At 37.0% G+C, this 71,424-nt stretch overlaps 7 protein-coding genes and 1 non-coding gene across 10 annotated transcripts; 3 read left to right on the forward strand and 5 right to left on the reverse strand.

The window, feature by feature from the left end:
• Positions 1 to 10,381: 10,381 nt before the first annotated feature.
• Positions 10,382 to 14,198, forward strand: LOC113312466. The gene is made up of 4 exons (XM_026561218.1): positions 10,382 to 11,568; positions 11,719 to 12,821; positions 13,037 to 13,632; positions 13,704 to 14,198. Exons 1-4 carry the CDS (start codon positions 10,382 to 10,384, stop codon positions 14,196 to 14,198), a joined length of 3,381 nt encoding a protein of 1,126 aa, XP_026417003.1.
• Positions 14,199 to 22,122: 7,924 nt separating this feature from the next.
• Positions 22,123 to 22,231, forward strand: LOC113314557. Its single transcript, XR_003342467.1, has one exon. It is a non-coding gene; the product is annotated as a small nucleolar RNA R71 (small nucleolar RNA).
• Positions 22,232 to 34,483: 12,252 nt separating this feature from the next.
• Positions 34,484 to 36,477, reverse strand: LOC113307629 (aluminum-activated malate transporter 2-like). The gene is made up of 2 exons (XM_026556077.1): positions 34,709 to 36,477; positions 34,484 to 34,529 (listed from the first exon to the last, which is right to left on the reverse strand). The coding sequence occupies exon 1, from the start codon at positions 36,184 to 36,186 to the stop codon at positions 34,777 to 34,779; it is 1,410 nt and encodes a 469-aa protein (XP_026411862.1). The 5' UTR covers positions 36,187 to 36,477; the 3' UTR covers positions 34,484 to 34,529; positions 34,709 to 34,776.
• A 330-nt stretch (positions 36,478 to 36,807) lies between these two features.
• LOC113308916 (probable leucine-rich repeat receptor-like protein kinase IMK3) lies at positions 36,808 to 39,710 on the reverse strand. Its single transcript, XM_026557365.1, has 2 exons — positions 37,830 to 39,710; positions 36,808 to 37,634 (listed from the first exon to the last, which is right to left on the reverse strand). The coding sequence occupies exons 1-2, from the start codon at positions 39,520 to 39,522 to the stop codon at positions 36,991 to 36,993; spliced, it is 2,337 nt and encodes a 778-aa protein (XP_026413150.1). The 5' UTR covers positions 39,523 to 39,710; the 3' UTR covers positions 36,808 to 36,990.
• A 6,151-nt stretch (positions 39,711 to 45,861) lies between these two features.
• Positions 45,862 to 49,259, reverse strand: LOC113309841 (sterol 14-demethylase-like). The gene is made up of 3 exons (XM_026558359.1): positions 49,030 to 49,259; positions 48,340 to 48,889; positions 45,862 to 47,041 (listed from the first exon to the last, which is right to left on the reverse strand). The coding sequence occupies exons 2-3, from the start codon at positions 48,823 to 48,825 to the stop codon at positions 46,034 to 46,036; spliced, it is 1,494 nt and encodes a 497-aa protein (XP_026414144.1). The 5' UTR covers positions 48,826 to 48,889; positions 49,030 to 49,259; the 3' UTR covers positions 45,862 to 46,033.
• Positions 49,260 to 52,092: 2,833 nt separating this feature from the next.
• Positions 52,093 to 53,194, reverse strand: LOC113310536 (PRA1 family protein B3-like). Its single transcript, XM_026559235.1, has one exon. The coding sequence runs from the start codon at positions 53,007 to 53,009 to the stop codon at positions 52,362 to 52,364; it is 648 nt and encodes a 215-aa protein (XP_026415020.1). The 5' UTR covers positions 53,010 to 53,194; the 3' UTR covers positions 52,093 to 52,361.
• Positions 53,195 to 55,112: 1,918 nt separating this feature from the next.
• On the reverse strand, positions 55,113 to 59,989 carry LOC113310569 (macrophage migration inhibitory factor homolog). 3 transcript variants are annotated; one of them, XR_003341240.1, is made up of 5 exons: positions 59,714 to 59,989; positions 59,424 to 59,624; positions 59,272 to 59,331; positions 59,032 to 59,079; positions 55,166 to 55,390 (listed from the first exon to the last, which is right to left on the reverse strand). XR_003341240.1 is itself a non-coding variant. In XM_026559290.1 (4 exons), the coding sequence occupies exons 1-3, from the start codon at positions 59,822 to 59,824 to the stop codon at positions 59,044 to 59,046; spliced, it is 348 nt and encodes a 115-aa protein (XP_026415075.1). In that variant the 5' UTR covers positions 59,825 to 59,977; the 3' UTR covers positions 55,113 to 55,390; positions 59,032 to 59,043. The 3 variants fall into 3 exon arrangements, 2 of the variants coding, with proteins under 2 accessions (XP_026415075.1, XP_026415074.1); XM_026559290.1 differs by lacking the exon at positions 59,272 to 59,331 and having other exon boundaries at positions 55,113 to 55,390; positions 59,714 to 59,977; XM_026559289.1 differs by lacking the exon at positions 55,166 to 55,390 and having other exon boundaries at positions 58,820 to 59,079.
• Positions 56,028 to 58,271, forward strand: LOC113310568. The gene is made up of 2 exons (XM_026559288.1): positions 56,028 to 57,051; positions 57,230 to 58,271. Exons 1-2 carry the CDS (start codon positions 56,201 to 56,203, stop codon positions 57,864 to 57,866), a joined length of 1,488 nt encoding a protein of 495 aa, XP_026415073.1. The 5' UTR covers positions 56,028 to 56,200; the 3' UTR covers positions 57,867 to 58,271.
• Positions 59,990 to 71,424: the final 11,435 nt, after the last annotated feature.

Consider the following 71,424-nt stretch of genomic DNA (forward strand, 5'->3'; position numbering starts at 1 on the left):
CGTCGCAGAACAATTTCAGAAATGATAAAATAAATGACGTCAGCTAAGATCACGAGAAAGATATGATAATCCTGCGAAAATTAGAGAGTTTGCGAAATTAACATATGTAAGGTTGCGAGAATGTCGCAAACCATACCCGAAAATAAGGGACAAATTAGCTGTCATCCACTATGTATTTCCTTATAAATAGTCATTCGAATTGTAAAGAGAGGAGAGATCTTTTTTGAGTAAGAAACATTTAAATAGGAGAGAGAAAGTTTAGAGCGGAGATCATTCTTGAGTTCTATATCTTTTCTTGTAAGAATATCAAAAGATTAATCATTAAAATTAAGAATACAAACCTAAAATGAGTTGATTAATAATGAAATCACATGAAGAGTGTAGTGTAGGATTTCCTGCAACTACACCATTTTCGTCAGGGCTTATTCGATGCTCAGATGCCTGTTTCGTTGAATATTTATTACTAACCTGTGGAATTCTGTTGGGAAGAACCACAGATTGAAGTAACGAAATATAACGAGGAATCGTAGAGTATTGCTGGATATTCAGGCGATTAATTGACGACTAGTTGAATATTGCTGGATATTCAAACGATGGCTCGTAGAATATTGCTGGATATTCAGACGATTTAAGATAATTAATTGCTGGCTCTATACTAGAAGGGCTTCCTGTCTAGGAGGATTAATTATCTGAGGGTTGAGCAATATGAACTTGCTGGAGTGTCATATTCCTCTTGCATAGTTGAGGAAAAACTGGTTACATCCCGAAGACGTTGTCGCTCTATACTAGCAGACATGCTGTCTAGGATCCGCCCAATCTTTCGATTCTATACAGTATGAGATGTGTCGTGGCCTCATCTGAGAGACTGCACATCTTCATCTTCCCTGAGAGACTTTCTCCATCAGAGGTGGCATGAGCTTTCATGCATAGAGACATGAGTCTCGATACTCATCTGATTACCGGATCCGGAGTAATTACTGAAATTGCTCAGTATTCATGAGATGTGTCGTGGCCTCAGCTGAGAGACTACACATCTACATGTACTCTGAGAGACGGCCTTCTCAGTCAGAGATTTTATGGCATGATCTTTCATGCTTTGATGAGAGACATGAGCCTCAATACTCATCTGGTTGTCGAATCTGGAGTATAGTTTTACAATTCTACCCTTTGTCGAAAATCCACCATCTACAAGGATATTCTACTATTTGTCTCCACTTGTGATGTTTCCCAAAGACACAAAGGAGAGCATACTTTTCCTGCTGGCTTACTTCAACCATTACCCATCCCAGACCATGCATGGCAACACATATCAATGGATTTTATTGAAGGATTGCCAATGAGTGAAAGAAAGTTAGTCATTTTGGTTGTGGTAGACAGACTTACTAAGTACAACCACTTTATTGGATTGCACCATCCTTACACAGCTGCCTCTGTTGCTAGGGAATTTCTCTCTAATGTGTTCAAGATTCACGGGCTACCTGCTTCCATAGTTTCTGACAGAGACAAAATCTTCACAAGTCATTTTTGGCAAGACTTATTTAAGGTTTTGGGTACTCAACTGATTTAAGCACAACCTACCATCCACAGACTGATGGCCAAACTGAAAGGGTGAATTCTTGTCTTGAAAGCTACTTGAGATGCATGTGTAGTAATCAACAAAATAAATGGCATTTGTGGCTTCCCTTGGCTGAGTGGTAGTACAATACCAACTACCACACTAGCTTGAAGATGAGTCCCTTCCAGGCACTATATGGATATCTGCCTCCACACTTAGCTTTTCCTTCTTCTGCCACCACTTCTGTTGCTGCTGTTGATGATTATATGAAACAGAGAGCTGTTGTAATTGATCTTTTGAAGGAAACCTTACATAAGTCACAAGAGAGGATGAAGTTCTTTGCTGACAAGACCAGAACTGATAGAGTTTTTCTTTCATAAGGGAACCAACGGTTGCTTCTCTTTGATTGCAAGAGCCTTCAACAAGGTTGTGTACGCACGACTTCTTGTCTTGGTGATCGCTGTCGTAGGCATCAAAAATAATTACACTTTCTTACTACTCAAAATATATAATATAACAAGGGAAAGAAAGTATCGTTCCCATAGAGAGGACTTAGGTTGTCAATATGCTTCGGTTTCTTATAAATAACAATGGGGGATATTTTGTTTTTATGAAAATAAAAATAAAAGCAAAGCAAACAAAAAACTAAACAAGCAAATCAATAAGACGAGAATATTGGTTAAGGATTTCATTTTCATTCACTAACATGTTCTTGTCTTAATAACTAGAATTGATATTTAATCTCTCATTATCAAAAGCCCTAAGATACCTTGTCCAAAGAATATCCCGCAATTTCCTATTATCATCACACATACATGTAAAACGATGCAAGTATGAAATTCTACCAAAAGAATAACCTAACGCCTTGCGCTAATCAAGTTCAATTCCCATGGAGAATTAAGACTCATGAAATTAGGCTAATCAATGCCATTGAAATACATTGCGCAAACAATTCGATCAAAGGTCATGGTTCTCATATGATTACAAGGATATATATCACTATAGGCTATAACCATATTTATGCTACTTGTGTTCAAGGATTATCGCTCGATGATTAATCCTAAACTAGCTATAGATATGAATATGAGTTCTACCAATTTGCAACTTGAAAAAACAAATACTCAATCATGTTGTAATACGTCAATCATACAACTATATTTTCGGAGAATCATGAACGATAAATATGAGACAAAACTAATTCATTAAACCCAAAATCATGTTATGTGAAATCAACTTAATCCATAAACCAATAATAAAATTAACTACTCATGTTCAAGGAGTTCATAACAAGAATATAGAGAAAAGTTTTCATGTCTTAAACCCTAGAACACAAAGTAGAAGAAGAGATTCTAGGTTTTGAGAAAGACTTTTCTATTTATATGCTTCTCCCATTCCAAAAGGATACTTTTTTCAAATTTAGGTTTTCTCAAAACCCATCTCCAATTGGTCCACCAAGCCCATGTGTGGAAAATACCCGTGTGAAAATCTTTGTCAAAACTGGTCGCCGGGAATCTGGTGTCGCAGGCCGGAAGTTGAACGGAATATACCCTGACGGTCACTGGAATATGCTACTCCGTCGCCTGAGTCAAACCAACGGTCTTCTGTAGTCGCCGTCATCTTTAACGGTCAAGTTAACGGCACCGTTACCTGGTCACCTCACCTGAATCGCTGAGTTAACTCGTCTGAATCGGAATCCAACCGAGTCATGGCTGTAATGAGTGTTTCCAGGCCAACTTCCCGACCATTTTCAATCATTTCAAATTTTTTCCCTGTGACAGCCTAGCATACATCTATTTATAGCTTCTTTCTCTGTTCATCCATTCACTTCTCCACTCCACTGGTCATGTTGAGCTAAGAATCGCCACCAGATTCGGTTTCCTATCATGCAGCAGCAACATCACCACAAACCCATGGAAATCATTGCTTCCACCTGCAATCTCCTGTCACAGTTGCAATTTATCACCACAGACTGCATCAAAATCTCAATACTGCAGCTACACTTTCATTCTAACCACTTCAATTCCCTGCACTGCACATCACTTCCCATTTTATCTCAACATTCTCATCCTGCACCTGCAACTGCAGTTCCATTTCCTGCCAACAACAACTTCAATCTTCGTCGGTTCCTTGGAAATCACCATGGAAATAACATCGAACCCATTTTTCCTTATCATCGAATTCTTCTTCTAAATCTTTCAATCAATCTTCCTTAAATTCCTGAATCAAATCAAACACAGCAAAACCCTAACTTAATTTCATGGGTTTCATCATCTTCTTGAGTTAGCTGCATCATCTTCATCTTCTCGATTCAAACCCATCTTCTGATTCTTTGAAACCCTAACTGAATTTTTAGTTGAATCTTCAAATTCAGACACCAACCCAACTTCTAATTTTTCACTAACCCTGAAACACCCATCAAATTCTTCTTTACCAACGATCACCAGATTCACCATGGAGGCAGCAGTTCCCACGCTCAGAAACCACCATCATCATTGTCACGATCTCAATTCTAAAACCCCTCATCATTTCTCTTTCACAGCAGCTCCGGAGTGGAACAAAGAATAAGAAGAAAATGTTCTTCTCTATTCTAGAATCAAGGTTTGGGTGGCAGTCCCTTAACTTCAGTCGGTCTGTTTTTAGTGATGTTGTAGGAACTTCAGCTGGTTGGCCCTTAAATTCAGTTGGGATCCAAATATCTCTTGCCGGCAAAATGACCATTGTGCTCTTTTGTTCCTATTTCTTCGTCTTTTGCTCAAATGACTCCATAGTACCTAACTAACTCAAAAGCACACATAAGATACATAATTGACATGAAAACTCGCAAAGAAAGCATAAACAATAGATACAAATGTAGGTATTTATCACACCTATCACTTAGGTTGAGATTGTTCTCGTACAAGTTCCCATGTAACTGGCACGAGTCAATTAAGGAAACCTTAAAAATTCCTTCCCTGAGTTACGCATCACGTACGCATACTCTAGGTTATTCTCTGGGTTTTCAAGAATGTCTTCCTCTTCATCTAGCTATGGTGATTTTGCAAAGGGATTTCTTGAAAAAGGTTTTGGTGTTGAATCGAAAGGGAGGAAGAAAAGAACTCTTGTAGAAGAAGGTGCACCTAATGCTTCGTGCTACTATGCCTACTCACACCAAGATGTTGAGAATGTGGATATGGTTTCAGCTGAAGTAGTTCATGACTTTCTTAAGTATTTTGAGGAAGCAAAACTGCAACTTGTTGATACAATGAAGGATCTTGATGTGATCAGAACTGAGGTGAAAAGGTTACTACTGACCTTGGTCTCATAAAGTCACAGGCTAAAGAACTTCTCAACAAGGATATCTTCTCTGAAGATGCATTTTTAATATGAATCACAAGCTCAAAAGCCTCGAAACCCGCGAAGCTTCCATACACGAACTTTGATTTAGCTTGTGATCAGTTTTAAAGTAGATGTTTTACTTTATCAATGTCTATAAAGTCTTCTTATGAGAATTTATTTCTTATGTATTAGGAAGAATAACTAGAGTTTGGAATAGCCATTATTGTGAGTACACATAGCTATGTCCACTGTGTTTTCTTCTTTATTTTTTAGGTTCATTTATTTAAATTCTAAAAATTGGTTTGGAAGATGATTTTTGCAGGATTAATATTTATGGTTTTACATATTGCAATATGTTATGGGATATGTGTGTTTACGTCCGTGAATTATTATTGTCCCATATGATGTCGAAAGTTATCTCATTTATATGTCGATATGCATGTGTTGATAAAAGAAGGAATGAACTTTTGACAAACAAAATTTAAGCCTATTATGTCAATTATTGATGGAAGATAGGTTGAAATCTTTTGTTCGCAGGGATTATGTCTATTGTATGTCATTGTGCAAATAGTGATGGAAAATAGAATGAATCCTTGTATATGCCGCAGTATTGATCATTCCCTGATCCATATTTTATGTGTATACTGCAATGCTCCATAAGTTATTCTTGTATTGAGCATGAGACGATTGAGTTAATCATTCTTTTATGGTGAACTTAGTCATAGCTCCGTAAGTTTTCTTATGTCGAGCATTTCCAACTAGATTAATCATAGATTCGTTTGTGGTTATTTTGGTTGTGTATTCCGATTAAATTAATCATGGGTTCTCTTGTGATTAGTTTAATTGAGTTTTTTGGATATAAAAAATCATTTCTTTATGCTTTTTGGTGTCCAATAAAATCCTTCTTTTCTTGTAAAAATAAGGTCGCTCTTGTTGTTCTCTAGGGAATGACATCAAATGGGGGAGAGTTCTTTTGAACTTGCGCTTAATTTCCATATCTTTGTGGGGAGTGCGGCAGTGGAATATTTGAGGAGTTATCTTGTATCTTTATAAACTCCATGATGAATGCATTTAGCTTTGGCTTTATGATTGCATCTAAACAAGTTGGTATGTACTTTTCTTTGGTCTTGAAGTGTCTCCATGAAAATTTTCATTAGGATCCCGATTTCGTACCTTTGCCAATTTTATAGACATAAAGGGGGAGAATTAATGTGTAGTTCACACTACAAATACATATGATTTACGTGCTTTACGGGTCATTATGTAAGGGGGAGTGGTTTTCATGTTGAGACGAAGTATTGACTAAGGGGAGTGATACATATCACCATAGTATTGTTGTAGAAGTTGTGATATGAGAACTTTGATGCTGTGTAATAATACTATGACATTGTATAACAATGATCGAGAGCTTTTGTTTTCTCATTGTTATGGCTACGGAACTTCAACAACTATGATGCTGAACTTACAACCTTTGGAATCATGGGAGTACTTGGTAAAGACGAAGTTTTCGAGTAACGTTGAAGCGCCAAGTAGATCAAGCATGTGGACGAGAAGCTACAAAGTTTTATTTATTTTGTAATCCATATGTATTGATAGTTTTGTCACTAAAATTGACAAAGGGGGAGATTGTTAGAGCATTGCTCGGTCGAACTCGCATGCTTTGCTATATCAATCATGTTTGTCAATATTAGTGATCAAAATTATATGTCTTGATTTCTAGTATACTTATGACTAAGTCTCGGTCTATGATAGTTAGGAATAGTTGAGCTCCAGACTCCATGGCGATTATCTTGCAAAGACGAAGAACTACTCAAGGAAAGTCATGATGACTTGAACTCATCTTGTCACTCAAAAGTATATCTACTCTATCTCCTACTCTTGAGACAACAGTCATATAAGTATGATAGTTTTCATACATACACATTTTCTATTTTGAGCCGAGTTTACTCGCCTATATTTTTCTCGAAATACGTGTTGGTAAGCTTTTGCTTTAACCATCTTCATCTTTACCCGTGACGAAAGTCATGATGACGTTTCAATCTTGAAAATAGCTTTGATGACGATAGTTGATTCTTTATGTCCAACCACTGTTATAACATTATAGAAGAATGTTTCAATGATTGAAATATAGGGTTTAGAATATTTAACCACCTATGGATGTAAGCATTTAGTGTGTTCGCACATTTGTGTATAAATCCATGTACCGGAAACCAAGTGCGTGCATATGTGTGCATGCGGTATTGGTTAAGGAGACGGGTTGGGTATGCGTATCCGTACGCATACTGGCGGAAGTTCACGTCCGTGAAATTCTACTGGGTTTGAAGTTTACGAACTCAAAACCAGTCACCTTAGGTACGTGTACCCGTACGCGTACTGGCGGAACTTTTTCACCCGAAAAAGTCTGCTGAGTTTGGAAACTAAAACCAACTCAAAATCCGGTAGCTAAGGTACGCATACTCGTACGCGTACCCAAGCTGGTTATTTCTCAAATCGGTAGTTCATGGACTTAAAACAATAAATTATAAGGAATGCAATCTTTGCAAACCGTGGGTATATTGTTCATGAATTGATTCAGATGAATCAAACCGATTTTGTTTCAATTGTGTCTATGTATAAAGACCTAAGCAATTGAACAACTCTTGAACTAGTTCTTATGAGTCATTTGAACTAGTTATGAGAAAGATGAATACAGTTGATATGAAAGCACTCATATGTCTAACCATTTGTGAACCAACCAATGTACACGTTTAGGTACGGTTACTCAAACCTAAATGAATACATTTCATTTGTGTGTGACAAGATAAGTTTCGATCTAACATTTTAAAGATATTAGCTCGGATAAATCAGGTTTTTCATCTAACGGTGAATATTGAATGCTTTGTTACCAAGACAACTTGGATTGCAAACCCTGATTTGAAAACTATATAAGGAGACGTCTAGCAACTGTGAAAAAATAATCCCCACACCTCCTGTGTGATACTAGTTGGTTTTCTAGAGTCGATTCTCTTTAATCATAGGTTTCTTCTCGAGACCCTGTCGATTAACGACTGAAATACTTCATTGGGATTGTGAAGCCATACGAAACTACTTCTCTTGTAGTTGAGCGATCTGATATTGCTATTATATATCGTACGAGTTCAGTTGGAATAATTGACTTGAAATTATATCTCCGATAGGGCAATATCTAGTTTCGCTACCATACGATTTAGATTATTGTGAGGTGATTGATAATACTAGGCTGTTCTTCGGGAATATAAGTCCGGTTTATCAATTGGTTCTTGTTCACCTTGATTTTTATCAAAAGAAAGAACAAAACTTTTAGGTTTATCTGTGTGAGACAAATTTATCTATCTTTGTAGACTTTTCTGTGTGATACAAATTTTTTTATTAAAGTCTTCGACTTTGGGTCGTAGCAACTCTTGGTTGTGGGTGAGATCAGATAAGGGAATCAAGTGCGTAGTATCCTGCTGGGATCAGAGACGTAAGGAGCGGAACTGTACCTTGAATCATTGTGAGATTGATTAGGGTTCAACTATAGTCCAGAGCGAAGTTAGTTTGTAGTAGGCTAGTGTCTGTAGCGGCTTAATACAGTGTAGTGTTCAATCTGGACTTGGTCCCGGGGGTTTTCTGCATCTGCAGTTTCCTCGTTAACAAAACTTCCGGTGTCTGTGTTATTTCTGTTCCGCATTATATATTGTTATATAATTGAAATATCACAGGTTGTGTGTTGTATCGATCAATAGTGAAATCCAACCTTTGGTTCTTGATTGGAAATTGATTGATCCTTGGACATTGGTTTTTGGTACCGTCCAAGTTTATCTCTCTTGTATTTAATCGAGACTCGCAGATTGCTTGGGTAAGATTTAAATCAAGAGATAGATATATAAGAACTCTTTGATATACGTTTCTATTGATCGAGTCTAACTGTCTAGTTAATTCTCATAAAAGTATATTGGAGGTTGTCCATACAGATTGCTAATCGAAATATTGGGTGAGGTTGTTAAACCCCCGCATTTTCAATTGGTATCAGAGCAGGCAAACACGTTCAAGACCTCAAAAGTCTGTGTTTGTAGCGATCTGACTCTTTGGACAAGAGTACCATCTCTGGTGAACGCGTCACCAGAGATAAAAGTTATGTTTCTAATAAATCTATCAAAGAGAAGTATCCCTCAATCTCTCTTATAGACGAACCCCGTGTTCAAACGAAACAGACTAACACTGACATGTGTTTCTTTAATGAATCTGACTCTGTTCAAGAAGAAACAGCTAGAGAGAGTAAACTAATTCTAAACCTTGTTAGAATTCGAGATGATAGATTCAAAACAGTTAAGAAAACATGTCAATGTTCTTCTTGGTGTAGTAAAAGACCGTGGCTCCAGTGAAAAGGCTCCTTCTAAAGAAAATCCTGAAGTGCGATCAACTCGTATCTTACTTGAGACAAAACTTAAAAAGGATGCTTTAGATATTGAACATCTTCTGAATAAACTCTCAATTCAAGGATATTCAGAAAAGTCTGCTATGCCATCTACTTCTATCCAAACTGAATGAGCTCCAGCTTCAGAAGTAACTTCGGATTTTCTTCCCACTCAAACTAATGTGCAGGGGATTCACACATCAGTTGAAAGAAAAAATTCTCCGAACGATAATGTTAGGTCTGGATTCTCTAATCACTACTGTGATCAGAAAGTGTGCCTTTATCATATACATTTCCATATGCTGGTTACCTTTACTCTGCATAGCTGCCCTTATCCATTACTATGGGTGTACTCATCTTCTTGTTGGCTGAGAACGAGTGGCTGGTAGAGGACCAGCGTTGTTGTGCCACGCGTCGATACCTGATTAGTGCTTAGCTTAGGATTTCTCTTTCCGGGAATTGTTGCATTTAAGCTGTAGGAAAACTGTTTTTCAGATAGACAATGAATTATTTATATGTTCTTGGCTTCTACGGCAGAGTTACCCATTTTTGATCAAATTCCATTTAAATTAAGTCACATTTAATCCTCATTCGTACTAAGAATAGTACAATTGGTATCCAGAGCTGTTCTTTCCTATTCACGCATCAAATTTGAGCTCAAATTTTTTCTCACCATGGTTGCTCAAACTTGTAAAGACCTAACTGATACAACTAATAAACAATAACTTCTAATCGACAAAATTCAACTTCAACTATATTCGATGCTGAACAAAGATGATTTCGAAAAAAGGATGCAAGCTAATTTTGAAGCTCAGATGTCAATTTTGAAAAAAACAATTCAATCTGAGATGGAAAATCCTCATTCAAACAAAAAATTTGAACAAGGTGAAAATAGTGAATCTCGGGGTAATCAAACTGGTTTTGCTCATGCTGGTGTCGGAAATCGTATCCAATCTTACTCTGGTGGCCGTGATTTTCACCACCGTCCACCGAGAATGAATTTTCCACGTTTTTATGGTGACAACCTCAAGAGATGAATTCATAAATGTGAATATTATTTCCATATGCAAGAGATACCAGAGTTCAACAAGGATGGAATGGCAGCCATACACCTTGATGGTAAGGCAGGTAAATGGTTTGAGAATTTCAGATTGAATAAATATCACATCTCCTGGCCAGAGTTATCTGAAAATATTTGCTCTCGTTTTGAAAACCCTGCTCATGATAATATAGTTGGTATCTTTAATAAATTATCTCAACTGACCACTGTTGAAGCCTATTTTGAAGAATTTGAGTATTACAAGGCCTTACTGCTAAGTGTTCATAAGGATTTTCCTGAATCTTATTTCATTGCTAGTTTTATTGGTGGTTTGAAAGAGGAACTCAGAAATTCCATTTTAATGTTTGAGTCTAAAACACTAATGAATGCATTTTCTCTTGCAAGAATGCAAGAGCAGACATTACTCCTCCAACATAAAACTCATAAACCCACTACAAGAAATTTTTCTCCATCTTTCAGTACTTCAAGACCCTTCCCACCAACCACCCTTCCTCCTAAACCTACTTATATACCTCCCACTTCATCTACTACACAACCCATACCTAAACCCTCTCCACCATTACCTTTCAAAAAACTCACTCCTGAGCAGGTGCAAGCAATAAAGGCACAGGGCCTATGTTTCAATTGTGATGAGACATACAGAAGGGGTCATGTGTGTAAAAAACAGTACTTATGTGTGTTAATTGGAGAGGAAACTGAGGAAATATTTGATTCTGGACTAGACACAGAGCGTGAGACTGATGAGGAGCCCTTAGTGGAGAGTAACATGGGGATCTCACTAAATGCATTTACAGACACCACCTCAGCTGATACTATCAGGATTCCTGGTTTTGTCAAGAAGAAAATCATCTCTGTTTTGATTGATACAGGCAGCACTCATAGATTCATTGACTCTAACTTAGCCAAAAGCTTACAATGTTCCGTTGAAAAAACTGCTAGTCTCCTAGTCACTGTGGCCAATGGGGATAAAACTGTAAGCTCTGGCATTTGTTCTCAATTGGAGTGGTCCATGCAAGGACACAAGTTTTGTGGAGATTTAAGACCTCCACCCTTAGGAGGCTGTGACATTGTATTGGGTGCTGATTGGCTGAGGAATTTGGGAGATGTCTTATTCAACCTTGCCAAGCTTTGCATTACCTTCAAACATAAGGGTAAGAAGATCACATTGCAGGGGACAACAACAAAACCATCCTTACACATGATGAGTGGCTCTGCAATTAAAAAGTTTATTTAAAAGCACTCTCATGGGGTGATTGGTCAGTTATTCTCTATTTCGACCACCTCTGGTCCATCTCAACCCCCTCCCCAAATTTCCTGTGTGATTAATCAGTTTCATGATGTTTTCTCTGAGCCAAAATTCTTTCCACCACATAGGGATTTGGACCATAAAATTCCTTTACAGCCCAATTCAGTACCTGTCAACTTGAGACCCTATAAATGTCCATACATTCAAAAATCTGTGGTGGAGCAACTGGTTCAAGACATGCTACTTTCTGGAATTATTCAACCCAACAACAACCCATTTGCCTCTCCAATTCTACTTGTTAAGAAGAAAGACAACTCTTGGAGATTTTGTGTAGATTATAGGAAGCTGAACAACATTACTATAAAAGACAAATTTCCAATTCCAGTGATTGATGAACTCTTGGATGAATTACATGGCTCCAAATTCTTCACCAAGATTGATCTGAAGTCTGGATATCACCAGATAAGAGTATACCCTTCTGACGTACACACAACTGCTTTCAGAACCCATCATGGTCACTTTGAGTTCAAGGTGATGCCATTTTGCCTTACAAATGCTCCTGCCACATTTCAAGCACTCATGAATAAGATTTTTCAACCTCATCTTAGAAAGTTTATTCTAGTCTTCTTTGATGACATACTTATCTACAGTCCTTCCTTGGAGGATCATGTTCTGCATTTGCAAATTACTTTACAAATCCTCAGAGAGAATCAGTTGTTTGCAAACTTCTCCAAGTGTTGTTTTGGGCAGTCTGAACTGGAGTATTTGGGACACATTGTCACTGCTAATGGGGTTAAAGCTGATCCTGCAAAAATCTCAGCAATGGTGGATTGGCCTATACCTACAACTATTAAAGCTTTAAGAGGATTTTTGGGTCTCACTGGTTATTACAAGAAGTTTGTTAAGGATTATGGACTTCTTTGTAGACCATTGACTGATTTACTTAAAAGGAATTCTTTTCATTGGTCTCCTGCTGCCACTACTGCTTTTATTCAGCTCAAGAGTGCCATGTCAACTACACCTGTGCTTGCATTGCCTGACTTTACAAAGCAATTTATGTTAGAAACAGATGCTTGTGATGTGGGAATTAGTGATGTCCTCGTGCAAGAAAACAGAGCAATTGCTTTTTACAGCAAACCATTGGGACCAAAAGTTGCTGCTATGTTTACTTATGAGAAGGAGTTGCTAGCCATTTTTCAAGTTGTCACTAGATGGAAGCATTACTTACAAGGTACCAAATTCATTATCAAGACATATCATCAAAGCATTCACTATTTTTTGGAACAAAAGATTTCCACTGTTTTGCAACAAAAATGGCTTATGAAGCTCTTGGGTTATGACTATGAAATTGTGTACAAGAAAGGCTCTGATAATAAGGTAGCAGATGCTCTTTTTAGAAGACCTTATTAAGTGCTTCTTGTCAATCTACATCTCTTTCTAATCCAGCTTGGACTCAAGACATTATTGACAATTATGATGATGACTCCACAGTTCAGAATTTAATTGCTCAGCTTACTCTCACTCCCAGCTCTAATCTTAAATACACCTACTTAAATGGCATTTTAAGATACAAGGAAAGACTATACATTGGCAGTTCTACCTCTACTAGAACAAAAATTTTAGACTCCATCCACTCTTCAGCAGTAGGGAGGCATTCTGGTATGCAGGCCACTTATATTAGAGCCAAATCTTACTTCTACTGGCCTGCAATGAAGAAGGATATTCTACTATTTGTCTCAACTTGTGATGTTTGCCAAAGACACAAAGGAGAGCATACTTTTCCTGCTGGCTTACTTCAACCATTACCCATTCCAGACCATGCATGGCAACACATCTCAATGGATTTTATTGAAGGATTGCCAATGAGTGAAAGAAAGTCAATCATTTTGTTTGTGGTAGACAGACTTACTAAGTACATCCACTTTATTGGATTGCACCATCCTTACACAGCTGCCTCTGTTGCTAGGGAATTTCTCTCTAATGTGTTCAAGCTTCATGGGCTACCTGCTTCCATAGTTTATGGAGAGACAAAATCTTCACAAGTAATTTTTGGCAAGACTTATTTAAGGCTTTGGGTACTCAACTGAATTTAAGCACAACTTACCATCCACAGACTGATGGCCAAACTGAAAGGGTGAATTATTGTCTTGAAATCTACTTGAGATGCATGTGTAGTCATCAACAAAAGAAATGGCATTTGTGGCTTCCCTTGGATGAGTGGTGGTACAATACCAACTACCACACTAGATTGAAGATGAGTCCCTTCCAGCCACTATACGGATATCTTCCTCCACACTTAGCTTTTCCTTCTTCTGCCACCACTTCTGTTGCTGCTGTTGATGATTATATGAAACAGAGAGCTGTTGTAATTGATCTTTTGAAGGAAACCTTACATAAGTCACAAGAGAGGATGAAGTTCTTTGCTGACAAGACCAGAATTGATAGAGTTTTTGAAGTGGGTAACAAAGTATATCTCAAGCTGCAACCTTATAGACAAGCCTCTGTGGATTTGAGAAGAAATCTGAAACTAGCAACCAAATACTATGGCCCTTTCTCCATTATCCAGAAGATTGGTGCAGCTGCTTACAAACTTCAATTACTAGCATAGGCCAGGATTCATCCAGTTTTCCATGTTTCTCAGCTGAAGAAACACATTGGCGCCATCCACACTCCTTCTCCTTCTCTACTTGTGCTGGATACTAATGACTCCTTCTTGGTCATTCATGCAGCTGTTTTAGACACTAGAACTATTTTCAGTAATGGCCTTTGTGTTCCTTAGTTTCTCATCCGGTGAACTAATGCTTTTGTGGAGGATGCTACATGGGAAGATGCAACTCATATTGGCCACCATTTTCCTAAATTCAATCCTTGAGGACAAGGATTCTCTGATGGAGGGGGCATTGTCATATACATTTCCATATACATGTTACCTTTACTCTGCATAGTTGCCCTTATCCATTACTATGGGTGTACTCATCTTCTTGTCGGCTGAGAATGAGTGGCTGGTAGAGGACCATCGTTGTTGTGACACGCGTCGATACCTGATTAGTGTTTAGCTTAGGCTTTCTCTTTCCGTGAATTGTTGCATTTAAGCTATAGGAAAACTGTTTTTCAGATAGACAATGAATTATTGATGTGTTCTTGGATGCTACGGTAGAGTTACCCATTTTTGATCAAATTCCATTTAAATTCAGTCACATTTAATCCTAATTCGTACTAAGACTAGTACAACCTTTTTTGTAATTCAAAAGGGCATACTATGCAAAAAGGGAAATCGAAGTTTAAAAACAAATCGTTGGTTCAACTTCAACACACCTTAGATTTAATTCTTAAAGGTGTAACTGACATTCGTATGTCTAAACCAGTTGGTTTTAGTACACACCCTGTGATCCCTACCAGGAAGGTCAGTTCGATGAGTTCCTCAAATGCACAAAAGCATAATGGACCTGTTAATGTTATCGTATAAGAAGAACTCATGTTCTCTCTCCTATCAGAAATGGAGATAATATTAATCATGATGTGAATCATTTATCGAGTAAAGAATACATATATGAGCATATGGATGACAACCTAAGATTGATTATTGAGGGATATAAGGATATCATCAACAAATTGTGTTCTCCACCGAGATAACACTCTTCATGTAAAAATCCTCACTACGTGTCATATAATGATGATAGTAAATTCTATGATAACTTTTCACATCATAACAGTCTTCTTCCAAAGTACAAAAGAATGGGGTTTAACCACAAACAATTTACATTTGATGAGCTGAAAGCTCATACTTGTGCCAATTAATCACAAGGTTGAAATCTCTCACACAAAAATCCTGGTTGAGAGATATGTTCAGGTATACTTGTTGTCAAGGTGTTTTTCGGATTCCCATGCTGACTTCTTATCAACTTTAGCATGTGTATCCTGCAAAAATGCTTGCACAAGTATTTGTTTGTTATGATCAAAATTTCTATTTATTTGATTGGTTAAACAAGGTGCTACTCTTGTACTCTAAAAGGTCGCTTTTCTTTGATTGCAAGAGCCTTCAACAATGTTGTGTACGCACGACTTCTTGTCTTGGGTTGAGATTGTTCTCGTATAGGTTCCCATGTAAATGGCACGAGTCAATTAAGGAAACCCTAAAAATTCCTTCCCTGAGTTACGCATCACGTACGCATACTCTAGGTTATTCTCTGGGTTTTCAATAATGTCTTCCTCTTCATCTAGCTATGGTGATTTTGCAAAGGGATTTCTTGAAAAAGGTTTTGGTGTTGAATCGAAAGGGAGGAAGAAAAGAACTCTTGTAGAAGAAGGTGCACCTAATGCTTCGTGCTACTATGCCTACTCACACCAAGATGTTGAGAATGTGGATATGGTTTTAGCTGAAGTAGTTCATGACTTTCTTAAGTATTTTGAGGAAGCAAAACTGCAGGTTGTTGATACAATGAAGGATCTTGATGTGATCAGAACTAAGGTGAAAAAGGTTACTACTGACCTTGGTCCATAAAGTCACAGGCTAAAGAGCTTCTCAACAAGGATATATTCTCTGAAGACGCAGTTTTTAATATGAATCACAAGCTCAAAAGCCTCGAAACCCGCGAAGCTTCCATACGCGAACTTTGATTTATCTTGTGATCAGTTTTAAAGTAGATGTTTTACTTTATCAATGTCTAGAAAGTCTTCTTATGAGAATTTATTTCTTATGTTTTAGGAAGAATAACTAGAGTTTGGAATAGCCATTATTATGAGTACACATAACTATGTCCACTGTGTTTTCATCTTTATTTTTTAGGTTCATTTATTTAAATTCTAAAAATTGGTTTGGAAGATGATTTTTGCAGTATTAATCTTTATGGTTTATATATTACAATATGTTATGGGATATGTGTGTTTACGTCCGTGAACTATTATTGTCCCATATGATGTCGAAAGTTATCTCCTTTATATGTCGATATGCATGTGTTGATAAAAGAAGGAATGAACTTTTGACAAACAAAAGTTAAGCCTATTATGTCAATTATTGATGGAAGATATGTTAAAATCTTTTGTTCAGAAGGATTATGTCTATTGTATGTCATTGTGAAAATAGTGATGGAAAATAGAATGAATCCTTGTATATGCCGCAGTATTGATCATTCCCTGATCCATATTTTATGTGTATACTGCAATGCTCCATAAGTTATTCTTGTATTGAGCATAAGACGATTGTGTTAATCATTCTTTTATGGTGAATTTAGTCGTAGCTCCGTAAGTTTTCTTATGTCGAGCATTTCCAACTAGATTAATCATAGATTCGTTTGTGGTTATTTTGGTTGTGTATTCCGATTAAATTAATCATGGGTTCTCTTGTGATTAGTTTAATTGAGTTTTTTGGATATAAAAAATCATTTCTTTATGGTTTTTGGTGTCCAATAAAATCCTTCTTTTCTTGTAAAAGTAAGGTCGCTATTGTTGTTCTCTAGGGAATGACATCAAATGGGGGAGAGTTCTTTTGAACTTGCGCTTAATTTCTATATCTTTGTGGAGAGTGCGGCAGTGGAATATTTGAGGAGTTATCTTGTATCTTTATAAACTCCATGATGAATGCATTTAGCTTCGGCTTTATGATTGCGTCTAAACAAGTTGGTATGTACTTTTCTTTGGTCTTGAAGTGTCTCAATGAAAATTTTCATTAGGACCCCGTTTTCGTACCTTTGCCAATTTTATTGACAAAAAGGGGGAGAATTAATGTGTAGTTCACACTACAAATACATATGATTTACGTGCTTTACGGGTCATTATGTAAGGGGGAGTGGTTTTCATGTTGAGACGAAGTATTGACTAAGGGGGAGCGATACATATCACCATAGTATTGTTGTCGAAGTTGTGATATGAGAACTTTGATGTTGTGTAATAATACTATGACACTGTATAACAATGATCGAGAGCTTTTTTTTTATCATTGTTATGGCTACGGAACTTCAACAACTATGATGCTGAACTTACAACCTTTGGAATCATGGGAGTACTTGAAAAGACGAAGTTTTCGAGTAACGTTGAAGCGCCAAGGAGATCAAGCATGTGGACGAGAAGCTACAAAGTTTTATTTATTTTGTAATCCATATGTATTGATAGTTTTGTCACTAAAATTGACAAGGGGGAGATTGTTAGAGCATTGCTCGGTCGAACTCGCATGCGTTGCTATATCAAGCATGTTTGTCAATATTAGTGATCAAAACTATATGTCTTGATTTCTAGTATACTTATGACTAAGTCTCGGTCTAGGATAATTAGGAATAATTGAGCTCCAGACTCCATGGCGATTATCTTGCAAAGACGAAGAACTACTCAAGGAATCGGTGGAACTTCATCCGACTAAAAGGTATGTGGAGACTTGAACTCATCTTGTCACTCAAAAGTCTATCTACTCTATGTCCTACTCTTGATACAATAGTCGTATAAGTATGATAGTTTTCATACATACACATTTGCTATTTCGAGCCGAGTTTACTCGCCTATCTTTTTCTCGAAATACGTGTTGGTAAGCTTTTGCTTTAATCATCTTCATCTTTACCCGTGACGAAAGTCATGATGACGTTTCAATCTTGAAAATAGCTTTGACGACGATAGTCGATTCTTTATGTCTAACGACTGTTATAACATTATAGAAGAATGTTTCAATGATTGAAATGTAGGGTTGAGAATATGTAACCACCTATGGATGTAAGCATTTAGTGTGTTCGCACATTTGTGTATAAATCCATGTGCCGAAAACCAAGTGCGTGCATATATGTGCATGCGATATTGGTTAAGGACACAAGTTGTGTATGCGTACCCGTACGCATACTGGCGGAAGTTCATGTCCGTGAAGTTCTTCTGGGTCTGAAGTTTACAAACTCAAAAACCAGTCACCTTAGGTACGTGACCCGTATGCGTACTAGCGGAACTTTTTCACTCGAAAAAGTATGCTGAGTTTGGAAACTAAAACCAACTCAAAATCCGGTAGCTAAGGTACGCATACCCGTACGCGTACCCAAGCTGGTTATTTCTCAAATCGATAGTTCATGGACTTAAAACAATAAATTATAAGGAATGATCTTTGCAAACCGTGGGTATATTGTTCATGAATTGATTCAAATGAATCAAACCAATTTTGTTTCAATTGTGTATATGTATAAAGACCTAAGCAATTGAACAACTCTTGAACTAGTTCTTATGAGTCATTTGAACTAGTTATGAGAAAGATGAATACGGTTGATATGAAAGCACTCATATGGCTAACCATTGGTCAACCATTTGTGAACCAACCAATGTACACGTTTAGGTACGGTTACTCAAACCTAAATGAATACATTTCATTTGTGTGTGACAAGCTAAGTTTCGATCTAACGGTTTAAAGATATTAGCTTGGATAAATCAGGTTTTTCATCTAACTGTGAATATTGAATGCTTTGTTACCAAGGTAACTTGGATTGCAAACCCTGATTTGAAAACTATATAAGGAGACGTCTAGTAACTGTGCAAAACTAATCCCCACACCTTCTGTGTGATACTAGTTGGTTTGCTAGAGTCGATTCTCCTTTAATCGTAGGTTTCTTCTCGAGACTCTGTCGATTAACGACTGAAAGACTTCATTGGGATTGTGAAGCTAGACGAAACTACTTCTCTTGTAGTTGAGCGATCTGATCTTGCCATTTTCTATTGTACGAGTTCAATTGGAATAATTGACTTGAGATTATATCTCCTATAGGGCAAGATAAAAAGAAATCACAAACATCTTCATCTCATCGTTTGTGATTCCGCAATATCTAGTTTCGCTACCATATAATTTAGATTATTGTGAGGTGATTGATAATACTAGCTGTTATTCGGGAATATAAGTTCGGTTTATCAATTGGTTCTTGTTCACCTTGATTTTTATCAAAAGACAGAACAAAACTTTTAGGTTTATCTGTGGGAGACAAATTTATCTATCTTTGTAGACTTTTCTGTGTGATACAGATTTGTTTATTAAAGTTTTCGACTTTGGGTCGTAGCAACTCTTGGTTGTGGGTGAGATAAGATAAGGGAATAAAGTGCGTAGTATCCTGCTGGGATCAGAGACATAAGGAGCGCAACCGTACCTTGAATCAGTGTGAGATTGATTAGGGTTCAACTACAGTCCAGACCGAAGTTAGTTTGTAGTAGGCTAGTGTCTGTAGCGGCTTAATACAGTGTGGTGTTCAATCTGGACTAGGTCCCGGGGTTTTTATGCATTTGCGGTTTCCTCGTTCACAAAACTTCTTGTGTCTGTGTTATTTCTATTCCGCATTATATTTTGTTATATAATTGAAATATCACAGGTTGTGCTTGTATTGATCAATAGTGAAATCCAACCTTTGGTTGTTGATTGGAAATTGATTGATCCTTGGACATTGGTCTTTGGTACCGTCAAAGTTTATCTCTCTTGTATTTAATCGAGCTCACAGATTGTTTGAGTAAGATTTAAATCAAGAGATAGAGATATAAGAACTCTTTGATATACTTTTCTATTGATCGAGTCTAACTGTCTAGTTGATTCTCATAAAAGTATATTGGAGGTTGTCCATACAGATCGCTAATCGAAATATTGGGTGAGGTTGTTAGAACATCGCATTTTCAGAACCTAGTTGAGGGAATATGGAGGGGACGAAGGTGAAGATGAGTTATTAACTATTCTAACAAGATCTTTTCCTCGTTGAGAACAGGAGCCGTCAATTAATCAAACAGATGGTGAAAGATGATATTATGATATTCTAGGGTAGTGGAAAGTTTAGTAATTGTACCCGTCAAAATCTCATCTCGTTAGATGAGAAATTGACTTTTTCTACAAGATTTTACCGAAATGGTGGGTTCAAAAGGATTTCTTAACGGCATGGTCATTTAATATATAACGAAAAAAACGAGGTTATTTTTTTAAATAGATTTCCCCACATGGGCATGTTTTAAAAATTCCCTAAGTGCAAAAATAAACACTAACAATACATAGAATTGAGACAAATCGGATAAAAAAAAAATTCTATCAAATACCCCCAAATTTATTATTTGCTAGGACCCGAGAAAATCTAATCTAGAAATAAAATCCTAACTCACTGTCGCAGGCATCGCGATTTCACTTAGTGTGTGCAACAAGCCTTTGAACCCCTAGGTGGCCCTAGTGGACGATTTATAGTCCCGGGAGGGTTCACAAGAGGTGGAACTCTAAACCCTAGCTACCTATGAAGAATCTAAGAACGACACTAAACAATCTCTTTAGTTGGCATACTTACTTATTCACCATAGAAGGAATTACCCTGATTTGAATCCGATTGTTGTACACGAGTTTGTACTCAAGCGTACTAAAATTCATATAAGTAAACAAAGCTCAAATCAAATAGTCACATAATGAACATCAATATTCGGATCAATAAACCACGATCACATGTGAGCAGATTAAGAAGATGGATATGAAGATAGATGTTTTGCGAATGTTGACTAAGGTGAACGGTGTTTCCCAGAATATCTGTATGAATGTCAATGCCAAGATGAATCCTAATGGATTGAGATATTGGTCTAAATCCTAATTCTAGTATCAACTCAGCTGGTATTTACAAGGGCCCAGAGGTCGATTTACTATTGAACAATAATAATAATTTCATTATATATATATATATATATATATTTTCTCTAGTTTTTTTATTTTTGAGATACGACAACATGATTAGATCTTTTAGATCTAAGCACATGCTCCTTGTTAACAGATTACATGGTAGTTCCCATGGATCCTGCATTCCATGCTTGCATACGCGACAGAGACAGGGAGAACGCAAACATATTCTTATCCAAGTGTCAATCAATATATTTAAAAAAATATATAAATAAATAATTAGTCTAAATAAAAAAAATAATAAATAATGGTCTTGACCTCAATCACTCTCTTTTATCCTAGCAACGACATCAAGGCAATACTAGTGCCCACCAAATCACTTAGAGAAACACATATAGTTTGCAAAAATAAAAACATAACGTGATACGGTGACGACTCCGAGATACGTTGACAACTACCATGTTATTTCTAACACCCGAGCTCTGTCCTTTTATGAATATACCATTTAGTTGGGTCCCTCAACTCCGGCAACCAAAATGTTTCCATCCACTTAGATTGGTTGGGGTTATCCTGAATTTGCACAAGTTTCTAAACTTTGGAGTTTCATAATGCAACTAAAAGTTTCTCTCATACTCCCAAATTTATATCTAACACTGTCCTCAATGTTCTAAAGATAAAATTTAAAGTATTAACACGGAGAAACTTTTACCACTTGAAGGAAAGGAAATAAGGAAGGATATTACCGTGTCGCACGGGCATGTCTTACCTCCAAATAAGTGCTTCATAAAAGGTCTACATGAAATGTTTTCATGGGATGGTTTGTATCATAGGCAGGATCTGGAGGATCGATTGTAGACTTAGGAAAAACTCAACTAAGAAATTAAAAGCACATAACAATAACCTGAATAATCTAATGAAACCCTCGTAAGCGATCTGAACTAGCCTAACCTTTTCTAAGCTATGATGAGGACATTGTATTAGTAAATCATTGAACCTTTCCAAATACTTATATAAAGATTCCCCCTCTTGTTGAGCAAATGTGCAAATATGTTGCCTAATAGATTATGTTTTGTGCCTAGGAAAAGACTTCTGGAAAAAGTCAGATGTAAGTTGTTCATATGATTCAATTGACTCAGAAGTCAAACTATACAGCCAAGATTTGGCTTTATCTCTTAGGGAAAAGATATTTAAATTTCAATGCTTCGTCATCCAGGTTTTTAATTCTTAAGGTACTGAAAAAGCGGGGGTCTAACAACACCACCCAATATTTCGATTAGCAATCTGTATGGACTAATTTCGAAATACTTTGCTAGAGAATCAACTAGACAGTCAGACTCAATCTAGATAAAAGTATCTCAAGGAGTTAATATCTCTCTCTTGATTTGAATTTTACTCAAGCTAAAAACAATAGCGAGTCTTTATCAAATACAAGGAATACTTGGACGGTACCAAAGACCAATGTCCAAGGATCAATCAATATCAATCAGCAACCAAAGGTTGAATTTCCGATTGATGATCACGAACGCACAACCTGTATTATTTCAATTATATAAAATATAATGCGGAAAAGAAATAACACAGACACCAGAAATTTTGTTAACGAGGAAACCGCAAATGCAGAAAAACCTCGGGACCTAGTCCAGATTGAATACACATTGTATTAAGCCGCTACAGACACTAGCCCACTCCAAGCTAACTTCGGACTGGACTATAGTTGAACCCCAATCAGTCTCCCACCGATCTAAGGTACAGTTGTACTCCTACGCCTCTGATCCCATCAGGATACTACGCACTTGATTCCCTTAGCTGATCTCACCCATAATCACAGACTTGATAATAAACAGATCTGTCTCACACAGAAAAGTCTATCAAAGGATAAATCTGTCTCCCACAGATAAACCCTAAGTTTTGTTCCGTCTTAAGATATAAAATCAAGGTGAACATGAACCAATTGATAATCCGGTCTTATATTCCCGAAGAACAGCCTAGATTAATCAATCACCTCTCTATAATCCTTCCTGACTACACAGGCGGTTTGTCGAGGAATCACAAACAGTGAGACGGAGATGTTTGTGACTTCTTTATCTTGCCTATCGGAGAACTCCCACGATCTCAAGACAATCAATCGATTGTACTTGTACGATAGAAGATGCAAGATCAGATCACACAACTACGATAAAAGTAGTATTGGTCTGACAATCCCAATGAAGTCTTTAAGTCGTTAACCTGGTTTTAGAGAAGAAAACCAAATGTTAAAGGAGAATCGACTCTAGCGAGCGCACTAGTATCACACATACGTGTGGGGATTAGTTTTGCTCAAAGCTAGATGTCTCCTTTATATAGCCTTCAAATCAGGGTTTTGCCTTAGTTACAAAGCAATCCTTATTCACCGTTAAATGAAAACCTGATTTAGATTCAATTTAATATTTATCAAACGTTAGATCGAAAACTTAGCTTGTCACACACACTTGGGTAAACGTTTACTGGGTTTGCGAAAACCATGCCCAAACGTGTACGTGTATGTTGGTTCAACATAGTAACCCAAAAGGTTAACCATATGAGCATTTCATATTAACCTTGTTCTTCTTCACCATAACTAGTTCAATTGACTCAAATGAACTAGTTAACGAGTTATTCAATTGCGATGAGATCTTATGCAACTACACAAGACACAATTGAAACAAGTAGATTTTCAGAATAACAACCGTAGATCGAAAGCATGTACCCATCAAAATAAATCACAATTTCTTAAAAATAATCATTAAGTTAATTTTTAACTAATGCAAATAGTCATAAAATAATTGCAAAAACCAAATAAATAAGAATATACCACTTTTTATTGGAAAAATAACTTCCTATGTCGCCTCAGCAACGAAGTTTAGTTCCTCATGTTATATACTTGCTCAAAATATGTGTTCATGGAAAGTGTAAAGAAAAGGAGAAAAAGAATAACTCAGAGAACCTGCAATGTTGTATTGGTGTTACAGATCGAGTGTTACAAAGAAACAGATATAAAAGATTGTCACATAAACGATAATTCAATATGAATGTGCAAGATATGGTTAATAAAAGACTGTCTTTGGGCGTTTGTTCATCGTTCTTCAGCAGCAGCAGAAAGGATCCTCTGCATATCGTGATTTCTCCCTTTGTAATCTCTCCAAATCCTCTGTAAACTATAAACTCTTCTAAACTTTTGTAAACTATTTTGGGACTCGAACAATCCTTTTATACACCACAACAATCCTAAAAAACCCGGCTAAATCTCTCTTTTAGTTTTTCAAAAGTTATGGGAATTTTCATTCCTTATCTTGTTTACGCGTCTTCTGCAGCTGTAACATCTTCCAAAGATAGAGTCAGGTAAGATATTCTTCTCCTAACTCCCACGCAACTTGCATAATAAAACTAAACAGAATCCCGTGAGCATCTCTAACCTCTATTTTATTTCATACCGATGATCTAGCCAATTTTAATCGAACCAATCACCTATACCTACCCTGTTTAGCCCAATCAAGTCTAGCCCAAGCAAATTCTCCGATAGAATCTCCCCAGAACTTTCCCAAAATCGACACTTAATATGCCAGTACGATGTGAATATTTCATGCCAAAATTTTGCTTTGAATTTGAGAAGACTGAGTGCCCCTATCCTCTGCTGGGGTCCCTTTAACAATTGTCCACGGGTGCCTGTATTAATTTTTTGGGGTGCCTTTATCGCTTTTCGAACCAATTTTTCCAAAAATGTTTATTTCCCTAAAATACCTACAACACATAAAACATCATAATATGTACAAAAATGAGCACTAACAATATATAAAATTGAGACAAGTCAGACACAAAAATGTGTTTATCAAAAACATTAAAGCTGAAAAAAGTGGTTCAATTTGTGAATGGGAAACACTACAAGAACTTTCAGCAACAGTTCGCTTACTAAACCACAAAAACGTAACTTATGCCTATCTTGGTCAAGTTTTTGATGTTTCCTTTTTGTTCGAGCATTGCTCGGTCGAACTCACAAGTATTGCTATCGCAAGCTTGTTGTCAAATTTAGTTAATCAAAACTATATCTTGATTTGTAGTTTGCATTTAGTCAAGTCTCGGATTAGGATAGAAGTGTGTAGTTGAGTACCAGACATTACTGCATTGTACTGTTTGAAGGCGAAGATTAACCAAGCTTTTGGAGAAATTCATCAACAAAAGGTAAGTGAAGACTGGACCACCTATTTTTCAAGTTTTCACCTTTCTATCTATGAGAAAATGTCACATGACTAAATTAGACAGTACATGCATAACAGAAATTTCGAGTCAAGTTTATTTTGATAATCGTTCTCAAAATATGCTAAGCTTAAGAACATTTGTTCATGCTTGTATGAATTTGATTAAGAACAATTTACTGTTTATGACCTAATTATAATTCAAGATTTAATCATTTGAAAATAACCTGAAACAATGATATGTGTCATTGATGTTATTCAGGAATGTTTCAAATCGATTATTAGAGAGATATAGAACTATTGTAAATTTGGATACATGACAGTATGCACACCAGTCACATACAGGGAGAATTGTTATAGTCCAGAGCCACAGTACATGTACCGAGTACACGTACCGGCATAGCTATAGTTCAGTAGCGATTTTTTGGTACGCATACCTGGTATCCTTACCATAAAAAGTCTGTTGGCTCATGAAACAGGAAGGTACGCATACCTAGTATGCAAGCCGGAAAATATCTGTTGGTTTCTAAACCAAAAATGTAGGCATACCCAGTATGCAAACCATAAAATATCTGTGGATTCCTGAACCCTTTTTTGTCTTAAGGGTATAATACCCGGTACATGTACCATGATAAAAATACTCACGAACATGTACAATACACGTACCAGGTACCCGTACTTACCGTGTTGAATATTTTCAGATGCATCAGAATTATTTCTATGAGATAATCGACATTTGAACAACTCTATAAAAACATTATCTAGACATGATTGATCACATTTGCGACTCAATATTAAAGTCTTAAAGTGTTATATGAAAATGGCTAAGCTTATCGTCCAATTGGCTAGTTTCGGCTAACCTTTCATGAAAAAGATATCATACACGGTTTGGTTATGGTTATCCTAACCAGAGTGTATATTTTACTATGTTAACCTCAAGTCAAGTTTTTCATCTAACAGTGATTATTTGTTGCTTGATTCCAAAGCTACCTTAGCTTAAATCTAAAACAACCTTGATCTTGAAAGTATATATAAGGAGAACCTAAACAACTGGGATCCTTGAATCCCTGACATTATTCTTGTGTGTCCTAGTTGTAAACTAAATTCAGCCCCTCCTTTAAATATTTTTAGGTTTAGCGACTAAAAAGACTTCACCTAGGGATTCGTGAATCCAGGTTCAACTATCTTTATCCTGATAGTTTGTGTATCCTGATCGTGTTTTGATCGTCTAGCCTATTACTCCAACAAACAAGATAGATAGAAATCACAAAGTTTCTTCGTCTCAGACTTTGTGATTCCACAAGTATCTACTTGTGAGGTGAATAATAATCTAGGCTGCTCTTCGGCAGTCATAAGACTGGATTTTGAGGTTTACTAGACTTTGTCTATTGCAATCGATTTCCTACCTCACCTTGATTTTTTATCAGCACGGAAATCACATATAGGATTATTTGTGGGAGGCAGATTGGTTTAAAGTCTTCAATTAAGTTGAAGCAACTCTTAGGATGTAAAGGACATCAACTAAGGGAATCAATTGCGCGGGGTCTTGCTGGGATTCAAGAGGTGTAAGGAGCGCCAGTGTAACTGAATTGTTTTGACGGTAGATTCAGTCTCAACTACATTCCAATCGGAAGTTTTGATAGTAGGCTAGAGTATGTAACGGCTTAATACAGTTTGGTGTTCAAATCTGGACTTGGTCCCAGGGTTTTTCTGCATTTGCAGTTTCCTCGTTAACAAAATTCTAGGTGTTTGTGTTATTTCTTTTCCGCATTATATTGTTTATCTTTATAATTGAAATAACACGGGTTGTATGTAAAATCAATTCAAGTAGATAAGTCCAACGCAATTGTTGGATACAACTTGATTGATCTTGGATATTGATCTTTGGAATCGTCCAAGTACTCTCACGGAATAATCAGGTTCACGAACTTGTCTTTGTTTACATTCTGATTGTGAGAGAAAGAGATATAAGCTCTTCATATAATTCCTCATTGAGATTCATTAAGTTGTAACTCTCGGAATTGTATTCGAGTTTAGTCCATACAGGTTGCCTAAGAAAAAGTTGGTGGTGTATTTTGGTACCCCCGCGTTTTCACTTTCCATGACAAGGTGGCTTGAATTTTAAGCAACTTAGCCTTGGGTATTTACTATAAAGTTTCAAGTAGCTACACAACCCTTCCCTTGGAAAATTGTGTGTATTGCATAAGGTTGGTGTCCACATCTTTATTCTTCACGAACAAAAGTGAGATTTTGAAGAATTTACTTGGGGATCTATCTTTTTTTGATAGTTGCAGAACCTGTATGTAGGTGATTCTAATAATCCATGTCTATTATAAGGTCTTCACTTCTGCTATAAGGCCATTTAAGGGTTATCTGTCGTAAACCCTAGATTCGATAGATCAAGATATCTCTAGATCATTTCTCGGTCATCTTGTGAGGGAAAATCAATTAGGTTACGGAACATGTAAACCCTAATTGTTTTGGAACATCTTACGAAGAGAGTTAACATTTTGCTAGAAGATTTAAAAGAGTATTTTCTAAAGAGAATTAATATTCTGCTAGAAGATTTAGATGAGAAATTCCTAAAGAGAAACAGTTTTTTGCTAGGAGTTTTACAAGTGCATGATACAACTGAAGCCATATGTTTTTACACGTGCATATACAACTAGTGTATGTTGTTCTTGTGGTTTGTTTGTGCCTTGTATGACGTTGCGTCTGTAGTCGGTTGTAGTTTGGAGTGGGTATAGTTCACACTCCTCTTGTTTCGCCTCAACGCTTCTCTTTTATTTCCCTTTTTCTTTTTATCAATAATATTTTACCCCTAAGTAAAATATATTTTACCCTTTTAAGTACAGAAAAAAAGGATACAAATAAAGCAAGGTATTACGTCTAGTCCAAAATCTGATAGTAGGTAATCGGTGTAACAACTTAAATTAGTGTGTATTCAATCCGGATTAGGTCATGGGGTCTTTATACAAGATTGTAGTTTCCCCGTTAACAAAATTTCTGGTGCATGTGTTATTTGTTTTCCGCATTATATAATTTTATCTTTATAATTGAAATATTAAAGGTTGTACATCGAAATTTTTTCACCAAAGTCATCCTTCTCCTTCTTCAAAATCCATGAAAGTCAAGTTTTGATTTTCAAAAGAGTAATCATTTGGTTAATCTAATCAATTCATTAATATTGATTAGTTAGCTTAATTATTTTAGTTAGCACTAATCAAATTGAGGGTAGATTAGGTATTACAAAGATATCATGATAAGGGGTTCCATGGATTCATATTTCATGACCCTATGTAGCCCCAAAAAAGCCAGTCGTTTGCGGCCCCAATAATAGGATTCTAGATAGAACATATGGCATCAGAATCCAATTTCCAGCGTTGGACCTAAAAAAAAAGATCATAATCAAATTTCCAATCTACAGAATAAACACTCGTTTCCAAAAATTTGAAGATGCCAACCACCAAGTGGAGGTAGGGTTTCGAACCCCGTAATTGTCAGAAATAACTCCTTAAGAAATTAAGTGAGGATGTAGTCCAAGACCACCGTTCCAGACCATCCAAATACAAAGAAAAAGACTTCCACAAATGTACGTAACATTATGTGATAAGACCTCGTCCGAGCAGTGACACATACTAGAATTATCAAAGTGGGTGAGATAAAAGCAATAGCAAAGTACTCGCACCAATGGATTCTGTCATGAAATCCTCAAGCAATAGCAAGTGAATTTATCTCTAGAGGATATCTCATTAAATTACACTTGTATAGTAGACCCAATATTCAGGGTGGTATGCAGTAGATTGCAACACAACGTTAGGTATTGCATTTGTTGGTCAGTATCGTTACACTTGAGTGACTTGAGGTTTCCCATGACCCAAGTTGTGGCTATGTTTGTACTGTACACTGGACCTTACGCTTTAACTGCACTAACCGATTAAGTAACTGCATGAAGCTTTTTGATTTGCAAAGAAAATATTCTTTTCCTGTTTAACCCTTCCATCGCCATGTCTGGAGAAATTGAGATTGTTACCACCAACTTGGAGAGTGGACTTAAGGTAATTCAAACAAAAGGGGTATTAGTTTCTTTTAATTTTCTCTCGAAGCTAGTTGGGTCTTTTGCTTGTGCTGAGGTTAATGAGCAGCGAAAACAAACAGTTACTTTTCTGCTCCATCAACAGTTTTCCATGGCCCACTCTTGCTTTCCCAGTCTGAAAACACACATCCCATAGATGCTGTTGATCGAGTTTCAGACAAGGATGCAACTCTTTTTTTTTATGCAAAGAAACTTTTATTAAGATTTAAACTTGCAGATTGTTTAGTTCTGCATACAGTACAATACTAATAAAACTTGGTATGCTAGAAAACCAAGAATCTGTAACTTTGTTTCTACGGGCATGTTTAGCCATCATATCTGCACATTTGTTTGCAGGTCTATGAAGATAAATAGAACTCCAACTGTCAAACTGCTTCAAATAAAATAGGATGTCTTCAATGATGCCTCATGTTGCCAAGAGACTCCAATTATTTTTTTTTTGTTGGTACATTTTCATTTCATTAGTTTTGCTTTAACTGCTAGCTGAGAGTCAGTTTCAAAGATAACTTTATTGTGTCCTCTGGAGAATGCCCATGCTACTGCTTTTTCTGCTTCCAAGCACTCCATCTCTTCCACATATACTGCTCTGCGAATGCTGGTGCATTCTGAGCCAATGCGCTTACCTGCAATATCATGAGCTCGAGCTATTATTCTCACTCCACCAGTTTAGTACAATTACAGAAAAAAAAAACATCACAATTAAGTTTAACATGATCATTTGCTGGAGGAAGCCAGACTTCAGAAATGTTTTTAGGTGCTTTAAACCTATTCTTGTTTCTCCCTGCATTCAAAGAACCTGCTAAGAAAATTGTAATTTCTTCACTGAAGTGTTAGGACTTAGGATCGACTTTTCTCTGTTCAGACAAGGATTAAACTCAGGCCAGGCTTTTTACGTGATTCCAATTCTATAAATGAGTTTCAAAAGATAAAGCTCTATGTACTTGCATTTAAACACGACCAAAACTAGCCGGATCACCATTATCAGCAACTACACAAAGACACCTATCTTCAACCACTCCCACAGTTATAAACTTCAAATACAGTATCGTTGACAGTTGGTTTTCGGTTAAACAGGTGACCGTGGGTCAAGTTGTGAAGAATACGGGGCTGTAATGGGAACATCAGTTCCCTTGCTGTCTCATTTTTCCTGTATTTGTTATCCACCACAAGTTACAGAAAACTACTCATTGATTAAATTAGGTGCTTAATGCAGATCAACTCACTCAACAATGTCAGCTATAATTCAGAATTGTGCACACAAAATCAAAACAGAAAATCAATGAGAAAATAGCTAACCAGATTTTTTTTATAAATAGGAACATGAATTGCTCAAGAGAATGGGATGAACATAATTCGATACCAGTTACATGCTATTAATAGATTTCGAAAGCTAAAACAAAATACCTGAAATGTTAAAGCGCAAACTATTTCATAGTTTTCATATAAGGAGCAGTATAATAAAACATTCTTATGTGGTCTTGGGTTACTTCCTCTATTCGTTCTTTCCCCGCGTAAGTACCAGAATTGACTGAAACTAAGCTTTCTGAGTAGTTCACTTCTGATATCAAATTTGCAAATCTATCCAATTTTCTTTCAATAGCACTTTCATGTTTTGGATCATATACTACTACATTACCAGGATCCATGAATACAATCTTCCCATTCTTAAAAGACCATAAATTATTGAAAAAAACTTCTTTAAACATAACTGCCTGAGGTATTGTGTTATTTTTAATAACACAACGTTTAGTCCAAGATTCGCGAACCCCATAAACTTGCATTTCCCATACTTCAACACGGAAAAAACCAGCCCAATTACCATTATTAGCAATTACACAAAGACGCCCCTCTTCCGTCACTGAAACAGTAATGAAGTCCAACGTAGGAATTTCTGGTAGTTGAATTTCCTTGAATGATGGCGGATCATCGCTGATATCCAAATAGACTATGCAAACGCCACATGCCCCTTTGGCTAACCAATGTAGATTCCCATTAACAGATTTCCCATGTTCCCGCTTATATCATAATTAAAATTATAAGGTGTTTGGATAGTTTCCCATGAATTTGATCTTAATGAAAAGATTTCCACTACAGTACTCAATCCACTTAAGTTGAAACATAGCCCAATTACAAGCTTGTACTCGTCATTCTTACCATCATATCCAAGACCATAAATGCAGACATTGACGAAATAATATGTATTTTGTGATCTAGGTATCTTTTTATATTCCCCAGTAGCTGGGTTCCAAACACATAAGAAGGTCTTACCATCACCATCAAGCAAAAGAAAAACCAGACCATTAGAAGAACCAAATAATTTAACAGAATCAATATCCAAGTTGAACGGGCAACGCCTTCTGAAAGCATGATCTTCTTCAAAAAAATACGCATGATATGGACGATTCTATTGAATTGTAACCTATAGCGTGGATTAATTGGCAATTCCTATATTCGGAAAGCCCAACCAACATACTACTGATAGAGTTGTTTTTATTTTGTTGGAAGTGAAATTTAGCAAAACTAGGGTTAGAAATTAAGGAATACCACGATTTGCAGACAGACTTACATTTCAATACGCATTTCACTGGTAATCTTATCAGGATTTCTTGGTAACAATCTTCTTGAATCCTTCCGCCTGACATTGCTTCTTCTTTCTTCTCCTTGCTGTTTCTCCTCCTAGAGCCAGAAATCTCCATGTTCTTAAACCTGAAAAGTATGTTCAAATAGACCAGAAAGGTGGAATATATAGATCGGTTTTCAGGGTGACCCGAAATCAGAAGGTGGAACAGCTATGTGGACTGCCTAAACTACTTCAGAAGTCATAATGAATGAACTCTCAGTTTCCATATTTGAAGACTTCCACTTATGCCAAGGACATTGTGCGAAAAGGCGTCAGTCAAGCAGGGAATTACATGAATGATTGGGTCTTTTGCTTGTGCTGATCAGAACTACTTTCAGGTCCACTGCTGAATGTTCAAAAGTACCTCACTTTTCTAATCTATCTAAGACCAAACAGTTTTCCATGGTCCACTCTTGTTTCCTAGTATGAAATCACACATCATTAGAACATTGAAAAGGGTCAACTTACCATTCTGTGGTTAACTTCAACCCGAACAAAAAAAGTGTGATAAGGGAATCAGAAACCCTTTTACTCCACCATTTGTAGGGGGGACAATAGCGGCACCATAACCAGAGCCACTAACACCAGCACCAGCCAGCACCACTATCATCAACAGAACTGGAAGTAATCAGGCTTCATCTCCTCCAATTGTTGAACTTCTGGCCGTGCGGCTGGAGATGGATCACCATGATGCAGAGCTAATTTCAATGTATTAAGCAATTCATCTCCTGTTGTAGAAGTATCTCGACACCCAGAACTTCATTTGTCCATTCTTCCTTCACAATTGAAGCTACCCATTGTGGTAAATCAACTCCATGCATTGCCTCTCCAGGAGATGTCCCAGTCGGAAATTCTAATGTGATTACTCATAAGTCATAACTGCAAATTTGAAACAATCAACTTTTTGCTAAAACAAATTGAAGTTGTAAAACATTACATAATCTAATTGAGGCAATTAATGGAAGTTCCCAACTATAGTTGAGACATAAGGAACTCAACAGAAATAGTTGAAGTTCATTACCATAGAGGAAATTTGCAAGACTGCCTTTTTAGGCATGTAATGAAACACAGGGAGTTTTTATCCTTTGGGGCCTAAATATTAAGCTTTAAGAGCCCATATGTTCAGATACCGCAAGAAAATTAACCTCTATTTCAAACTCCCTACGACTTCTAGCAATCTTTTCCTTCAATCCCTTAGCTGCACTTCACAACCATATTCCAATGATACCCTATAAACTATCGCATAAGTATTTTTCCCCATTATTTCCGCAGATTCGCATAAAAACCATCTGTAGTAAATGTCAATGGCCCGTCAAAATGAACTAATTCCCCACCAACTTCACCCCCAGTTTCCACTCCAGGCCCCATTGCAGCTGCACCCTCCTCTGTCCCCCCACTGCCAATCATCCACTTCATTCCACCCTATATCCATTCTACCATGTGATAAGGTTAATCACCAACTCTCAATTTCCCTTCTAAACTCCCCAACTCTAAGGACCTGAAATGAGTTAACCTGTGTGTGTCCTCTCTAGTAGTCTATGTATAGTCTCAATCAAATGAGCCAAATCTATTCCCTTTGTTTTGTTTGTTTCTTTGGAGACATAAACCACCACCTCTTTCTCATTACTAGAATCATTGACCCAGGTACGGCATAGCAAAATCATGATTGTGCCTACTAAAATTCTCTTTGTGACTGCCAAAACAAACACAAGTTGTACTGCTTGAGGATGACCTGCTCCTAGCTCATTCAAAATTCTTGTGCAGTAGATTTATAGAAAACTTTTACTGTAAGAGCTTTTTACAATGACAATAGAGGATCCCTATACAAGGTACCTGACAAAACTATGTAGCAAAGAAATGCAATTCAGCATAATCATAAATATTGTAGAAAAACTAGTTCATTTAACACAACTGGCCTCAAAGACCCACCAAGTCCAGTTGGGATCATCATGAGTAATGCACATGTGCTAAGGCTGAATACCAAGGATCTATAGCAAACAGGAAAAAAATGATTCAATAATCTTTTTCTCCCTTTAGTTTTCAATAATACATACCATACAGAATTTCAGAGTTGTTGTTTGCAGTTCGAAAGCGTTTATCAGAACAGTTATGGAACTCAAAAGAAAAATAGAACAAGCATAGGCAAGGAATTTACCAGATAGATTATGCTGAAGTTTCTAGCCTTGGGTTGGGGAGCAAATCCGATAGCAGAACCGTCAGCTCGAAAGACCTAAGCTGTTCCAGTTGATGCCGTACAATTGCCAAAACAGTGAAGTATAGGTTCAACATCCATATACAAACAACCATTTTTGTACACCATCTAGTGTAACCACAAAAGCCAGAACTGAAATTCCACCTCAAGGCCCTAGCTAGTCCAAAATATCCTCAAGTTCTTGGGTACTGCTCAACTCTAATGTCTGGCATGCTCTATTTTCGCGCTGTATGCACCGAGACCTCATCACCAAGATAAACAGTTCTTTAAAAAATTTCAGTGGCAACAAAGAAATGATCAATAATACCTTTAAGAAAAATCGCAAAAGAGAATAAATTTTTATTAATTAAAGAATAAATGAATCACAAAATTGCTCATGGTAATTCAGGTTAGCTTACCATTTACCTTTACATATAGAGTTGCAGAAATCGAAAGCTTTTAATTACAAGTTTCTTTTTACACAGTTACAGTGATCACAAATGGCAATTGTCTTGTGAAACTCCACTTTCCAGATCTGAAGATAGTGCACATACCATAATAACAACATGGGCTGCCTGATCATCACTACAAATACACTCCACTTGCGGTTTTGGCACCTCTGAACCTTTGAACTTTGCTAGGCTAGAAAATTCATGAACTGAATCAACAATACTTCCTATGCTCTCAATGACTTCCATCAGTAGGGTAGTTGTTTGAATTACCGGCATCAGCTCAAAGATGTTTGTATCCTCCAATTTACATGACTGTAAGGAAAATTTGATGTTATCTGCAGAATTTGCTGAGTTTTTAAGGTGTTTCAAAACAGATTCAGAATACGCCATCATCTTAATTGAATCGGATAATTCTTTCAGTGCTTTCCCTGATTCTATACACATTGTTATGCTTTCCTTTTGAATCATCTTACTTAATTCCACTGATTGGGTTTGAGAAGTTTTGATGGAGTTGCAAAGAGATTGAATCTTGTATGCACATTGAAGAGTTACCATGTTGGTCTTCAAATAGTGCTTCCATGGATGACCATATCTAAACTTTCCATGTGGTGGCTCCCATCTTGCAAAATTGAGAAGCGATTCTACAGCTGCTTTTGAGTTTATAATACTTTCACATCCAGGAAGGTGAAGTAAGGATTTGCTAGTGTTGTTGTCATGAACTAGACCATCTTTTCCAATTGCTTCTAATAAATCCCCAAGTTTTTCCATGTTGAGACAAGTTTGATTATGCAAATCTTCACCAGCCCATACAGGATAAACAAAGACTGAAATCATCACACATATAAGACAACCAATCAAAACAGTGGAGAACCTGTGAAGAACCAATTCAAAGATTTCATCAATCCTGTAACCGGATACAGAAACTAAACTAAATGTCAGTATGAAAGTTAAAACTCCATAATCATATCTTGCTTTGATACCGGGCAAAAACCTAGAAAAAGACGCTGTTGCGGCCAATAAGAAGACGAAAGACCCGAGAAGAATGGGTTCTCCTCCCTTTCCGGCTAGGTCTGCTAGGTGATGAATAGCAACCCCTAAACCAGCACCTACAAATGTTGCGATTGCTCTGTTCATTCCTTTACCCAAAGTGGCACCAACACTGAACTCAAAAACGACAACCACTGTTAAGATTGCACACATTGTTGCAGACTTGAATCCACCATAAATGGGACTAAAATAGAAGAGAATAGCGACCAATGCTAGGGTTATTCCAACTTTCAAGGAGTGAATTAGTCTTCTTGGATCGTCTCTCCCCAATTTTTCTACTTTACCCTCAAATTCGGTTCCACTTCGTATGATCTTCCCAGTTAAACCCTTAAACCATTCAAACCCACTTTCAAAATACTTACCATTGCTGATTTGTGAATCTATTTTTCCTGATTCAATATCCATTTTTGATGAATGAATTATAGAAGATTGAACAGGGATTTTAAGAGAAATTGGTGAGGGAGTTACAGAAGATTGATGAGTGATTTAGAGAAGAAGATTGAAGAAAGAAAGGTTTAATAAGAGGGATAATGAATGATTATGATCAACTGTGGATTTATAGAGATCGAGCGTGTTCTGTTTAGAAACCAAAGGGAAAAGGTAAGTTGCCGAGAAATAGAAGCCGGAAGGTAGATGTCCGTTGCAGAACTTGGAAGTTCAAGAAATGGAAACCTTCTCTCAGCAAATTCAAAAGTGCCAGCCATTATCTTGTTGTGCCCTCTAAGAAAATAAACCAATGCTCTCTGCTGGGTTTTAACTTTTAACCTCTAAAACCCCAAGGTTGGTAATGGGGGTGCCAGGATTAGTGGGGGTGTACCAAGCCAAGGCAAAATTTGTTTTGTCATATATAGAAACATGTTTTGTCTTATCGTGATTTTGGTACACCTCCACTTAATCTGGTACCCCTGTTAGCAATCTTCTTGAAACGCGGCATCTTTATTTAAGAATCTTAAAGAGGTGGGTGATATTGTAAAGAACATATTTTTACGGTGAAATGGACTAAGAACAAGTTCCCATTCTCAAACATTAGACAAAACTTATACTATATTTACATACTGAGAGATTAAGAACAAGTTCCCATTCTCAAACATTAGACAAAACTTTAAGAATAAAAGAATTTAATCTCAGACATAACTTTACTACAACCGCTAATACTATCTATATCATCTTCTACCAAAAGCAACATCAACGGCCTCTAAGAGGTGTCCATCAATTTGTAGGGGCGGCGACGGTAGCACCATCACCAGAGCCACTAACACCAGCACCACTATCATCACCAGAACTGGAAGCAAACTCAGGCTTAATTTCTTCCAGTTGTTGAAGTACTTGTTGGACTTCTGGCCTTGCTGCTGGGGATGGATCAACACAATGTAGAGCTAGTTTCAAAGTATTAAGCAATTCATCTCCTGTTGTAGAAGCATCTCTCATTAACTCGACATCAAAAACTTCATTTGTCCATTCTTCCTTCACAATTGAAGCAACCCATTGTGGCAAATCAACTCCATGCATTGCCTCTCCAGGAGATTTCCCAGTTAGAAGTTCTAATATGATAACTCCTAAACTGTAGACATCAGTTTTTGTGTTTGCTTTCTTAAGTTTCGACAGTTCTGGAGCACGGTATCCTAGAGCTGCTGCTGTTGCAATCACATTTGAATTGACAGCAGTGGTCATGAGTCGTGACAAGCCATAATCTGCAATTTTCGAATTTGTTTGTTCGTCAAGTAAAATGTTGCTAGACGTCAAATTCCCATGAACCATGTTTTCGTTGTGGTGAAGATAGCTTAAACCACGAGCTGCACCAATGGCTATGTTCATCCTTGTTGGCCAATCAATGGGCATATCAGGACCTCGAGCTGCATAGATGAACATAAGAACAATTGAGAGGAGTTCAAATCCAATTTCATCTTAAGAAACAGAAATTAACTTTTCGCAAAAACAATTTGAAGCTGTACAACTATTTCTAAAAACAGCAATTGAACCAATGAATTCAAGCCCAAGCTATAATGTAGACAGAAAAGAACTTTATAGAGTTGGTTGAAGTTGCTTACCATGGAGGAAAGTTGCAAGACTCCCTTTAGGCATGTAATCAAACACGAGAAGCTTTTCTCCTTTGGGGCCTAAATAATAAGCTCTAAGAGCCAACAGATTCGGATGTCGAATCTTCCCGAGCAAATTAACCTCTACTTCAAATTCCCTAGGATTCCTAGCAATCTTTTCCCTCAATCTCTTCACTGCAACTTCACTGCCATCCTCCAATGTCGCCTTATAAACTGTCCCGTAAGTACTTTTCCCCATTATTTCTGCAGTTGCACATAAAAGATCATCGGCCGTAAATGTCAATGGCCCATCAAAATGCACTAATTTCCCACCAGCTTCACCCCCAGATTCCACTTCAGGCCCCATTGTAGCTGCACCCTTCTCTGTGGTCACAGCTCTTTCGGTACCAGCCTGAGTGCCCTTCGTTTTCGAAGCAGATCTTTTTCTAATCAAACAGCACAGTAAAATACAACAAAGAAGAAGTAAAACTGCAAGAAGAGATCCTGCAGCTATGAGAATTATATCTTTAGTACTCAATCTACGGCGACGGTGTGGCAAAGCCGCGGATGATGTCGGTGAGATACTAGGTGGAGGAGATGGACATGGGGTTGAAGCTGAATAACCGCAAAGCTCAAGGTTTCCCATAAAAGAAGTTGAATTGAATTTTCTCAGTAGAAGAATCGGAACAGCACCGGACAGATTATTATAAGAAACATTCAAGAATTTGAGATTGGCTAAATCAGTAATTGAATTTGGAATTTCTCCAGATAAACTGTTTTCAGATAAATCAAGCTTGGTCAGACTAGAAATGTTACCAAGACTTGCAGGAATTGTACCAGTTAAATCATTATCCGAGACATCTAGTATTTGCAGCTTTGATAATGAGCCAATTTCTGTAGGAATAGTCCCATTAATCTGATTATGACCCAATGAAATCTCTTGCAGATTACTCAATTTGGCTAATGAAACAGGAATAGGTCCAGTAAAATTATTATACTGAAGTGCCAAGAAAGTAAGAGCAGGTGACTTTGTGAAACTAACCGGAACAGAACCCGATAAACCGTTAAAACTAAGATTAACATAATAAAGCTTAGTAGTGTTTGCTAGAGTGTAAGGGACTATCCCATTGAGTTTATTATTACTAAAATCAATAGTTTGAAGCAATGGACAAGAACCAATTGATGGTGGAATATTACCGGAAAGACGATTATTAAAGAGCTGAACACCTCTAAGATTCGGTAAAAAACCAAGAGATGTAGGAATTGTACCAGTAAGATAGTTATCATGGAGACTAAGCTTGCGAAGTGCTTGAAGTTGTCCGATTTTTTCAGAGATTCGACCACCAAACCCTTTCCATGGAAGCTGAACTACAATAACTTGACCTTGTGCACATTTGATTCCAGCCCATCCACCTGAACAAGCACTAACACTGTCGTTCCAGCTCCGTAAAAACCCTTTCGGATCGATTAAGTCGTGTTTCACTGCTTGTAGTGATTGATAATCGCCTTGAGTTACAATAATTCCGTCCCATTTTGCTGAAACTGATTGAATGGCTAAAAATAGTAGAAATAAAAATAAATGGTTTGAAATCAATGAATGATGATTTCTCTTCCATTTTTCTTTCTTTTTACACTGATGAATTCTTCTTTTCATTAGAAACTGAAATGGGTCTGTGTTAAACCCACACAAATTCACTATAGACATTGATGAAGCTGTAGGTGATGAGCTGAAGTGAAACAGAAGGAGTGATAGTGTGAAACAGGAGAAAGGCAAGAAGAGAAATGGGTTTTGTAGTGAGAGATAGAGAGAGTGAGTGAGGGAATCTTCTCTTGTTTATGGGGGAGATAAATTTGGTGGACAGAAAATGAGGTGAATTGGAGAGGGTTCAGTGTTTTCAGAGAGGCTCTCTCCAAATAATGAACCTAACGGCTAGTTTTAAATAGTATTTAACATTTCTAATTGGTTGGGAAATTTATTTACACCTCGATTCTTAGGTCCTCTCTTTGACTCTATTTTATCAGCTCCTCTTCTTCCAACGGCTATATCTCGTGGGTCCCACACCTTTGGGCTTTGTGGTGGGTGAAAGACTTAAACACCCTTCACTTCTTAGATTTGCTGACTTAATGAAAGTGCTTCTTGAAGCTTTAGGAGGTGCTTTTTGTACGAGGTTATTGCTTATTTGTGTGAAGTCATTTTCTACCTCGCGTTTTTAGGGGCCACTCGAAAGGATTTAGGGGCCAATAATAAAACAAAAAAGGTCATTTAAAGGAAAAATGTAGCCAGCTCTTATCTCGCGTAATTCGTAATGGCGAAATTACCCTTATATATTCGGAGGATATGATAACATTGTTATCCTCCGATTGCAATCAGAAGCCAAAATATATCCCAGACTTCCGATTGTAGTCGGTGCAGTATTAGAATGATTTGTGTTCATTAATCGGGAGTGTACACAGCCAGCCATAACCACTTGGTTCGTGTTTTGGATGCAGCGTTAATCGGGAATTAAATATATTACAAAACCTACCGATTATAAATTGCCCCAAATTCAAATTTTGAAAGCTACCATAATCGGTAGATATGCTAAATACAATACCTATCGATTATTGGTTTCTCCACATTCAACTTTCGTCAAATTAGCCGTTGGAGTTTTTGGGAAAAACAAAAAGAGCCGTTGGACCCTAAACCTATATGAAGAAACTCATATCTATCACCCCAATTGCACCAAATTCTTTCCTCTCTTCAGTTTTAATTTTCATAACAAAAAACATGGATATTGCTTTTGCCGAAGAAGAAGATTGTGCTATTTATAGAGCGTGGGTTGTGGTAACTGCTCATGATCGTGTTCACAAACTCCACAAATCGGAATCCGAAGAGCAGATATGGAACCGTATCTTAATGGTATTTGAGGCCTTAGATGGTAATCGAATTCGAAGATCATCCAATGACATTAAGATGAGAAAGAATGCGCTCGATAAAGAGATTGACAAACTTGAAGATGATGAACGGTTTGTTAGGAACGCTTTTCCTTGGTGGACGTATGAAAAACGAGTAAGTATCTCTGTAACTCTAACTCACATTAACAAAAGTTAGTACTAACTTGTCACTCATTCGTAATTTCAGAGAAATCTTGCGGATCGCCGGTATGTGGACTTCTACGGGAAACGATTTGAACATGAAGGATGCTACAAAATCAAGAGGGACAATTTCTATGGTCACTGGAAGTTATGATCTGTTTTAATACTTTTATGGTCAATTAGGAGTATGGATTTAGGTGCTTTTGACGAAATTGTAAGGTTAAGGCCGTTTGAACTTTATGTAATGGATGTAATCGGAGTATTATTAATATAAAAACTAGCAGATTATACGAAATCGGTAGATTATTTTGTTAAACAACCTACCGATTGTAATATTCGGTTATGTTATGAGTCAACTTTCTTTCCGATTATGGTGTTGTTTGGTTCCAGGAAACAGTTTTTTTTGTACTTGTAATATTCGGAGGATAATTTTTTTGTAAAGTTCCGAATGTACGATGGCCCAAAAATCAGAATTTGGAAAAACTTATACTTTTCAAATTTTGTCTTTGAAATAATCGGAAGTTAAATTAGTTACCAAAACTTCCGAATATGGGCTGTCTAACCTTCAATATTGGCCCTTGGAACCACCTGGAGCCATGGCGTGGTTTGTTTTGAACTTGTAATATTCGGAGGATAATTTTTTTGTAAAGTTCCGAATGTACGATGGCCCAAAAATCAGAATTTGGAAAAACTTATACTTTTCAAATTTTGTCTTTGAATTAATCGGAAGTTAAATTAGTTACCAAAACTTCCGAATATGGGTTGTCTAACCTTCAATATTGGCCCTTGGAACCACCTGGAGCCATGGCGTGGTTTGTTTTGAACTTGTAATATTCGGAGGATAATTTTTTTGTAAAGTTCCGAATGTACGATGGCCCAAAAATCAGAATTTGGAAAAACTTATACTTTTCAAATTTTGTCTTTGAAATAATCGGAAGTTAAATTAGTTACCAAAACTTCCGAATATACCACACAAATCATTGTCATTTGAACTTGTCTAACTTAGTACCCAAACAAATTTCCAATGTACAACAAAAATCATTGTCATTTATCTGCTCTTCTTTACTTTACGACCGTGACTACCTCCCAGTCCTGCACGACCACGGGTTTGAGCACCTTCAGTTGGAGCAGCTTCAGTTGGAGCAGCTTCAGCGCTCGATGAAGCTCGAGTTCTTTTACCCGTCTTTGATACTGCCACCTTGGGCTGATGCCTCTTCGTGACTTTCTCCCCAAACTGGGCAGCATAATCTTCGTTATCCATATTATCAACTAGATCTCTAGCCTCTTTGATCTTCTCAGCTGGCATGGGATCTCCGCTCTTCAGGCATGCAGTTAACATTTTGGAAACACGCTTGAACCTATTCACCTGTTTTTTATACGTAATGACATAACATCAAACGGTAATTACCTAAGATTTATAGGAATAATATAAAATGAACAAAAATATAAGAACACGCACCAGTCTATCATAACCAGCTGGTTTGTCTTTGATGATACAATTATAACTTGAACCCGCCGCAATAGTGTTGGATTTGATTTCACGGATAACCAAAAGATGTGATACCTTGTTATACCAACTCATATAGTCTGGAGAATTTTCATCACCTCGGGTGGTTCGTCTACCAGTGTCGATAATGAAGTCATTCCTCTTATCCCAGTTATCAAGAACAGTAGGTGGGCCTGTGTGAACAATCGTGAGATTATCACCACTAGAAGAGCACAACTCCAACTCCAATTTGTAGTAATCCCCCATTTTCTCCACAGGTTGCTGTTGTATATACCCGTGTTGTCGCATCACCCTAGAGGGGTTATACATCACATATCCTATGGGGTGCCACAACGGTCCAAAATAAAGGGACAAGTCCGACCGAACATTTATATGCCCACTGGATCGATCTTCCTTGTATGGATCAAAGCATACGTCTGAGGCCTTCAATTGGTCCAAAATCTCCCTCATGCGAATCAATTGCTGCTCTTTTGTCCTAGAACGGTTGTCTTCAAATATATACTTTTTTCCTCTAGGAGTACCTTTGCACCACCCCGGGTTCTCTCCGGCCAACTTCAGGATAGGGAAGTGGTCATAGATCCATGCCTATATACATAAGAAACCAAGTTTTAGTAAATAGATTGTGTATATTTGGTAGTAATTTCCAAACTTTATTTCCGATTATATATAATCGGAAATAAAACTGAATACCTATCCGCCGAATACCAAACATTCGGAAATAGAGATGGATCATTTCCTACCGAATATGCGTCATTTGGAGTTCAGTAACCTATAGTTTTTCTGGCCTGTATATTCGGTAGTGATTTCCAGACTTTATTTCTGATTATATATAATCGGAACTAAAACTGAATACCTATCCACCGAATACCAAACATTCGGAAATAGAGGTGGATCAATACATTAATAAAAAATAGTAATTTTATTACCTCGGTTTCGTATATTTCTCTGGCCCATGAGTCTTTGTATCCAAATAGCAATTTTCCTCCATCCGCCGGTAGACCAAGGATTGTGCCTGCTAGAATACTCTTCTTCTTCAAGTGCTGAGGGACAAGATGTGATGCTTTCTTAGCAATATCCTTCTTTACACCATCTTTTCCTTTTTTGGCTTTTTGGGTACCACTTGGTTGTCCTTCTTCTTCTACTCTTGGCACTGGATCAACTGGTTCAATTTCATGGTGGGGTGTAACTTGTGGAGCAGTTGGTTCTTCACTTTGTTGAGCGGCTTGTTCAACACTTGGTTGCACCCCTTGTTCACTGCCTTGTTGTTCTACACTTTGTTCAGCACTTGGTTGCACTCCTTGTTGACTGCTTTGTTCTTGTAAGCTTTGTTGAGCACTTGAATATCTTTGACGCTCCTTTCCCTCCTAGCACTAGCTGTCACTTTCTTCCTCCTTTCTCGACTTTGTCTAAACAACAAAGAAAGGAACAATATTTACAAACTATACAATCGGAAGACAAAGTATGGAAATATAACCCGAATGAACACATTCGGAAGTAAAAAGACACATACTGTTCCCGAATACAAAACAATCGAAATATAACTAAACATTTTTACAACCGAATATGCATCAATTGGAGTTCAGAAGCTGTAAATTTTTCATCCTACACAATCGGAAGACAAAGTGCACATCTATAACCCGAATGTACAAATTCGGAAGTAAGAAGACACATATTTTTTCCGAATGAAAAACAATCGGAATATAACTAAACATGTTTACAACCGAATATTCATCAACTGGAGTTCAGAAACTCTACAATTTTATCCTACACAATCGGAGGTATAAAACATTATATTGTCTTCCGAATAAATACTGGCCCCAAAATGGGATTTTTCCTATATCAGAAATTTTGATATTTTTTCAATATATACATTCGGTAGTGAGTGTTCTTCCGAATACTCTGTGTCTGCTTAAATATATTCGGTAGCCAGAAAATTCATTAAACTACCGATTATTAGCAGTTTGTATCCAGGAAGATATGGCCACCAATATTCGGCAGATAATCATCAAATCTTTCTCCAGAATACTGTCGATGTTCTTGAGAAATGAAGAACACGACTACATTCAGAAGTAAATGAGCATGAATATCGTCCGAATCTGGATAAATAACCGAAAACCCTAGAAATTTTTTTTCTCGATTCGACGAATTAAAGCGAAATAAACACCAAAAATGATAGATTCTTACCTAATTGGGGCCATTTGAAGTTGACGAAGTGTTTGAGTATCAGAATCGCCACCACCGACTACATTGCCGGGTACTTGTTCTTCGCGTTCTTCTTCATTTGCAGCAAGATTTTCTTTATTTCTTGCTAAAATCCCAATCTTTGGATCGATACCCCGAGCAACATTTTTGGTTCTAGGTCTGTGGGTTTCATTTCCCTTATCCATTGTTTTATAAACGAATCGACGATATTTTGATTTTACGATTCGCGGCGATGTTTCGTTTGAACGAGGAAAGTTTTTTTTCTTCCACAATCGGAAGATATGAAACTGGAAGAAGAAGAGTTGAAATGAGTAGAATTTTTTTTGATTTGGTTTTTATACGGTTTTACCAGAAGGACATTTATGTAACTTCAATATCATATAGGGTACCCCTTAACTAGAGTCTTTGAATGGGTATAAATTGATGGCCCCTAAATCCTTTTGAGTGGCCCCTAAAAACACGAGGATTTTCTATATGGAGTACAATTTAATTTACTTGTTTCTTTCGTTTTTGGATAATTAGATGTCTTTTTTTTTTTTACTTTGGAATATGTGATTCTTTCGTTTTTGGATAATTAGATGTCTTTTTTTTTTTACTTTGGAATATGTGATAAAGACGGTGCAGTAAACGAGAAAGGAAAGTTTGTGAAATTCAAAGCGTGGAGTTAGTTATTGAACGGGTTTAAGAGTTCGAAAATTTCTTCTGTGTAATACCGATGAAAATCATAAATGATAGTACTCAATTTCTTCGTGTAAAATCGAGGTGAAATCATAAGTAGTGATGGTTTTCAACAACCGTGGTCGCAACTCATTAAGGGGGGCACTGTTTTCTGGTTATTATTATGGTCACAGACTCGCAGCTCAAGTAATTGCCGAGGAGAAAATACCAACAAGAAATAAACATGTTGAAACAGTGAATAGTTCGATTTTTACCATTAGTACGAAGCAATTGCCTATCTCCAGGAGGGGGTTGCAACTGCCCAAGTGGCTCAGAAAAAGGGTTTGGAAAAGCAATCCTCTGAAGTCTGAACTCTTGCAAATGACAACCTTTAGTTGGGCTTGGGCAAGAAAGAAATCGAAAATACTCACCCTGGACCAGAAATAAGGGGGTTTTGCCCAACAAAGACAGATTTTATCTACTGCCAGGTTGATCAATAGATTTCGAAAAACACAGATATTTAAGAGCCAGATCAAAACAGATTACTCTAAGTAAGACTCATACTGTAAGTCACTCAAACGAAGATGACACCTTCTAAAGCAATAATGAGGAAAACCTAGAAATTCATTGAGAAAACAGAATATTTAACAAGACACAAAAAGATATCCGAAAGTTAAAACGAAGAGAGAAGCATGCATGCCAAAGTTTAAAGAAAAGCTAAAATGAACAAACCAAGCACTTGCTAACTACTTCAGATCCCGGGAGCACAAGTCGACTATAGGTCGTCACCTGGAACAAGCTTTCGTCGCTTGTAACGAACCATCACGTTGCCTTTCACACCAACAACCATCGCATTCCAATCAATCTCTGGAAAGGGTGAGACCAGCTCGAATTCAAAATTCCTCAGCAAATGACTCCATATTGCCTTGATTTGTAAATATGCAAAGGGTTCACCAAGACATCCATGTCTTCCACCTCCAAATGAAATGTAGGAAAACGCTCCTGCTGCCTTGTCCTCTTCCCTATCAGGTCCAAAGCGATCAGGGTCGTAACTATCTGGATTCTTGTAGATATGTGGGAGTCGATTGGCGAATGCTGGGGATGTAGCGACTATGTGACCCTTTGGGATGTGGTATTCTTTTCCTTCCTTGGTCGTTACATCGAAATCGGTGTGTGAGCTACGTAATAACATAATCAATGGGGGATGAAGCCTCAAAGCTTCTTTGATACATCGATGTAAAGTGTCCATCTCTGACAAAATGTCGTGGTCGATTTTACCGCCATGCTTTTTCATCAGGTTTTTCTGTTCATCCACGACTCCAGATAAAAATTGCTTGTTCTTCAAAAGGTAAGCTCCTGTCCAAACAGAGGTAATGGAACTAGTGTGCTGACCAGCAAACAGAGCAGCAATGAGGAGACCAGTGACCTCGAGTTCAGTTGTCGGCCGACCATCCTTGTATTTAGAGTCAATAAAGCACTGAAGCATGTCATTTTCACATTTTCCTGTTTGTTTACGTGATGCAATGATTCTAGCGAAGATCTGTGCAAGTTTCTTGCGGGCATGGTCACGACGGCGATGAGCTGGGATGGGAAGGTAAGGGAAAATGACACTAATTGGGAGCATTCCAGCATCAAGGTCATGGAAGAGAGCAGATACGTCATCAAATAGCTGATCTCGGACTTCTTGACCCAAGAGGCATCTACTTGCGGTCAAAATAATTAGGTGTTCCAATTCATACTTGAGGTCCACTTCACCACTCTCACCCCACTTTGAGAAATAGTCCTGCAAAATTTATAATAAAAGATAAACAGTCAGCGCCTGAGGCTTACTACATGGAATAGCAAGATTCAATCTTGAGGTTCAATTGGAATGATAAAACTCCAATCAAAATACATAACCTCTCGTTCTTCTAGTTTCGTATTTTACTTATGTTACATCTAAGGTAGTATTCCTATATATACATTACAGACATGCATTTATCACCAAAAGACAGCTTATGGCTTTTTTCCACACGTATCGAGCAATTGAAGAAGCAGTTGTGAAAAAGTCCTGGTTTACCAACAATAGTCAGGAATAAGGATAACAAACTCAGAAGGAACTTTGAAAATGAATCTTAAGCTAAGATAAAAATGTAGAGGAAAACTCTGGAGTCGGGACTAGTATTTCAAAACTTAATGAAGGAAACCCAACAATTAGGCTTTCAACTTGTTCTGTATCTGTACCCTTAACCATAGGCCGCTCAATACACTTTCTTTTATCATAGGAAAAGCTTGAGTTTAACACTTGCAACCATGAACCAGAATACTATGATCTCAACTCAAAAGTACCCAGATCTGAAAACTGAGACCATGACATATTACTCGTCTAGCGGTCAGATACTAGATAGTCAACTATTGCACTGTATGCAACAATTACACAAAATAAGGATTTACTTGTTTTTATTTATTGGTGAAACAATAAGCACACTACGCAAACATCTTACTCTTCTTCTAATCTTTTAACTTTTCATTTCATGGTGTGTATTTGAATGATAAAAGTAAAACCTAGATATGACTGTATCAATGCAAAACAACCAGCCAGTCAGTGATGGTTTGGATGCCCACCTAATAGTCTGACACGGGCTATCAGACAAACAAACAAACAATGCAAAACAACCAACTATCCAGACAACAAAAATGGTCAAACAGAAACAAACCACAATAAATATAAGTGCTGACTATATCAAACCAAATCTTATCTAAGGACTTCAGTTGGTGTGTATGTGAAACATCTCTGTAAGCTCGATATTCAACACATTAGAAGGTCTGAAAGCAATCTAACAAAAAGATTCAAAGCCCCATTGGCATCATCAAATAATCATCTAAACTAGTGCACGAAACCACATTACCCCATTCCAAACTCTCTCTAACCTACACTTTCTAAATCAAGCAACTGGAAGTAAATAAGTAGTTTGTAGACTAAAATTATCAAGGAAACACAAACAAACTGTAAAGCTGATTTAAGTATTTGACAAGATCCATACAAAAAACTCAAAGGCAAAGAAACCAAACAAAAGTAAATAAAAATGAACAAACAATTACCTCAGCTTCGGAAACCATCTGCTCCACATATCCTTTCAACTTAGTCACCCTCAATGACTCAGTAAAGAATCGAAACTGTTCTTGCCGAACCGAATAATCCACATCGAAAACAACACCAGGACCAAATGTAGGCACATTAAATTGATAAACCTCTTGTTGACTAAGATCAGTTTCAGGAGCTTTAAAGAAATGTGATGAAACTTCAGGTCCAATAAAGAAAGTAATCTTCTTATTAACTAGATTCACAGTGAAAACACTACCTAGTTTTGGATACTCTTCTCTAAGCATTATAATTGGACCTTTCATAAATCTAGCTAATCCACCTAGTAATGGCCATGCTTTGACAACTGGAGGTAAGTTTTTCTTAGATCCAGACATGAAAAGACTAGAAAGGATCTTAGCAACGACTAATGTCGCCACAATTAAGATTCCAACATTGAATAATTTAATCTCTTTCAAATCCATAGGTAAATTAGCGAAATCCATAATGAATTACAAATCCGATGAAGAATCGAGTGAAATCACAGCTCTTTCTTGCTCGTACAAATACCTAATTCAAACAAAAACAAAAGTCAGTCAGATCTATAGTAATAATAACGAAATCATAAACAATTGTGAGAACTGGAAATCAGGATGACAGAATTGAAGGAATAAGAATCAAAAAATCAAAGAAGTGAAAGAAAAATGAACCTGATTCCTAGTTAGAAAAATCGGCAGGCGCCATTAAGAGAAGACACACACAGTCTGTCTACAAGAGCAGAGAAGTAGAGACTTGACGGAGAGAGAGATGATATCAGACAGTTGTACTTGGTTTTATATACTCGTAGCAAGCAGATTTGATTCAGGTTCGATGATTTTGAAGTGGAGGGTTTTGGGTGACACTTGAAGAGTGTGGAGAGAGAAGCAAGTGGATGTGGTTATCACGATTATGTTGGGATGGAGAACGGAAAGTCAATAGTTATCTTCACCCACTTCTCCTTCATCCAACGGAAAATCATAGTTCGTTTTGGGGTCGACACCGGCTTCCGGTCCTCGTCGTATGGTCATCCGCAGCCACGACCATATCACGTGGGCGATTATCTGAACGCTGAGATCCTAACTCAGCAGAGCTGTAAAAGAAGTAGAACGGTAGAACCTAACCTTCTCGGCATGTATACAACCAGGCAGTGGCTGCAGCCGTGATTTACCAATATAGGATGTCCCGTTAGAAGGTGGTGTTGCAAATTTTTGCGCATTAGACTTTCGGCTTTTTGTACGAATAGATTAATCCTAAGTTGATCTAGCCGCAGACGGTTTAGCTAACGAAAGTACAAAAACAACGTCCCAGAGAAGTATATATATTTCGTTTAGTATAATCACGAGTGAATCTCACGAACATGCTAGCTAATATGCCAAATCATTTTAGTCCTCCTCCCACGCACTTCTAAAGGAAGAAGGTGCGATCATAGCTGTTCTGTGACAGCAACTCTGCCAAACTAATATTTTATTTAATAAATAATCATCCCAAAAGAAGTTTACAGAATCTACAGGAACCTTTCTTTTTCCGATCCCTTTTCGTTGAGATTTTTGAGGTTGAGAAATTTGAACTTGTTTATCTCCAAATTAAAAAAATAAAAATAAAATAGGGTCGTCTGTACAGAAGCCGCAACAAAAACAGATGATAAAGATTGAAGAATTTCGGGAAGAAAAAAAATTTGATTCAGACTGATGCCGTTACGTCCACCCAACCACAAACAACAAACAGCGGGCATTACATAATGCTGGTTCGAAAATGCATCTCATGAGCTGGTTTAACAGAACTAATCATCCATTGCATGGGCCTTCGTGTATGGAGTAAAAAGGCAACAAAGTCGCGCCACATGAGAAATGACAGTGATCCGCCATACTATATTTGCATTAAGCTGCGTATAAGATACACCCCTAACTCACACACTACTCATTTTTGGACCTACCATGGATTCAATTTCAGACATCATATGCTTCACATCCCACCGATTTAACAACAAGAAAACAAAACGTAACTAAACAAAGACATAAAGAAGATGAAACAACCGCGTGGAAGAAAAAGCTGAATCACATCAAAGATAAAAACACAGATCGACGAAAGTTATGCTGTTGGCTGTTGCACAAATGACCCAAAATCCAAAATGGACGGAGGAAGTAATTGGTACTTGTCAGAATGTCAAGCAGCTCCATTTGGTATGATATGGGTTTAATGCATAAAGCTGGAGGGGAGTTTCAGTTGTTGTTCAACAGATCACAGCATAGAACATACAATAGCCACAAGAGTGCAGAAAATTGCAGCTGTTTTACCCCTTCATATTTCCTACTCCAGAACCAAATACACAAACACAATTGATCCTGTTGCTGCCAAAACAAAAAAAAAATGAAAATAGTAGAAAATTCCCTGAGGGCGCTGCACAATTCAAAGCAACATGAAGCTCCTCCATCATGCTAGTCCAAAATGTTTAACCTACTAGCAATAAGCCTATATATGAAACTGCTAACCTACTAAGAGCAAGGTACTACACATCAGGTCAACCCTTTGATCTTCAATAGCTCAGTGAAAAAGGAACTATAGAACACTAAGAACATTGGCCTGACAAAGATTGCAGAGAAATTCAATCCAACTCAAACAAATGATACCACCAACCTATGCACATCAATTAGCTCAAATCAAGTGACCGTAAACCTGCAGACCAGCATTAACATAACAAAATATAAACAAACCAGCACACCATGTTTGATCAAACCTGTGTAACAGTTCATAAAGCAAGGAACAGTCCACACTCCACAGCAACTACATTTGCAACAAACACAACACGGGATGTGTACAAAAAACCTATACTTGAATTACTTCAAATGAGGTTATAGAGGTGTTATCACCTGAAACGTGCCAACCATCAAAAGCTACTGTTCAAGTCGCCATCGCTTTATTCAGCACTGTTAATTGCACCGATTTGGGAGTACTGGTGAATCTCTAATTCCGTAAAATCATGATACTTAATACATGAAAAAGAACCGCATTGAACCTGTCAAAATCTGATTACCACGGCGTTATAGCGTAATGATACGACAACTACATCTGTATGAATAACTGCGCCTCCTAATGTATTATATTAAGGTCAGTCACTTATCTAGACTGTTTATAACAGCTATATTACTTAATAAAAAAAACACAAGCAACCATTTGATCCTCATAAAATTGTGTTGTACAATCAGGCTCTCACTCTGGTATATTCAACCGCTTGACTTGCAGCTTGCTAACACGTTGTTCAGAAAGTTTGACTTGAATTTTAGACATTGATTGTGTTATTTTGTACATACAACATTTTTCTACCGGTTTGTTGCATAAAAAATGGGTCAGACCTCAGAAAAACATTATCTAAAGATTCTACCTGCTTTACTTATCATTACTGGAGCAGGAAACCTAGGAACCACAGTCTATTTCACAATCTGAATTTCAAGTCGCATTAGGCTCAAAATCATTACTTTGGCTTTCCGTTCTACTAAATCCACTCAGCCTAGCTACAACATATTCCATATCTAAGGGAATTGCTCACTATCATGCCACACAACAAATCTAACGAAAAGATCAATGAGAATGCCAAACAAACTACAGAATGGCATTCCAAATACATCTTAAGATTTCTAATATCTTTTGAATTCAAGGGACAAGATCACTGAGAATGCCAAACAAACTACAGAATGGCATTCCAAATACATTTTAAGATTGCTAACATACGGAAACAATTAGATTAACAGAGCTAGATAATAATTTGTATATAATAAATCGTGATAAACAGAAACAACTCCGAAGATTCAGCATTAGATGTTACAAATATTTCTACCTGTATCAAAAGAGAAAAACAGATCTACAGATTTTCCATTGTCTAGATCCAAATCTACATAAATTTCAGACTTAATGAATTATATCTACCAAAAAATTGGTACCAAATTTAAAATATTTCCCTTTAACCAACCTCAGCCAGGGCAATTAGATCTGAGCAACTTAGATATGATTACACCCTTGATGCTACAACAGGAGCGGCGGCAGCAGCGGCAGACGAAGCAGCACCACCAAGGAACGAAAGGAAACCAGTAGTAGCAGGCTCTTGATCATCAAGAAACAAATCTTCAGGAACCCTAAATGCACCATGAACACAAACAATAGCTAATCCAACCATAAGTGCAGAGATAAGTAGAGATCCAACACTTGTTAAGAAAACAACAACAATCGTAAGAACAACCAAAACACCCAACGTTTCACGATCACTAAACGTACGGCCCATAATCACAAGTGGTGAATCAGATTGTTTGAAGATGTAAAGAAACAGCCATGAACCGAGGAGACAGAGAAGAACGAAAAGAGAGAATGGATGGGTAAGAAGAGATAAGGCAAGAACAGAAGCAAGTAGAGTAAAATAGTTTATACGGAAATAAGAAAAGTTTTTGCGAATACGAGATGCAGCTTCAGAAACGGAATCAGGACGGTTTAAAGCAGATCTGTCAACGAGTTCTAGCCATGGACGACGTTGAGAGAAACCTTGACGGACTGAATCTGAGAGACGTGATATGAATGCACGGAAAGCTGGTGTTGCGATTTGAGATGGTTGAGAATTGTTGTTGTTAGGGTTTGAGATCGGAAGCGTAGGAGCGGACGACATCATGGGAGATTACCGAACTCAATGCTGTAGTTTCTTTTTTTTCGGATTTGATTTGATTTTAAAGCGGAAGAGAACCCGGAATTGTTAAGGATTTTGAGATTTGGAATTGGGAATTCTTTTTCTCAAGGGAGAAGGAAAAAGGAAAGTGAGTGGTGGTTTTCGGTGAATTATTTTTATTTTGGTGGTGTCGGTGAGATGATAAAACGAAAAACTGCACGTGACCGAGAGCTACCCATAGATGCTAAAAATATGAGCCATGATTAATTATCCTAGTTTAATTGGACCCAAAAAAACAATTAGGGGCTCTACTAGAGGACAAAAGAGGTCATTAAAACTCAAATTGAATCCCTTCTTAATCAAAATATTTTTAAATGGTCCCTGAATGATTAGTATTAAAATTCAATTAAGTCAAGTTAATTAGTGTGGTTAGATTATGTTAGATTAAACTCAGATTTTAGAATTAAATTTTATTTTTTTTCTTTTTTTGTTGTTGTTTGAGTTGAGAAGAAGAAGAGGAGGTTTTAGAGGAAAATTTAGGATTTTTAGAAGTGAGTAATTCAAGTAGGGGAAATGATGTTGGGGAAGGTTCAAGCAACAAAGATGATTGTGTTGATGGTAAGATTATCTTAAATTCTCCCATGGATTGGATGTATGTCACAACACAGAGAAAGAGTCGTCAATGTCGAGGGATGTATACCCCAACGAATCTAGAAAGTCGTCAATGTATTGACACCAAAAATGACGACTCAAACCTGCAACTTTTCCAGGTTATGAAAAATCGTCAGGGTATTAAAAAAATTCATTGACGACCCTCAACAGTCGTTAATGTTTAGACTGTTTAAGTGACGACTCTAAACTGTCGAAGATTCATTAATGGCGGAAATGTACAACAGTTTTGGATCGTCATAAAAATGATCAATTCCCTGTCGACCCTTTGGAAGGTCGTTACTGTTTTGGTTACGCATTTGACGACTTAAATAGTCGTTAATGTTTTAGAAATGTCGTTATAGACTATCGTTAATCTCTAAAAAGAGTCGTTAGTGTATGACAGTTTAGAGTCGTTATTGTTTTGATCATGATGTATATGACGATCCTAAACTGTCGTTACTGTCGGTGAAGGGTCGTTAATGAGGGTCGTTACTTAAAGAAAAAAAATATTAATCAAGGATAAAATAGTATATTCATCTTCCGATTTTTACACCCCTGGAAAATTTGGGGGGCAAACAAAATTCCATGACCCCGAATTAGAAGTTATGGCCCCCAATTAAACTAGGTTAATTATGCCTTGATGGAAGGCTAATCAATGAAGCCAACTGTTTTTTGCTTTGTTTTGCAGCAAAATTGCTACCCTGGCAAGGTGCTCAAATTTGAGAGACTGAGCACAAAATAGAAAATGTAGTTGGTAACTTGAAGGTAAATTTTGTGTTCAGTAAAAGGGTTTATATGGGTAATGTAGCACCAAAGGATGCTCTAGATTCAATGGTAATGTGCAAATTTTGGCTCATATTTTGTTCTAGCAAAGGATGCTCAAGTAAAAAGGGCTGATATGGGTAATCTAACAAGTCTGATTTTGTGCACACTCTCTAACGAGTGTTCATGCGAGTCTGTGACATTCCTTTCATCTTTTGATTTTAATTGTAGGGATTATTTAGCAAAGGATGTGATCATGAGTTGTTTTTCTTTGAAGAACAGCCAGCAGGAATATTGTGGATAGCCAAAACGGGATTCCACATCAGAGGATAATCTCCAAAGGACTACTTGAATATACCGTTTCCAGAAACTGCTTAATGGATTCTGGATGGATGATTAGATTCTTGGATTTGCTTTCACGTTTAAAATTGTTATAACAATGAAATGGTGATGGGAATATAGGAATTGTTTTATTCGTTTAAAAGCTTCTTCTCGTTTTCATCTTCCCCCACTTGTTCACGGGATGTGCATCTCATTGAAGGCTGGATGGGAATAGGGACCATGCCTACCTCTGTACCTGTTCCTTACAGAATGTGCTATTTTCAGTTTGCAAGAGAAACATAATCGCTTTCCTGAAAAGGAAACCTTTAACCACAGAAAAAATCGTCGCACCTATAACTTAATGCATCACCGATCTTGCAAAATAATTTACTCGGTAGGTAGAGAGGGAGGTTTTGGAATTTAATTTGGTGAACATTTTACGTCACCCCTGAATGGGTAAACACCAGACTCCTTGAGAATGAACATTGCCCTTTAACTGAACTATAAACCTGACAATTACTGCACAACTTTTTATCGAGTAATGTAGATCACTGTATAACATTTATGGTCCATCCTAAAACTTAATGTATTACTCCATCAAAATGATTGAAAGCAGGGTTTCCACTGTTTGTTCCAGCTAATTCCACGTTCTCCTAAACAAAGGTTCACAAGATCAAGTCAAAATGGAATATGTTCATAGGATAGGACCATAGGGTTAGTAAAGACAGAGCATATATGCTACCAAACTATCAAAATTCAAGAGGAAAACTTTCTCTTCATATTTTGCTGATGACTTCTCATTGAAATGTCTCTATAAGACATACAACTACTTTTATGACACTTACAAGATAGCAAAGGCCAAATGCAGCGAATAACAACTTTTTAAATCTTTCCTATAAGTTTCTCTTTGTGTATGAATGTAAAATTATACTTAGTGATCCATTATAAGATTCAAGTCGATCATGATTGTGTACTTAATCCCTAAGTAAACCATTACATCCTTAAGTAGGTTATAAGATGACCAATGCCCAACTAATCTCTTTGAAAATTTTCACATTCTTTCTTAATCGGGAAAATTTAGAATAAGAGAGGTTATTTTCATGACCAGTAGTTCCAATAATTTCAGGGATCATCTGAAAAATGATAACCATCAAGGATTTTTAGAACGTAAAGCAATCAAAAGAAAATACTATCTAGAATCATCCATACTACTTGCAGAGATTAGAAATTGTAGGGACCAAATAGAACCAATCGATAACGAGGAAGAGCCCCTGATCTGCCAAACTCTACTTGTACCGGTAGGGACAGCTGCAGAGAAATAATTCAAGCGGCAAATCATAAATCTGACCACTCTACATTGGAACTGCTGTTGGCGAAAACCAAACTAGATGACCTTATCTTTTTACGCTTCTTTAAATAGGACGCATGTTGAGTAAGAATTCATAATCTTTTTTCTGCTAGCCATGAGTTCTTATTGTTCTCCTGATGTATGGGCGTGGATCCAAAGCCTTCCACCAATTACTCAGTGGAAAACAAACTCCATGTCCATTTGTATCTTTTCCTCAAAATCAACTCAAGCATCACTAGATCTCACAGTAAGCAAAGTCGATCAAAACTACCACACGTCTATCTCTTTCTCCATTGTTGCAGATTTGCACATCCCCATCCCTCTTTGGACCTCCAAATCTTTCAAACCTAGTCTACAAGCTTCAAAGTTGTTAGATAATGGAACAAGTTGCATTCTGTTCTGTAATCTCGTTAAGAACATACTTAACTATGGTCCTACCAAGAATATTTCATTTCTTTACATCCCTTCCTTGGACACAATTGGCAACTTCAAGGAAATCTTCAACCTTTCATTCTTTACTCTTACTCTTCTCATTTGTATCTATGAAGTCCCCAAAGATCTGAGATTGGAATGTCTAGAAACCATTAAGAATCATTTGGTTGGTTCATATTCCAGAGATACTACAAAGACACTCATGCGGTTACTAGGATCAAATATTGAAGAACAATGGATGAGGTCATTAAACCTGGCAATCACTAATTTTATTGCAGAAATGGATGAACAGAACCACATTCTAAGGACACCACTGCCGTTCTCATATGCAATCTCAACAGTTGGACTATGGAAAGTTCAATTATATTGCCCAATAATAGCCATGGAACTTGACACTTCAAGCCATTTGCCTGCAAATGAACGTTTGCAGTTCTCACTAAGACACCAGCAACTGGAGGGCGTGATCCAATTCAGTTACCGGGTAGTAGTTCAGGAGAAGTGGGTTAACGTGATCGCTAATGTAGATAACATAAGGTTGGTAACCAAAATCCTAATTTCACGGTATGAAATTTTCATCTCTGGAGATACCGAACAATCCATAATGATTTGCTCTCATCTGAAAAATCTTGATTCTTGAACAAACTGCTCTAATCTGTATATCTTTTATTACTGTGAACTGTGTGTTTATCTTTTTCTGGTTTACTTTGAACAGGTGTGACGTAATCCGGCTAGTGTCTGAAACTCTCATGAGAAAGCAAGGAGCTGGATCAGCAGAGAAACACTTCCCTTCACGTATATCATTGGAACTTACTCCAACTTTACAAACGAATGTGTTATCCGTGTCGGTGAGCAAATCTTCAGAGAATCCTACTCTAGAAATTGGCTTAGAAAAGACAGTAGAAGGTTCATTTGAAACACCCAATATTCTAGGGCTCAGAGCTGCAATGTCAGAAACCATGACAATGAGCTTAAAGCCGTGGAAGTTTGAGCAATCTATCTATGGATACAGCGCAAACTTGAATTGGTATCTTCACGATAGTGTAAATGGGCGAGAGGTTTTCTCCTCAAAGCCTTCTAAGATTGCTTTATCAAAACCGAAGGCATGGTTTAAAAATCGGTACTCGAGCGCGTACCGACCATTCACCAAGCAGGGAGGAGTAGTTTTTGCAGGAGATGAGTATGGAGATAGTGTATTATGGAAGATTGATAAAGGTGCACTAGGGAAGACTATGGAGTGGGAGATAAAAGGAAGGATTTGGCTAACATACTGGCCAAATAAGCACAGATCATTCTACACTGAGACTAGAGCATTGGTGTTCAGAGAAATTGTGCATCTTTCCCTTATTTAACTACCCTCTCGAAGTTATTGGGACTTTATATATGTTTCAGTGTGCAGAAAATAAAATGATGTGTGACTCTTTGCTTATTTATACCAAATTCATGTTCTTCGAAATATTGTGCCATGTGAGCTGGGTTGCGCCGATACCTGAGGATTATGTTGGTACCCGAATCGGATACGATACCCTCGGATACTTCCCAAATCCTAAAGGTTTTTTCTTCAATTTTTTTAAAGTTCTCTCTTGCTTTCACGTGCTTTGTACATGTGAAGTGGAGAAACACTTAAAAAGAAAATGAAGGAGTTTATTCTCATCATAAAGAGGGTTGAGAGAGGAAGTTCGAAGTTTGCTAGCAATGTGAGACTGAAATGTTGTGAAATATAGGTGTACAATGAGGGTTTGTGGGATTAAATTGAATTTATGTGCTCTAATACATTATTGGTTCCTATAAAACTACACTAACAAAATTATATGTATGCCGTATCGGTCAGTATCTCTATCGGCCATTTTTTAATATGCCGAATCGGACACTGTACCAGTATCTATGCAACCCAGCATGCGAGGCTACGAGCCACCATTCACGCCCATGGGATCCAGCACAAAGAAACAACCTATCCTTCACTAGGCCTGATTTCCTGCTCATCACTAGAACAAGCTTATAAAATGCAACCTTAAATAGTCACTTATATTCTTAAATCATGAATCTCTGTTATGCTGAAATCCCCACAGACAAGATTGGAATATGAATCCATAAAGAAACTCAACAGTCTAAAGCATAAAAACAGATGCAATTCACACAAGAGAAAGGAAATTGTGAAAACTAATTATTTCTACCAATCAACAAAAGATTCAGCAGTGACACGGACTCTGAACCATTTTCAGGACCATAAGTATCAAATAGTTTCCAAGCATGTAAACTAGTTTCCTTTGTTATCGGTGAGAACGCAGTCATGTCTACTTTTATGTTACGCTAAAGAGAGGATGGATTAATAAGTACAAGCACAAAAAGAGTTCAGAATATCATATAACTAAAAATGTTTCGTAATAACAAGATAAGGCTGCCCCTAAATATCCATGCAGAAGTATGTAATGGGGACAATAACCAGGCATAAAGCTAATGGCTTACTACTACAAATATCAATGTTTAGTTAGAGATTAAGACAAGTGGAAAACACACCAGAAGTGATATTCAGAATGTGGTTCCATTCCATCCAAAGTCAGAACGCTGCAGATAAAAGAGGAGATGAAGAATCAGGCAATCAGCACCATCTTTAATAACATTTACTATTTCTCAAATGTTAACTAATTCAGACGTAAAATTCAGCTTCAAACATAAGAAAAATCTAAAGAAATCCAAATAAATAACGAAAACTAGTGAGAAATTGCCTGTGGTTAAATACAGTAAAGAGCTATTTACATGTATCTAGTGCTGGTGTAAAGCATGTAAACACTGTGCAAATTCTTGACTTTGATGTGCCTAAACAAACAGAAAAATGCAATGAGATGACACACACATACACTGAAACTAAATGCACCAAATTTCATCTTTAACCAAATTAGATTCCTTACCTTAGTGTCATGGAATTTGAGATAGAATCTCGATTTTGGAACGGACAATTTTGTTTCAAGAATTGTAGCAATTGCAGCACTCAATTTCTTGTTCGTATCAGAGTTCAAACCCCCAATTGATACTAGCTCACCGTAAGCTGTGGGTTCATCAGTACCGCCAAATAACATCGGAATTGACCCTTTAACCACAATCATCACATACTGCAAAATGAAACCAGAACCAAAAATTCAGGATAATCAAACAAGATTAGTACAGACAGAGAGATAAGGGAAGGGGGAAGGGAGCTTACGGATTCTGGTTTGCCAATGATGTTAGCAACGGATTTGGAAGCGTCGGAGAGGATTGAAGAGATGTCGATTTCATCGAGACTAACATTCGTGAAGAGGTTTAAGCACGGCATTTTCTCTTGTTCTTCTTCGTCGTCTCTAGATTTTCTATTCAAACCCTCAAAATCTTCGGTTTAGCTCATCCACTAATATTCAGCACTCGCGAGTCACCAGAAGAGTCCAAAAGAAGCAAGTACGGTACTAGAGCAGAATAGTGAGATGATTGCAAGGGGAACAGTTTAGATGGTTGCGTGAGAAAATTTGACGGACATATGCCGGTTAAACCAGGCTCAAGCCCGGGTTAGACCTCAAGTCGACTAACTAGTTTTATTTGAGACTACAGTTTTATAATGGATCCGTAAGCCATGAAACTACGACAACTTGACTGTGGAGCAGAATGTGAACAACGTGCTCTACATCAGAAAAGCAGCGGAGGCAGATGTTCGAATTGGTGAGGTGGTCAGATGAGGGTCGATAGTCATTCGTTGATTCCTTTTCATAAGAAAAGTTTTACTTTTGATGGACCCATAAAAGATTGGTTGATGATAATAGGTTTCGATGTAGTTAAATGATGAGATGTTTGATTTAAGATTTTGGTGAAGGAAAAATAATTATTTCAAGCTCTTGGGTCTATCTCTACATAAGAGGGACCGTTTTCTGTTAATGAGAGACCAAATTAAACATCAATTGTTGGCCAGAGGCCAAGAGCCGGGAGGAGGATAGTAGTAGAATAAATTATTTCTTAATTAAGTAGATGAAGTTGGGTCAAATATTGGTTATTATATTCGGTCAAATTCTTCACATGACATTATGACATTTTTGGGAAATATTTGATTGTGGGATCTTTCAAAAATAATTGAAAAACTTCAAAAACATCATCAGAACTCACCATAATACCAAAAATCTCTGTAATTTGGAAAGCTAATTGTTATGAAAAGATTATAAACATGAAAAGCTTTGAGGAAAAAAGAATTATGAAGGTCAAATTCAATGAAAAACAGTAACAAAAGTTCAGTAATTGCGAAAAGATTCGCATGACTCAATCCCTTCTGAGAGTTACGCTTCAGCATATAAGAATTCATTTGTTGTATATTACTTGTCTTATGTGTAATTATGAAGAGTGTGTTTGCCGCATTAACTTATTCATTGCTCATTTTTTGTAAGGTTTTGAGCTTTTTTTGAAGGCTTTGAATAGTTCTTGGATTACTCTTAAAGACATTTATATCTTCAATTGCATCTTGGTATATTAAGTAGCTTAATGAAATGAGCAGTAAGCCTTTAGGCATTAATTCATTTTGGCACTAGTTCATATTATTATTTTTTATAAAGTCCGGAAAGAAAAGGAACTGCATGGTGTGGCGGAGGTTATTACGAAGGTTAAATAGTACATCATCTTCTGATGTCCTTTTAAGGAGTTGTTGAAGCATTGTTCGATTATTCTGAGAAGATCTTATAAAGTTGTGGTTCATTTCTACTTTTTTCTTTGAAATATTTTTATTTTCTTCGAAAATTAAACATCATATTAATGGTTCTGATCCGGAATCAATATCATTACATGGAAAATCAGTAATATAAACCATGACAGGCCAAAAAATATTTGCTCCAACTGGTCGGGTTACGACCTGCTTGGAAAGCTACGACTCTCTGATACGCCACTCGAGAAGTCGAAATTTCAAATTTTTCGGATACTAGCCACCATCGTTCAGGTTCCAATGGTTTTCCTGGAAGCCACTCGTAGGTAGGATCCCCAAATGGGCCTGGCAACTCACAGTACTTCGTCAACCTTAACATAATTTTTCGATATGAATAACCTAAAAGACTTAGTAATCATTTCTGTACCGAGGGTATGAACTGTCATCATAAACAATAACAATCCTTTATTCTCAGATGATATAAGTCACCTCATACGATATTAACTATTGCTTAACTCACAAGTCAAGACAGATGATATGAATTACCTCGAATGGTAACAATCAGATGGCGCGAATTATCATCTCTTCATTAGTAGTATCAATATCCAATACTGCAACTACATCGATAAGATTTCAATTATCAATTATAGGGAAACTTGAATTCATGATGCATGCTAATACCTATTTCATCAATTGAAACAAAATATGAGCTCAGATAAAAAAACCAAGTTCCAGTCATGAACTCTAATTTAATTACATCATGTCAAGTATGTTTGAGCTTGAAATTAAGACATGCATTAAACTATCACACAAACTTATTTCTTATCTTTAACAAAATTGTATAAAATACAACATATAAAGATCATACTAACCTTATGCTTATATTCGTACTAGCATTTTGAGAGATTGACAAATTAAATTAATGCAAAATGAATTCACCCTTATTTCCATTAACCATGTCTTCAATTTGCTAAAAAAAATGAGTTAAAGCAAAATCTTCAAACTTTTGGCAAAGTACTAATTTCATCGTGAAATTACATACCTTAATCACATTTCCATCCAACAAATACTCAATAGTAATAGCAAAGCCACGAGTTCCCCAATTACGAACCCTTTGATTATTATAAGCAAATGCTAGAGTTTGAAGGCAAAGTATGGAGAGTAATGAGCTATATGGACAATTCCCCTCTCTGTAAATTTTTTGCTAAACAATAAAGGATAATAGGGAGATGAAAACGAGGAATTTTTCTCCTACCCCTTTTTGCAAAACCCGTAATAAAATAAATATACTCCCTAAACTGATGGCACGCGTTTTCTTGCACGGCTTACATTATTTGGGATACTTGGATATAAGCTAATTGTTAGAGTGATGCTCGGTCAAACACGCATGCGTTGCTATCTCAAGCACGTTTGTCAATGTTAGTGATCAAAACTATAAGTCTTGATTTTTAGCCTATTTATAGATGTCTCGGACTAGGACATAAATAGTGTAGTTGAGCTTGGATTTCACAGAGTTCATCATTTGAAGACGAAGGACTATTAAGAGGAGATTGTGGAACTTCTTCGACAAAAGTTATGTGGAGACTTGAACTCATCTATCACTTGGAAAGTCTATTTCTACTATCTCCTATATTAAGACATAAGTCGTGTTAAGATATAGTTTTCTCTATACACATTTGAGATTTCGAGCTGAGTATATATCGCTTACATATTTCTCGAATATGTGTTGGTAAGCTTTCGCTTCGACCAAGTTCATCTTATTTCATGAGAAAATTATCGAGTAACATCTTACATGGTTTGTGTGATACAATCATTTGATGTAGGCTTGGAATGTTTCGATAATGATTATTTCAATATCTTGAGAATTGCTTTGATGCTAATAGTGTGTGAAAACGACTATTGTCATTATATAAGAATGTTTCAATGATTGAAATAAAGAGTTGAGAATGTAACTATGTTTGGATATAAGCATGTATAGTGTGTTCACACATTAGTGTATAAATCCATAAACCGGGAGCCAAGTGTATGCATATGTGTGTATACGAAATTGGTGAAGGAGACATGTTAAGTAAGCGTACCCGTACGCATACTGGCGGAAATTCTCGAACCAAGAATTTCTGCTGAGTTTGGTTTTTGACAAACTCTTAACTAGTCACCTTAAGTATGTGTAACCGTACGCATACTGGCGGAAGTTTTCGAACCGAAAATTTCTGTTGAGTTTGGAAACTAAACAAACTCAAATCCGGTTGCTTAAGTACGCATAACCGTACGCATACTTAAGCTGGTTACTTTGTCAAATCGGTCAGTTCATGGACTTAAACATATAAATCATAAGGAATGCAATCTTTGCAAACCGTGGCTATAATGTTCATGATTGATTCAAGTGAATTAAACCGATTTGGTTTCAATTGTGTTTTCTATAACAATTGAAAAACTCTTTAAATAGTTTCATTTGAGTCATTTGAACTAGTTATGGTTGAGATGAATAAGGTTAATATGAGAGTAATCATATGGCTAACCTCGGTTAACTATTTGTGAACCAACATGGTGTACACGTTTGGGTACGGTTACATAAACTTAAATGAGGGCAAATTTCATTTGTGTGTAACAAGCTAAGTTCGATCTAACAGTTGAAAGATATTAGCTTGGATGAATCAGGTTTTTCATCTAATGGTGAATATTGAATGCTTTGTTACCAAGGTAACTTGGATTGCAAACCCTGATTTGAAAACTATATAAAGGAGAACTCTAGTAACTGGGAAACCTAACCCCCACACCTCCTGTGTGTTACTAGTTGCATAACTATAATCGATTCTCCTTTAACCTTAGGTTTCTTCTCGAGACCCTGTAGGTTAACTACCTGAAGACTTCATTGGGATTGTGAAGCCAGACCCAACTATTATCTTTGTAGTTCCGTGATCTGATCTTGTTGTTTCTATCGTGTTGAGTGCAATTGAAATAATTGGCTCGAGATTTTATATCTCCGATAGGCAAGATAGAAAAGTAATCACAAACACCTTCGTCTCATCGTTTGTGATTCCACAATATCATGTTTCGCTAATCGATTAAGATTATTGTGGGGTGATTGATAATTCTAGGCTGTTCTTCGGGAATATAAGTCCAGGTTATCAATTGGTTCCTGTTCACCTTGATTTATCATAAGACGGAACAAAAACTCTTGGGTATTTCCGTGGGAGACAGATTAATTCAATCCTATAGACTTTTCAGTGTGAGACATATTTGTCTATCAAGTCTTCGACTTTGGGTCGTAGCAACTCTTGGTTGTGGGTGAGATCAACTAAGGAAATCAAGTGCGTAGTATCATGTTGGGATCAGAGACGTAAGGAGCGCAACTGTACCTTGAATCCGTGTAAGATTGATTAGGGTTCAACTACAGTCCAATCCGAAGTTAATTGGTAGTAGGCTAGTGTCTGTAGCGGCTTAATACAGTATGGTGTTCAATCTGGACTAGATCCCGGGGTTTTTATGCATTTGCGGTTTCCTCGTTAACAAAATTCTGGTGTTTGTGTTATTTCTTTTCCGCATTATATTTTGTTATATAATTGAAATATCACAGGTTGTGCGTTAAGATCAATCAATTAGAATATCCAACCACTGGTTGTTGATTTACATTGATTGACACTTGAACATTGGTCTTTGGTACCGTTCAAGTTACTCCTCTTATATTCAATCAGGCTCGCAGATTTCTATTTGCTGATTGTGGATTGAATTAAGAGTTAGAGATATTAAACTCTTTGATACACCTTATTCTAGATTGAGTCTGACTGTCTAGTTGATTCTCTAGAAAGTGTATTGGAGTAAGTCCTCTCAGATTGCCAAACGAATTGTTGGGTTTGGTTGTTAGACCCCCGCATTTTCAATTGGTATCAGAGCAGACAAACATGTTAAAGACCTTATAAGTCTGTGTTTGTAGCGGTCTGATATGGACAAAAGTGTTATCTCAATAAATGCACCACCAGATCCAGGGATTACAGAATTTTCTTCCATGAATGACTTAATAGAATTTTTAGAAGAAATTCTATTTAAACCTCCACCAGGTTTAAAATCCCTTGAAGTTTTCAGGGCTTGAGAAGAAACTTGAAAGCTTATCTCTTGATGTTGAGTTATACCTCCAGAAAGAACAAGAATCTCTTGATAGGATAAATCAAGTTATGATGAATAATATTTATGTTGAGGTTGACATTGATTTACTAATCAGTGATGGCAATGCCCCTCCTCTGTGTAATCCAACTAGTTGTAGCAAACTAAACGGTTTACAAGAAGAGTTTAAGTCTAAGTCTTCCGACTGTACCACCTTTAAGAAATTAGCCTGACCAAGCCTAGTTGGGACCAAAAAAATTTATTATTTTAGATAGATTATTATTTTAAGAAAGTTTTACTATAATAGTATTGTCCCTTCTTATGAAGAAATTAGGATGTCTCTTTTTATCAAAAGAGTTTCCCTATGCGATACTGAAAATTATTTGCAGAAATTGTTTCTTATAAGGTGTAAAATAAAAAATCAAAGACACATTTTTTCTTGTGCTCTCTGGAAGTTCTTTGAAAAACTTATAAAAAACAGTTCCTTGGGTTTCTCTCAATACTGTAAGATGTAAGAGTAGTTGGAAAGAAACTCTTTCTTGGTGCCATGGTGAGCAAGACATTGTTCACCTCAATACGACTTGATTGTGTTGAAAGTGCATCCTCACCAAGAAATGCCCTGTTATGTATACGGTGAGGGAAGCACAAGAACTGGGGCACACATATTAAGTTGGGTATGATTCTGAATGTTCGATAAGGCTGTAGATTTCGACTGGATTCTTCTAAAAAGGTATGTCTATAAAATTGAGCAAGATTTGTGTTTTTAATTGCTTAGAGTACTTATAATGATCCATGTACCTTGCTTATCGTTCATTTCTACCTAACTTGATCTGTGTTTTAAGGTTCTTGAATGTTTAGGTTTGAAAATAGTAGTTCGGGACGTTTGGACTTCATGGTACACTTACCAAGTAGGCATACCATCATTTAAAACCAAAATTCAGGGGTTTAAGTACGCATACCCGTTTGCATACTGCTCCAGGTCACGAAAATTTGCTTGTAAACCCGTATGCATACTGGCCTTTAGACGACGATATTTTGGTCGCAACTTCTTCGTCTGTACTCGGAATGACCTAATTCTTTTTGAATTCTCTTCCTCTTTGAATTCTCTTCAAATTGGAGATGAGAATTCCTGAATTTGGATGAGTAAAGATTGGTATTTGTCCTGTCTCTTGTTTTTGAGTATTTTGCTCCGTTTTGTCGCACTTGTTCCACTTCTATGTGACTTGGGCACTTGGATTCATGGAATACTGCTCTTCTAATCTCATTTGTAGCTTTTAAAAGAATGTTGTTGGTGAATCACAAAGAAGGAAGTTCAAGAATTGGCAATAGTACGCATTACTATGCGATTCTTGAATGTTCACAATCATTTTATGTAAACTATGGTGCATGGTCGTTAATGACTTTGTGTGTTCTTCTTTGTTAAGAAAATATTTTTATACGCCTTTGGTAACCATTCTTGGTATAAATCCGGGCGAAAAAGATTGATTCTTCCCTCTAAGGACAAATCATCTTATATGTGCATTACGAGTTTGTCTTGATGCCTAGGAAACTTCTTATGAGAATTTATTCTTGTTTTTGAGAAGGATTACTAGAGTTTGGAATAGCAATTATTGTGATCACACATAGCTATGTCCAACGTTTGTCATCTTCATGTTTTAGATTTATTTGTTTAAATTCTAAGTTTTTCGGAAGATGATTTTTGAATTTTAATCTTTATGATTTTATATATTGCAAATTGTTATGAGATATGTTGTTTACGTCCGTGAACCTGTGACTGTCCCATACTTGTTCAAAAGTTATCTCTATTATGTCGATATGAAAGTATTGATAAAAGATATAATGAACTTTTGACATTACAAAAGTTAAAGCCTTTTATGTCATTGTTTTGATGGAAAAAAGGATAAATCTTTTGTTTACAAGGATTAAGTTTATTGTATATCATTATGCAAATAGTGATGGAAAATATAATGAATCCTTGTTTATTCCGCAGTATTGGTCGATCTCCGATCCACATCCTTGTGCATATACTATGTTGTTCCGTAAGGTTTCTTATGTTTGAGCATAATCGACTGAGTTGATCATTTTCTTATGAATAACTTATTCGTAGCTCCGTAAGTTCTCTTATGTCGAGCATGATGATGTGTTTTCAAAGTTGTTGTAGTAATAGTTCGTTCAAGACTTGTGAAAGCAATAGAATTTAGACTTAATGAGACTTAAAAATAAACAAAACTTAATATAAAAAGTGATTTCAAGATTTAAAAACAGACCAAGGCTCCGGATTCCACTATTCCTCCTAATTGATTGGTTTATAATGATATTTCAAGAATTATTATTAAGCTCTTTTTCTTATTAATTCATTATTAATCTATAAGGTGTCCAAACATTAATTTGTAATCCCTAAGCATGAATTATCAAAGAACTCATTCTAAGCATAACACATCGAATTGATTCACAACTAATTAAGAAAATCAATTTTATCTTTATGTTGATCCTAGTGAATTAAATAAAATAAATAATTAAAGAAATTACCAATCAAGCATGAGTGAATAGTTTCCTCCGTTGCCTCAGTCACCGGGTAATTTAGCCGCTCATCATGTTGAAAACCCTCTCAAAGAATTTATTTATGCTCAAAAATGGTATACAAATGATGAATAAGGGAGAAATGATGAAAAACCGGGTTTGTAACAATTATATTTGTTACAAACCGACTGTTAAAAAGAACAATATAAGAGAAGTGTCACTATCACTGTAGCATAAACGACTGTCACCAAGCGTCTTATGTTCTTCGAGCTCTCTTCAATGGCAGTAACAACAGATTTTCGAACTCTCGTTTCCTTTCTCTGTTATCCCCCCCAATCACTCTGTAACCCCTCCTCGCAACCCCAACAACCTATTTATATCCAACATCACCGAGAAATCTTCTTCATTCACTCCCAATAAACCTCCATTACTCGGTATTAAAGAAAATATTTTCTTTCCTTTTTACATGCATCTGCAGCTGTGAATTGCGTACAAAATATCCTTGTTTAACTTCTACACGCGTCTTAAGTAACCCAACTCTATCCAAACACGTGAGTACACGTCTAAATTTGCTGTAATCCCGTGATTATCTTTTCCGGCCACGTACTCCCTGTTTTCTTCCACACGATTATCTAGCCAAATTTGTCCGATGAAATCAACCATAACCTGCCTGTTGAGACTAGGCACGTCATCCCAGCAAATCCTATCCATTGACTTTCCTTCTAGCACGTCCAAAACTCGAACCAAAAATCTTCCAGGTGAACTGCAAAATATTCCCACCAACTTCAATTTTCAAACGATGATGAAAGGTGCCCCTTATCCAGAGTAGGGGGTGCCCTTAGCAGGTGACGTTATGGGGGTGTAAATAGTAAAGGAGGTGCCCCTTAGTAAATGAGTGCCCCTTATCTAAAATTGGGGTTCGTTTAGCAAATGTCCTCCAGGGGTGCCCCGAACAACTTTTCGAGCCGAATTTTCCAAAAATGTTTATTTCCCGAAAATACCTACAAACACATAAAACACCATAATAAGTACGAAATCGAGTACCAATAGTACAGAAAATTGAGGACAACTTAGACACAAAATTGTGTCTATCAAATACCCCCAAACTTATTATTTGCTAGTCCTCGGGCAAAACTAATCTAGAAAAATAAAATCCTAACTCACTGTCGCAGGCATCACGGCTACACTTAGCACGTGCAGCAAGTCGTTAAACCGCTAGGTAGACCTAGCGGCCGAGTGTTGTCTCGGGAGGGTCTACAAGAGGTGTACCCACAAAACCTTTACTCCAGACCCTAGCTATCTAAGCAGAACCTTGAAAGGCACTAAAGAATCTCCTTGGTTGGCATACAATCATTGACTATAGGAGGAAGTACCCTGATGCGAAATTCCAATTGTTGTACACGAGTTTGCACTCAAGCATACTAAAATTCATATATAAGTGACAGAGCTCTACTCAGATAGTTTCTGGACATCATAACCGTAGTCAACCAATCACATGGATAGATTAAGAAGATGGATGTAGAGAAAAACGTAGATGGTTTTGATGTTGACTAAGGTAAACGGTGTTTCCCATATCTGTCTGAATGACACTACTAGGATAAACCTATCATAATTGACTGAGATACCGGTCTGACTAATATCAACACAGCTGGCATATACAAGGGGACCAACGGGTGATAATCCTAACTCTAGGTCAACACAACTAGCATATACAAGGGCACCATTGGTCGACTTTATTGAATTTATTCCGATTGGTCTGATGGTCTGGTCTCATTTTTTTTTTTTTTTGGTGGTAACTCAGTCACTCTATTTCAACCTAGCAGTGGTAACAACTTGATTTGTGTTCCCCACCAAATCACTTAGAAACATATTTAAAAGAAAAGAAAATAAAAACAGAAGGTGAAAAGGATTCAACGAGATATGGCGAAACTACCATGTTTTTTTCTAACACCTGAGCTCTGTGATTTTATGAATAGACTCTATTTAGATGTTTCCATCCACTTAGATTGGTTAGTGTCATCCTTAATAAACATAAATTTCTAGGCTCTGGAGTTTATTTATTGCAACTAAAATCTAATAAAAAGTTTCTTCCCCGCCCCCAAACTTAAATCTAACATTGTCCTCAATGTTTCTAATGAAAGCGCGATACCCAAAAGTAAAGTAACATGAGGAATCAGTAAAGAGAGAAGTCGGAAAGATAGTACCTGAGTGAAGAGAGAAATCAAAAACTAATATACAACATACAATCGCCTCGATGGTCAATCAAGGGTAAGCAGGGTCCTCCAGAGGGACCTCCTCGACATCACTTGTAGGGAAGGGCTCTAAAAAGGGTTTCAATCTCTGACCGTTAACCTTCGAAGAACTACTACCATCCGGTGTCTCGATCTCAACAACTTCATGAGGAAAGACAGTGTGAACAATAAAAGGACCCGTCCACCGAGAACGTAACTTCCCAAGGAAAAGATACAAGCGGGTATCATACAGAAGAACTTTTTGACCTGGAGAAAATGACTTTCTTAAAATATTTCTATCATGCACAAGTTTCATTTTGTTCTTATACTCCTTAGCACTATCGTAAGCATCTCTCCTTCCTTGTCAAGTGAAAAATTTAGCTACTTAACGACCTAATATGCTCTATATTCTAACTCAACAGTTAAGTGACATGCCTTGCCATACACAAGTCGATAAGGTGACATTCCAATTGGGGTCTTAAACGCAGTACGGTAATCCCATAAGGCATCAGTAAGCCTAGACGACCAGTATTTCCGATTAGGATTAACTGTTTTCTCTAATATACGTTTTATCTCCCTATTGGAAACCTCTACCTGACCACTAGTCTGCAGATGATACGGGGTAGCTACCTTATGTTTAATACCATATTTCTTAATCAGAAGCCTAAAAGGTCCATTACAAAAGTGCGACCCTCAATGACTAATTATAGCACGCGGTGTACCAAAACGTGTAAGTATATTATCTTTTAAGAACTCAATCAAAACCCTATGGTCATTGGTCTTACACAAAATCGCCTCAATCCACTTAGAGACATAGTCTACAACGACAAGGATGTATAAGTTACCAAAAGAATTAGGAAACAGACCCATAAAGTCAAACCCCACACATCAAAGACCTCAACAACTAAAATAGGGTTCAAGGGCATCATGTTCCTACGAGAAATGGTTCCTAATTTCTGGCAATGTTCACAAGTAACACAGTAACTGTGGGAGTCTTTAAACAACGAAAGCCAATATAATCCACACTGCAATATCTTAGCAGCAGTCTTCTTAGCACTAAAGTGACCCCCACAAGCATGATCATGACAAAAGGAAATAATACTGGACTGGTCACTCTCAGGTATACATCTCCTAATAATCTGGTCTGGACAATACTTAAACAAATAAGGATCATCCCAAAAGAAGTGCTTAACTTCGGCTAAAAACCTTGAACGATCTTGTTTACCCCAATGTTGGGGTATTCGACCAGTAACAAGATAGTTCACTGTATTCGCATACCAAGGTAATTGGGTAAGAAAGAACAGTTGTTCATCAGGAACGCTATCCCTTATAGGAAGGGAATCATATACCTTATAGGAAGGGAATCATCAGGGGAATCAACAACTAGCCTAGACAAGTGGTCTAATACTA

The sequence above is a fragment of the Papaver somniferum genome, chromosome 9 (genome assembly GCF_003573695.1).
Source record: "Papaver somniferum cultivar HN1 chromosome 9, ASM357369v1, whole genome shotgun sequence".
Lineage (NCBI taxonomy): Eukaryota > Viridiplantae > Streptophyta > Magnoliopsida > Ranunculales > Papaveraceae > Papaver > Papaver somniferum.

What these genes read in the sequence shown, in the direction of transcription:
- LOC113308916 (XM_026557365.1), bottom strand. Translation starts at nt 39,522, where the DNA reads ATGTCTATAGTGAATTTGTGTGGGTTTAACACAGACCCATTTCAGTTT. An exon ending in TCTTGCAACTTTCCTCCATG is followed by an intron (nt 37,635 to 37,829) that starts GTAAGCAACTTC and finishes TCATCTATGCAG; the next exon opens with CTCGAGGTCCTGATATGCCC.
- LOC113310569 (XM_026559289.1), bottom strand. Translation starts at nt 59,824, where the DNA reads ATGCCGTGCTTAAACCTCTTCACGAATGTTAGTCTCGATGAAATCGAC. An exon ending in TCATTGGCAAACCAGAATCC is followed by an intron (nt 59,625 to 59,713) that starts GTAAGCTCCCTT and finishes TTCATTTTGCAG; the next exon opens with TATGTGATGATTGTGGTTAA. An exon ending in TCAAATTCCATGACACTAAG is followed by an intron (nt 59,332 to 59,423) that starts GTAAGGAATCTA and finishes CTGTTTGTTTAG; the next exon opens with GCACATCAAAGTCAAGAATT.
- LOC113310568 (XM_026559288.1), top strand. Translation starts at nt 56,201, where the DNA reads ATGAGTTCTTATTGTTCTCCTGATGTATGGGCGTGGATCCAAAGCCTT. An exon ending in GCTAATGTAGATAACATAAG is followed by an intron (nt 57,052 to 57,229) that starts GTTGGTAACCAA and finishes TACTTTGAACAG; the next exon opens with GTGTGACGTAATCCGGCTAG.
- LOC113307629 (XM_026556077.1), bottom strand. Translation starts at nt 36,186, where the DNA reads ATGGATATTGAATCAGGAAAAATAGATTCACAAATCAGCAATGGTAAG.
- LOC113312466 (XM_026561218.1), top strand. Translation starts at nt 10,382, where the DNA reads ATGGCAGCCATACACCTTGATGGTAAGGCAGGTAAATGGTTTGAGAAT. An exon ending in ATGGAAGCATTACTTACAAG is followed by an intron (nt 12,822 to 13,036) that starts GTACCAAATTCA and finishes TTTCTAATCCAG; the next exon opens with CTTGGACTCAAGACATTATT. An exon ending in GAGAGACAAAATCTTCACAA is followed by an intron (nt 13,633 to 13,703) that starts GTAATTTTTGGC and finishes TACCATCCACAG; the next exon opens with ACTGATGGCCAAACTGAAAG.
- LOC113309841 (XM_026558359.1), bottom strand. Translation starts at nt 48,825, where the DNA reads ATGGATTTCGCTAATTTACCTATGGATTTGAAAGAGATTAAATTATTC. An exon ending in AGATGGTTTCCGAAGCTGAG is followed by an intron (nt 47,042 to 48,339) that starts GTAATTGTTTGT and finishes TAAATTTTGCAG; the next exon opens with GACTATTTCTCAAAGTGGGG.
- LOC113310536 (XM_026559235.1), bottom strand. Translation starts at nt 53,009, where the DNA reads ATGATGTCGTCCGCTCCTACGCTTCCGATCTCAAACCCTAACAACAAC.